At 33.6% G+C, this 72,089-nt stretch overlaps 1 protein-coding gene across 1 annotated transcript; it reads left to right on the forward strand.

Moving 5' to 3' along the window:
- The first annotated feature begins 43,290 nt into the window (after positions 1–43,290).
- LOC139862380 (probable hexosyltransferase MUCI70) lies at positions 43,291–49,460 on the forward strand. The gene is made up of 11 exons (XM_071850975.1): positions 43,291–43,439; positions 43,543–43,594; positions 43,696–44,045; positions 44,893–45,237; positions 45,320–45,530; positions 45,919–46,028; positions 46,121–46,320; positions 46,835–46,938; positions 47,195–47,382; positions 47,896–48,095; positions 48,998–49,460. Exons 3-11 carry the CDS (start codon positions 43,769–43,771, stop codon positions 49,250–49,252), a joined length of 1,890 nt encoding a protein of 629 aa, XP_071707076.1. The 5' UTR covers positions 43,291–43,439; positions 43,543–43,594; positions 43,696–43,768; the 3' UTR covers positions 49,253–49,460.
- The last annotated feature ends 22,629 nt before the right edge of the window (positions 49,461–72,089 follow it).

The raw sequence follows: 72,089 nt of genomic DNA on the forward strand, positions 1-72,089 counted from the left end.
GTATAAAAGTATTCTATAAGTTGTAGGCACCTGGTAACAAGCCTTAACGTTCATGTTTTACCCTCTGAAGTACACCAGATCAGGTGTGTTTAAAATAACCTTGAAGTACTAAAGCATCCCATAGTCAGGATGGGGTTTGTCATGCCCAATAGATCTATCTTTAGGATTCGCGCCTACCGTACATAGACAAGTAGTTTAATGTTACCAAGCTAAGGGTATATTTCTGGTTTAAACCCACGTAGAATTAGTTTTAGTACTTGTGCTTATTTCGTAAAACATTTATAAAAACAGCGCATGTATTCGCAGTCCCAAAAATATATATAAAAGGGAGCAAATGAAACTCACCATACTGTATTTTGTAGTAAAAATACATATAACGTCATTTAACAAGTGCAAGGTTGGCCTCGGATTCACGAACCTATATTAATTATATATATTTATATGTTGGTCAATATTTGTCTAACAATTTTTGGTCAAGTCATAGTGTACCACAATCCTAATGCTCGAGACTAATATGCAAAAGTCAACAAAAGTCAACTTGACCCAAAATGACTTCTAAAATTTATACGTGTTTATTATATAACTTAACTATAGTCGTTTTATATATTTAAATATATTTATTAGATTTTATAATAATAAAAGTCATTTATTAATAAAAATTTATATTAGCGTTTATATATGATAAAATATACTTTTATATATCTTAAGTAGTTAAATTTATAAAGTTCACTTAATATCGTAAAACTATAGTGGTAAGTATTATTAATGTAATTATATTACGTGTGGTGAAAAATATCTTTGTATCCCCTATTTATTTGATAAAATAATATTGATCATAATAATAATAAGTAAAAGTTGTATTATTTTGTATTAATAATTATTATTATTCTATAAAAAAATAACAATATTTATATTTACTAAAAATGGTATTATGATAAAATGATAATACTAACATAATAGTAATAATGATATTTTATAATAACAATGATATTTCTATTAAAATAATAACGACGATAGTAATAATAATCATTTTAACAATAATACTAAAATTCAGTTGACTATAACTTCTAATCCGTTCATCGAAACCATTCGATATCTAAATGAAAAGTTCTTAATTTTTCGCTAGCTTTCCAATGACATGCATATCATATACCCTATCTCAGTAGCATATGTATCTAATTCAGGATTCAACAAACCTATCTAAGGACAATATCGAATGTACAAGCATGCATAATCCTATATACTCGAGCACTAGTCAGGGATACACTATTGATATATAAAAGTTAAGTTATGAGTGCTCACGTATCAATATTGAGATTCAATATTGCAGGAAAGTACATAGACGCAACAGAGATGATAAATACTAGATTGACCTCACGAGCATACCCATGAACCATACCCATCACCTCCATAGCTATAACCCATAATTTCCTTAGCTTCGACTCATTCAAAAAACTATTTTGAAATCACTCGGACATCACTCCGTCGTAATATTTTATGTATACTAATAATATCTTGAAATAATACAGAGCAAATATATATATATATCGATTGAGAGAGTTTAGAGAAATATATTTTCAAGTTTCTATGAAATAATGAAACCTATTGAATTCTATTTATAATAGATTTTTGAATTATTAAAGTGAATTATTAAAGTATGAATTATTAAAGTAAATTATTAAAGTATGAATTATTAAAGTGAATTATTAAAGTATGAATTATTAAAGTGAATTATTAAAGTATGAATTATTAAAGTGAATTATTAAAGTATGAATTATTAAAATGAATTATTAAAGTATGAATTATTAAAGTGAATTATTAAAGTTAAAGTAAAGTAAAAGTAAAGTAAAGGTAAAGTTAAAGTACAGTAAAAGTATAAAAACTATATATGTATAATACGCGTATAAATATATATAATATTAATTTAAATCGTTGTATATATTTAATGAAATAAAATATAAATATCGTTATTTTTATTATACTGGTTAAGTAATGAGTTGTCAAAAGTGATTCTAGATATTTATAAAAGTTATATACATTTTAATAATAAAGTTCTTTTTAAACTGAAAACGTTTTTATACGTTTAAAAATAGATTAATAGAATATTATAGAAACCAATTCTCCACTAGCTTTTGTCTAACTTTCGTAAATGATACTTTTTATTTTTATTTATAAATAGCTTTACAAATTATTCCGAATATCGTTAAGAGGAATAGATTTTCTCAAATCATAGTGGACCTCTCAACAGAGACTTGTAATCATAATTCAATGTTTCTGATAATTCAATCATTTAATATATATTTTTTTTCGTCGATAATCATATTGAAACAAATACGTTCATATAAAGCATTATACGTTTAAATACTTTGTTGACATTTTCAATTTATAACATATACACATATACATACATATTCATATATGTTCATTTAATGGTTCGTGAATTATTGGAATTTAGTCGAGGTTTAAATGAATGTATAAACATAGTTTAAAATCCTTGAGATTTAACTTAACAAACATTGCTTATCGTGTCAGAATAATATAAAGATAAAGTTTAAATTTAGTCGGAAATTTCCGGGTCGTCACAGTACCTACCCGTTAAAGAAATTTCGTCCCCGAAATTTGATAGAGGTCGTTATCGTTATATTTATTATACCACTGGTTGTTTTAAGCTCTGATGGTTCGGTCGTAAGGACCATGTTGTGTGATTAGTGATGTAATAGCCGTATTTTGCTCACGTAATTGGGTAGTTGCGTATTAGCTATGTTTGCGCACTACTAAGGGTGTTAGATGGTAAGTGTTATCCGTAAGGATTCGTCTTTACTTGGTCTTCATCGTTTGGGTTGTTGACCTTAGGTCGATATTTGGTTGTTTTTAGCATTGTACTTGGAAAGGGTACTGTGACGACTCCGTCAAAACACTTAACGGCTCCGTCACTTGGTCCCACAGCTTGATCGAAACTCTATATGAATTTAATAAAACAACCTTGCATTCTTTATTTAAAAATGATTTCCTATAAAGGAAATCTACTAAAATGTATAAGTTTAGAAAAACTATACAATATTACTTTAACCAAAAGTTGACCAAAATAAAGTCAACAAACAACCACTTTTTAATGTAACAAAATAGAATGCAAGTTAATGTTTAACAAAAGCTGCCATCATAAATATGCAGACTCTCTAAGCACAGCGGAAGCAATCAATCATGAACCTGAGAATAAAACATGCGAGTAACTGTCAACAAAAATGTTGAGTGAATTATAGGTTTAATATTGCAAACAATATTTAATTTAAACAATAAAAATTTATGTTTGAAAACATAAAACTCCTTTTAAACCACCAAATTATATGCTAGAAAACATATAATAAAACATTATTCCATTTTCCGTGAGCCACCTGGTAACCACTTAACCATTTATTTACCCTTGCCAAACACAATAAATAATATACACCGAACAAGTGTATCTACAACAAAATACGAAGTACTAAACATTCCGATAACAAATTGCTAGCGCGACTAGCTCGAAATGGGGTTGTCAAACCCGATAGATCTATCCATAGGATTCGCGTTCACCAGTAGAAACCAGTGATTACAGTTACCAGACTAGGGAATATTTTTGTTCAACTCACAATGAATAATTTAAACCAACTTCCACTTGTGTCCAAAATATAAATAAATTGCATGTATTCTCATCCCAAAAGATTTAAAATAGAAAAATGGGACTATAACTCACCTTAAATAGCAACTGAAGAAATCTCACAAACAAGCGAACAGCACGTAAAGTAAAGTGATCAAGAAAGATCACAACGCCGACCTATAAATAAAGCAGGTCGAAATAAATAACTAACTTAGGCCAAGTCTTAGTATGATAGCTATTGTACATGTTGCAAGTAGGCATAGAACATTACTCAGCAAGCATCGGTTTGATTGGAACAGCATAAGGACACACACTTTCTATTTTTAGAAAGTTTCTATTTTTAGCAGGTTTCCATTTTTGGAAAGTTTTCTATTTTAGGAAAGTTTCTATTTTTGGAAAGTTTCTATTTTTGGAAAGTTTCTATTTTTGGAAAGTTTCCAAATTTAGAAAGTTCTATTTTTAGAAAGTTTTGAAGTTAGGAAAGTTTCCTTATTTAGAAAGTCAACAGAAGTCAACTGAAAGTCAAAGTCAACCGAAAGTCAACTCAAAAGTCAACCTTGGTCAAACATAGTCAACATTAATTTTAAAAGTGTAAGTTATAATAATAACATAGGTTATAATGTTATTTAAAGTCAAAAGTGTATAATACTGTCTTAACATAAGTTTAATTAAATAAAATGAATTATTAAAGTTAATATAAGTTGAAATGTTATAATTAGTATAACATAAGTATTTAATTAATTAATTAAATATCAATCATAATATAAATATTATTAATTTATAATAAATTTTAAATCATATCATAAGTATTATTAATTAATAATGAATTATTAATCATATCATAAGTTTCTAATTAAAATTATTAAATCATAAGTATTTAATAATTAAATCATAATTAAATAATAATTAAGTCTTATAATAATTAAATAATTATTTAATCTTTATTATAAGTCTTATAATAATTTCTCATAATTAAATTTAATACTTATCATAAGTATTTTCCTTTAATAAAAAAAAAAGTATTACTAATCATAAGTTTAATTAAAATGTTAATTAAATTATAATTAATAATTAAATAATATAATAAATAATTATATTAAAAGTCTTAAAATAAAATAATTACTTCTTTAACATAAGTAATTTATTTAATAATTAAATCCATAAATTTTTATCATAAGTTAAATCATTAACCATAAGTATAAATTTAAAAGTTCGCCGGGTCGTATCTTGAGCCCCGGGTGTCAGTTTCGGGCAAGCCACATATGTAACTTCACCTACTCAAACCACCCGACACATTTATGAACTCAAGAACACTCCAAGAACAGTCCCTAAGTCGTGCATATCAGCCATGACTTCAATTGGGAAAATCATTTTACTCAAAACGGTAATTCGGGCACAACGGGTGAACCGTGGCTCGGATTTAGGTGACCCGAACATGAATATTCGTCCCACCATCAGTCCTAACCAAATGAGACACCCTAAAGACACCAAGGATGGTCACAAAGTCGGACCCAACCTTGTTCATGCCAAGAACACCTTTCAATCTTTAACAAAAACCAAATTAAGCGTATCTAGGGCTCCGGGAATCGAAACGACATGAATCCGGAGTCTAAAATTAATGTCTTGATGAGAGGAACTCATTTATGTACTTTATTTTAACATTCATATCAGTTATATAGTCAGAATATACGAATCAAACTGCTGTCCAAAATTTACAAACCGAAAACATGAACAAACGAGTAATTCTACGCATTCCAACAACATTACAACAACCTATACATATCATACTAATCATATAACATATAAAATCAGTAATATAATTGAAAAATCAAATAGCTAGGGTTAGGGTTTATACCCTAATCGAGAAACAAAGTAGATGATCGCGTAGAGAACGGAGAGAGGAACACGATTATGCAAACGATTTAATGATCCAAGCTAGCTTTTTGATGAAGATGGTGGTTTATGGTGGTGATGGTGGCGGCACAAAGGAGAGGGGAGAGGAGAGGGTGAGAGCAAAAATTGGATTTTAGGTTTAGGCTTCTTAATTTGTGAAATAAAAATAAAACAAGAAAAATGGAAAAGCAAGGGAGTGCTCCCCCTCCCTAATTCAGCCGAATTCTTTAGTGGGGTGGGCCCCACTTGGTCCATCTCACTTAAATGTAATTTCCTGATGGCCCGAAAGCCCGAACAAAACCCGAAACGCGAAAACACGCTTACGCGATTAAAAATCCGGAAAGATAACAAACGCGCGACGAAAAATAAATATAAATACACCTATTAATAATATGACCTTAAAATATCATATTTAAAATATTTAGGATTTAAAAATCCAGAAAACTCGACCGTTGGTTTAAAAACCGAAAAGATTCGCCGGATAGAAATCCGCGACTCGTAGGAACGTATAATTTAAAATATGAATACAAATATTCATATAACACATAATAATTAATATATTATTACAAAAATAATAATATAGGTCATAGAAATGACGTGGCACGAATAACAATTAACGGTCGTTAAATAGTTAACGGTAAAAGATAACGGAAAAAGTAGGGTCGTTACAGTACCTTCCCGTTACGGAAATTTCGTCCCGAAATTTAAGCAGGTGCAGGGGTTTCCTCGGCATCTGGGAACAAATGCGGTTACTTCTGCTTCATCTGACCTTCACGCTCCCAAGTGAACTCGGGACCGCGTCCGGTGTTCCATCTAACTCGAACAATAGGAATTTTACTCTGCTTAAGAGTCTTTACCTCTCGGTCCATAATTTCAACAGGTTCTTCAATAAAATAAAGTTGCTTATCAACATGAAGTTCATCAAAAAGAATAGTTTCATTGGCCTCGGCCAAACACTTCTTTAAATTCGATACATGAAAAACGTCACGAATAGCACTGAGTTCTTGTGGCAATTTCAAACGATAAGCCACTGGTCCAACTCTCTCAATAATCCCAAAAGGTTCAACAAAATGAGGATTCAACTTTCCCCTTTTACCAAAACGTACCACACCCTTCCAAGGTGAAACTTTCAACATAACACGATCACCGACCTGAAATTCAATATCGTTTCTTCTTTTATTGGCATAGCTCTTTTGCCAACTTCTGGCGATTCTCAATCTTTCCTTAATCTGTGCAATCTTCTAGGTAGTCTCGTGAATGATCTCTGGTCATGTGAGTTGAGCATCCCCAACCTCATTCCAACAGACAGGAGACCTACACTTTCTACCATACAGAGCTTCAAATGGTGCGGCTTTAATACTTGCATGATAACTGCTGTTATAAGAAAACTCATCCAGCGACAAATATTTATCCCACCCATTTCCAAAATCAATAACACACGCTCTTAACATGTTTTCTATGTTTGAATGGTCCTTTCACTCTGACCATCCGTCTGTGGATGATAAGCGGTGCTCATATCCAATTTAGTTCCTAGAGCACCTTGTTAGGACTGCCTCAGTCCAACATAATCGATACGGGAACACCATGTCTCGAAATAATCTCCTTCAAATACAAACGAGTAAACTTCTTCATTGAATATGTTTCCTTAATTGGCAAGAAAAGAGTTGACTTAGCGAGTCGGTAACAATCACCCAAATGGTATCATAACCACCCACAACTCCCGGTAACTTCGTAATAAAGTCCATCTTAATACCTTCCCACTTCCACTCGGGAATTTCAGGTTGCACCAAAAGTCCAGACGGTTTCTGATGTTCAGCTTTAACCTTAGCGCAGGTCAAACACTTAGCCACATACGTAGCCACATCAGCTTTCACATTAGGCCACCAATACAGCTCCTTAAGATCATGATACATCTTTCCTGAACCAGGATGAATAGAGTACCTAGACTTATGAGTCTCATCTAAAACAAGTTTTCGTAGATCACCAAACTTCGGAACCCAAAGGCATCCCGCAAAATACCGAGTACCATCGGTTTGTACCTCTAACTGTTTACTCAAGCCTCGGACCTTCCCGTTACAAAATTTTCCTCCTTCAAGGCTTCTTATTGTGCCTCAAGGATCTGCCTAGCGAGGTTTGTTTGAATTGTCATATTCAAGGCCCTAAACCTGCGAGGTTCAGCCCTTTCTTTACGACTTAATGCATCAGCCACATCATTGGCCTTTCCCGGATGATATAAAAGTTCGCAATCATAATCATTTAACGTCTCAACCCATCTTCGTTGCCTCATATTTAACTGTTTCTGATCAAGAATATGTTGAAGACTTTTGTGATCAGTGTACAACGTACCTTTGACCCCATATAGATAATGTCTGCAAATCTTAAGCGCAAACACAATAGCTCTCAACTCTAAATCATGGGTTACGTAATTCTGATCGTGAATCTTCAACTGACGTGACGCGTACGCAATAACTTTCTTTCGTTGCATCAAAACACAACCAAAGTCTTGACACGAAGCATCACGATAGATAACAAAATCATCATTACCCTCAGGTAGTGATAATATCGGTGCAGAAGTTAACTTCTTCTTCAGAGTTTGGAAAGCAGACTCTTGTTCACTCTTCCACTCGTACTTCTTCCCCTTATGCGTTAAAGCAGTCAGAGGTTTCGCTACTCGTGAAAAGTCTTGAATGAACCTTCTATAATAGCCTGCTAATCCTAGAAACTGGCGAATCTGAGTAGGAGTTTTCGGAATTTTCCACTTTTCAATTGCCTCAATCTTGGCGGGATCAACTAGTATTACTTGTTTACTAACAATATATCCAAGGAATTGAACTTCTCTTAATCAGAAATTACACTTAGAGAACTTAGCGTACAACTCTTCTTTTCTCAATAAATCGAGCACCAACTTCAAATATTCTTCGTGTTCTTCATCACTCTTAGAATAAATAAGGATGTCGTCGATAAAAACAATAACGAATATGTCCAGATAGGGTCTGCACACACGGTTCATGAGGTCCATAAACACAGCAGGTGCATTAGTCAATCCGAACGGCATAACAAGAAATTCAAAGTGACCATAACGGGTACAGAAAGCGGTTTTCGGAATATCAGTTTCTTTAGCGCGTAATTGGTGATAACCGGAACGAAGATGAATCTTAGAATAAACGGACGAACCTTGAAGTTGATCGAACAGATCATCAATTCTCGGAAGAGGGTAACGGTTTTTAACAGTAAGCTCGTTCAATTCACGATAATCAATACACAAACGAAATGAACCATCTTTCTTCTCAACGAACAAAACGGGAGCTCCCCAAGGGGACGAACTGGGCCGGATGAAATAAAGTTGCAATAATGAAGGAAGAAATAAATATGGAGTAGTCACATCGGTGGCATAGATATTTAAGGCAATTCTCTCAAAGGAGTTAACGAGGATCATGGACTCCAAAGTAAATTTTCATTATATTTCCGAAAGGAAGACGTATGAAAGGTGTGATAATTCAACAAGAGTGAACTTCCTTGTACAATGAGCGAGGAAGTCTAGGATTAATCCATATTCTTAAATTTATGTGCGGATGAAAAGAACGCGAATCATGGGTTATAAAGAATGGCCGACTCCAGGTGAGATGAATCTCCAAAAATAATTTCGTGCACCCTAAAGTATCGAATCCTAGGATTGATGTTTACGAGGGTGTTGCGGTTGACAGCGAAAATTGAGAGTAGAAACTCCTCAAACGGTCTAGAGTAATATATATCCATGATACCCATTATAACAACAGTTGGGGTAGAAACCCACCTAGCGCCTTTTCTACAATAAGGTGACCATCGAGTGTACCCCAGAAACTTGATTTATCGGTCTGCGTTTCGGCCATGTCCAACCCTAAGAGGGAAAATTCTATGAGCGCAAAGACTTTTCAACAAATTTTATAAAACCGGCATCCAAACTGGTGTAAGAATTTCTATCAATGGACTTAATGGTAAATTTTCATCCTTAAACGGAGGATGAGAAGAAATGTGATCCAAACACTCTGTAGAGTAATGCGAAAATTCTAATATAATCAATCAAAGAAGTTTTGAAAAAGCTTTAAACGTCTAATGTAACCCCATAAATGGAACGAAGCTCTTAGTAAATTTAGAAGTATGTACAACGTGTACCATTTTACGTAAATCAATTTGAGTTAACTAGACAACTCAATAAGAGTGGTTTTAAAATAATTTTGAAGGTATAAATTAGTGTATACTAGCCAAAATATGTAAGGGTAAATTTGTCCATTTGAATTCATACGTACATATATGATTTTATAAATAGTATACATGACAAAGTATTTCATTACTTCTATTCGCCCATAAATCTCGTGAGAACCGCCCAATTACACAAATGTGTAAAATTTTTAATGAAAAGCAGGGTATCCGCATCACAGAGGTTATGAGTTGAAGTAAGATCGTTAAAGCTCGGGTGATGGACTTGAATCGTCTCGCGACATCTCTTCAATAAATGCTACGAGGTCATGAAAACCAATGAGTTAAATAATGTCTTGACTTTTATCAGAACACAAGTCCTTGGGTCAAAACTATTCACGTGCGAAGCTGTCACTAACAAGCGAGTTATAAATGATAAAACATGGGGTAGGTAGTTCGGTTAAGATGAGTCTCTCGCATATCAACAAATAAGATAATGAGTATCTTCCTTACTCATGTAATAACGTTAGAATTTCCGAATGAGTGGTGTACAAATTTTCTTTGACTCGCTTTCTATTCCTCATGTCACAATATTGGGACTTCTTTATGAATTAACGTAATATAATCACGTTGGCCTGACGCCATTATATTTCACTAAGTCATAGTTCCATTCCAATAGCACTACATAAGGTCAGGACACGTGGTCAACCTCGAATTTCAACACAATTTCCCTAAAACAATTTCTTAACAATGTGCTAAGGATAGCACAAGAGACAAAGACATCGGAAGTAATGAATAGGAGTAACGATGACATAAAAATGTCTTCGAAGTACCAAGAATCTCTAAAAGTAAGAATGACGTTTTCCGTTTCAACAACCCAAGCACATAGGCACAACGGCACAAATGCACGTAATATAACAAAAATGTTATATACCTAAACATAATAGCTGACATTGAAATGCCGAGCATTTAGAAGTCAAGAATGACATCTCGCGTAATATAACTCAAACGTTATATACATAACCATAATAGATGACATAGAAATGCCGAGAATTCTAGAACACGTAATGTAACTTAAACGTTATATCAATAAACACTAATTATGACATAGAAATGTCGAGAATTCCAGAAGTCAAGAATGACACCCCCTCGGTTTCACTAACCGAGGTGTTCCTTTAAAAGATGAACTCACATGAGTCGGAGAATACGTTTAAATCGGAATGGGAGTTCCTCCCGGATTCAGAACATAATAGAAATGTATGTATGATAACAATATACATACCAAAACGACACAAATAATCACATATAATAATATATAATAGGCCGGGCTGTAGACTAGACTCACTAATGCACCCTATTGACCCGGGTAACGACATCAATGCAGCCTAATTCCCTACAACCAGAGCTCTGATACCAACTGTGACGACTCCGTCAAAACACTTAACGGCTCCGTCACTTGGTCCCACAGCTTGATCGAAACTCTATATGAATTTAATAAAACAACCTTGCATTCTTTATTTAAAAATGATTTCCTATAAAGGAAATCTACTAAAATGTATAAGTTTAGAAAAACTATACAATATTACTTTAACCAAAAGTTGACCAAAATAAAGTCAACAAACAACCACTTTTTAATGTAACAAAATAGAATGCAAGTTAATGTTTAACAAAAGCTGCCATCATAAATATGCAGACTCTCTAAGCACAGCGGAAGCAATCAATCATGAACCTGAGAATAAAACATGCGAGTAACTGTCAACAAAAATGTTGAGTGAATTATAGGTTTAATATTGCAAACAATATTTAATTTAAACAATAAAAATTTATGTTTGAAAACATAAAACTCCTTTTAAACCACCAAATTATATGCTAGAAAACATATAATAAAACATTATTCCATTTTCCGTGAGCCACCTGGTAACCACTTAACCATTTATTTACCCTTGCCAAACACAATAAATAATATACACCGAACAAGTGTATCTACAACAAAATACGAAGTACTAAACATTCCGATAACAAATTGCTAGCGCGACTAGCTCGAAATGGGGTTGTCAAACCCGATAGATCTATCCATAGGATTCGCGTTCACCAGTAGAAACCAGTGATTACAGTTACCAGACTAGGGAATATTTTTGTTCAACTCACAATGAATAATTTAAACCAACTTCCACTTGTGTCCAAAATATAAATAAATTGCATGTATTCTCATCCCAAAAGATTTAAAATAGAAAAATGGGACTATAACTCACCTTAAATAGCAACTGAAGAAATCTCACAAACAAGCGAACAGCACGTAAAGTAAAGTGATCAAGAAAGATCACAACGCCGACCTATAAATAAAGCAGGTCGAAATAAATAACTAACTTAGGCCAAGTCTTAGTATGATAGCTATTGTACATGTTGCAAGTAGGCATAGAACATTACTCAGCAAGCATCGGTTTGATTGGAACAGCATAAGGACACACACTTTCTATTTTTAGAAAGTTTCTATTTTTAGCAGGTTTCCATTTTTGGAAAGTTTTCTATTTTAGGAAAGTTTCTATTTTTGGAAAGTTTCTATTTTTGGAAAGTTTCTATTTTTGGAAAGTTTCCAAATTTAGAAAGTTCTATTTTTAGAAAGTTTTGAAGTTAGGAAAGTTTCCTTATTTAGAAAGTCAACAGAAGTCAACTGAAAGTCAAAGTCAACCGAAAGTCAACTCAAAAGTCAACCTTGGTCAAACATAGTCAACATTAATTTTAAAAGTGTAAGTTATAATAATAACATAGGTTATAATGTTATTTAAAGTCAAAAGTGTATAATACTGTCTTAACATAAGTTTAATTAAATAAAATGAATTATTAAAGTTAATATAAGTTGAAATGTTATAATTAGTATAACATAAGTATTTAATTAATTAATTAAATATCAATCATAATATAAATATTATTAATTTATAATAAATTTTAAATCATATCATAAGTATTATTAATTAATAATGAATTATTAATCATATCATAAGTTTCTAATTAAAATTATTAAATCATAAGTATTTAATAATTAAATCATAATTAAATAATAATTAAGTCTTATAATAATTAAATAATTATTTAATCTTTATTATAAGTCTTATAATAATTTCTCATAATTAAATTTAATACTTATCATAAGTATTTTCCTTTAATAAAAAAAAAAGTATTACTAATCATAAGTTTAATTAAAATGTTAATTAAATTATAATTAATAATTAAATAATATAATAAATAATTATATTAAAAGTCTTAAAATAAAATAATTACTTCTTTAACATAAGTAATTTATTTAATAATGAAATCCATAAATTTTTATCATAAGTTAAATCATTAACCATAAGTATAAATTTAAAAGTTCGCCGGGTCGTATCTTGAGCCCCGGGTGTCAGTTTCGGGCAAGCCACATATGTAACTTCACCTACTCAAACCACCCGACACATTTATGAACTCAAGAACACTCCAATAACAGTCCCTAAGTCGTGCATATCAGCCATGACTTCAATTGGGAAAATCATTTTACTCAAAACGGTAATTCGGGCACAACGGGTGAACCGTGGCTCGGATTTAGGTGACCCGAACATGAATATTCGTCCCACCATCAGTCCTAACCAAATGAGACACCCTAAAGACACCAAGGATGGTCACAAAGTCGGACCCAACCTTGTTCATGCCAAGAACACCTTTCAATCTTTAACAAAAACCAAATTAAGCGTATCTAGGGCTCCGGGAATCGAAACGACATGAATCCGGAGTCTAAAATTAATGTCTTGATGAGAGGAACTCATTTATGTACTTTATTTTAACATTCATATCAGTTATATAGTCAGAATATACGAATCAAACTGCTGTCCAAAATTTACAAACCGAAAACATGAACAAACGAGTAATTCTACGCATTCCAACAACATTACAACAACCTATACATATCATACTAATCATATAACATATAAAATCAGTAATATAATTGAAAAATCAAATAGCTAGGGTTAGGGTTTATACCCTAATCGAGAAACAAAGTAGATGATCGCGTAGAGAACGGAGAGAGGAACACGATTATGCAAACGATTTAATGATCCAAGCTAGCTTTTTGATGAAGATGGTGGTTTATGGTGGTGATGGTGGCGGCACAAAGGAGAGGGGAGAGGAGAGGGTGAGAGCAAAAATTGGATTTTAGGTTTAGGCTTCTTAATTTGTGAAATAAAAATAAAACAAGAAAAATGGAAAAGCAAGGGAGTGCTCCCCCTCCCTAATTCAGCCGAATTCTTTAGTGGGGTGGGCCCCACTTGGTCCATCTCACTTAAATGTAATTTCCTGATGGCCCGAAAGCCCGAACGAAACCCGAAACGCGAAAACACGCTTACGCGATTAAAAATCCGGAAAGATAACAAACGCGCGACGAAAAATAAATATAAATACACCTATTAATAATATGACCTTAAAATATCATATTTAAAATATTTAGGATTTAAAAATCCAGAAAACTCGACCGTTGGTTTAAAAACCGAAAAGATTCGCCGGATAGAAATCCGCGACTCGTAGGAACGTATAATTTAAAATATGAATACAAATATTCATATAACACATAATAATTAATATATTATTACAAAAATAATAATATAGGTCATAGAAATGACGTGGCACGAATAACAATTAACGGTCGTTAAATAGTTAACGGTAAAAGATAACGGAAAAAGTAGGGTCGTTACAGGTACGCTATAGGGTTGATATCTCGGTACGAGATCGGTTGAGTTTTTCCCGATGTATGGGGGATTGAGCAGGTTTTAGTGCTCGGATTTTAGTTTCGATAAAATTGCGGGTGATGATTTTAGTTGTTAAAGGCGATTCATTGGGAAGAATTGCTTAGAAAAGTCAGATTGGGACTTATAATTGAGGACCGTTGAGTAGTTCTGGATTGGTTAAGTGGAGAAGATCACGAGGACGTGATCGAGTTTAAGTGGGGGAGAGTTGTAAGACCCAAATATTTATTGTACATAATGTATTTATGGTGTATGATGCGTGTATGAAGTGTACGTGTTGCTTGCTCGAACGTCGAAGGAAACTGGACGTTGTCTGAAGTGACAAGGTGTGTACGTATCTTTTCAACCCTAAATAAAGTTTGAGTTGATGTTTCAAAGCCTTACCATTGGAAAGAATATCTTATTACGTTTCCAACGATATTTGATTCATCGAAAACGGAGCTACGGTCAAAAAGTTATGGCCAAAACAAGTTTCTGAAATCTGACCTGCATATTGGAGCGGCGCCCCACCATTTGGCGCGGCGCGCCAAAAGCGTCTGATGCGTTTTTTTCAGCATTTTAAGTGTTTAAATGAAGAGTATTATGGTCCTTTCGTATATGGACGGTTTTAGGCCACAAAAGGCAGTTTGGGGGACTCATTCACCTCCACATATCTTTTTATTTCATTTTCTTTTCCATTTATTTCTCCATTTTCTCTCTAAACTCTAAACACACTCAAGATTCAAGTGGAGATTTGAGGTTCAAGGCTCGTGATTCGACTTTCGGTACGTGAAGGTTTCTCGTTACAAATGGTAAGTGTTAACTTCAAGATCTGTTTTTGATTGATTTCTCATATGATTTGGGGTTTAATTTGTGTTAATGATCTTGTTGGTTAGTTTAAAGAACCCCACTAGTCATGAACATGAAGGTTTAAACTAGTGATGATGAAAATGGTTGTTTTAATGAGATTAGGGTTTGATAAAGGTGATTAGTTGATTAAGGAACTTAATTAAAGGGTTTAATTCATCTAAGAGTCTTATGATTAAAGGATTGATGAAAGAACTCATGAACTTGAAAGTTTGACTAGTTTAGTTCATAAAATGGGTTTTTGAGTAAACGGCCCTATAAATTTCGTTTAATGGCTATAAGAGTTAAGATTAGCTATTTCGGGAACACGGGATGTGATTTCATAAGTTTTGGACTTTTGAGTATTGTTTTATGCATAAAATTATGTAAAACACACTTTAGGACCAAATGGGCGGGTCGTGTGTTTAAATGAGTGATCGGTTAACCAAACCATGTTTAAATGATGTTGTTGAGGCATAATCACAAGTCATTTGGGATTATGAAGGTTTTCGAGCGAAAAATGGTCATTGGTCAAAGTTGGTCAAGTAGGATGTTCTAGAAGAACATAAGTGTTGTTTGAGTCGAATAAGCATTGTGTGTAGCTTATTTGCATTTATACTTTGCGTAGGTGGTTTGCGTGAAGTCGGTGGAAGAAGTTAAGATCGCGGGATCCGTTCTTCAAGTATTCGAGGTGAGTGGAATAATTATATGCGTATGTATATAATGTATCTATTTGTTGTAGCGTGAAATGTGTAGTGTCGAGGTGCTAAGACACCATGTTTCACGTGAAGAGTGTAGCATCGAGGTGTTAAGATGCCACTCGGGTGTAGCATCGAGGTGTTAAGATGCCACCTAGGAGTGTAGTGTCGAGGTGTTAAGACACCACTCCGTAAATTAATGAGTGATGCATCGAGGTGTTAAGATGCCACTCGGGGTGATGTGCCGAGGTGTTAAGGTGCCACCCTAGGGGTTAGTGGTGCGAAGTGTTAAGTGCCCTAACAGATGTTGTGAACGCCGATGGCGTTTTCGCGAGCGCCGTTCCCTTGTACTATTGGTTAACCATGGTTATTTGTGTTGTAAGCATATTATATTATTCGAGTTATATTTATATGCGGTTGTTATGCTAGCTTGTGGTATTGGAGATTTATAGCTTGTTATTGTGACGATAAGCTAATTGTGTTTGCTAGCATGTTTGCGGTTTGTGTAAGTGTTTGCAAGTAGGTATAATTATATATCTATTCGTATAATTATTGCATTCACTAAGCTTTGCTTACCCTCTCGTTGCTTACTATTTTTATAGGTTCGGTTGTGGACAAGGGTAAGGGCATTACCTTGGACTAGAGATCCCGCTTTATTGTAGGGGACGCTTTTGGATGTGTTGACTTTTGGGAGTTTGACCGAGACGTGGGTAGTTTAATCCCAAACGCCATGCTCATAGTGTAGTTTGGTACTTAAACTTTTTAGTGGTCGAAACTCATAAATTGTATTAAACTTGTATTTTGGGTCGTGTGGGCCCCGCTTGTAAAACATCATTTTTATGTTTGAATCGTGGTAGTTTTACATATTTGAATGTGTGGTTAAAAGCGTTTCGTCTAAAAATGTCTGGAACTAGTCTATCTTTTTCGCATTCCAAACTTTTTGGGACAGACCAGTTTGGCGCGCCGCGCCATTTGATGAACGAGCAAATTTTTTTTTTGTTTTGTATTTTTACACGGGTTGTTCGTGGTTTGGTTTGGGTTGTTACAAGTGGTATCAGAGCATGGTCTAAGGGATTTAGGTGACTTCAGATAGGTGCCTAGACTTAGACTTTTGTGTGTGCTTAATTTGTTGCGGGACTTGTTGGATTACGGGTCAGAACGGGTTATAGTTAGTGCCTCGTTTGTAAGTGGACTAACGTTTATATTAGTAATGCGGATATTATTAATATATTATTGTGTTGTGATAATAATTCTCGCGTGTGATTTGTCGTGTAGAATTTGTTTGTGTTTGTTTATATCATCGAGCGGGGCGGTCGTTGTACTAACAAGTTGATACGGCGTGTATGCGTAATAAGGACTTGCAAACCTTATTACGGGTGCAAATCATGTCTAACAAGTTATGTGCGACGAGTGTTTAGCAAGATGGAACGGTGTTGTGCGTATGGTTTACACGCTCGTGATCTAATCGTTTGCATTCCTTAGAATGAAAACGGAAGATGGATGTGGAACGAGTGAGCCTATTCACGAAGGGAAGGATGAGTTAACGTTAAGGATTGAGGCCGAGTTCGAACGCTATATTTCGATTTTCGCCGACAAGGTTAAACAAGTTCTCCAAGAGTCGTTCGAGGGAATAGTGACCGAGATGGTCCGAGACCAAGTGCCTAAGGTCGTGAAGGGAGAGTTAGAAAAGAGGTTTCCTAAACCTCAAGGTGTCGGTGACAAAGGAGCAACTATGGGGATTAAATCTCATGCTCCAAAATTTGCGGAGCACTCTTTGGGTAAGAGAAAGTTGGAATCAAGAGGTGCTCCTAGTAAGAGGGCGAGAAGTACGCCCGAAGGTGTTGAAAAAGTGAAGAAGAGGATTAAAGGAGGTTATGGGCCTACGTGCTTTAGGTGTGGAGGACGAGGTCATTTGGAACGGGATTGTACGAGTGTACCTTTAAGCACAATCAAGTGCTTTATTTGCCAAAAGAAGGGACACCGTAAGTCGGAGTGCTCCGAATCGTTTGTCGATCGGGTTAGGAGGTTAGAGCGTGACTATCTGAGGGTCAGTGAAGCGCAAGGGTCCAACGATGATGTTTCAGGTATTTTCGTCTTTTGTACAAATATGCCTTATTATTGTTTATTGTGTGCCGATGGATTCATGTATGTATTAGAGACTTAAACTTTGTTTCGTGGTCTAATTAGTCTCAAGTGAGTGTATGTTTCAAAGGTACCCATAAGGGTGCGGGATTAGTGAACTCGGTGAAGATTCGGTTTGTTAGCGATTTTGATGATAGTGCACCGGGGTAGCTTTTGAGTCGTTGACTCGTGGAAATGCGCCCTGGGGATGAATGCATGGCGGTAATACGTAGTATTAGTATGGGTGGCATTCCTAATGGAAACACCCTATGATGACGTTTGTATTGATGGACAAGGGCGTAAGACTTGGTGCAACCACGCATTTCTTAGTGATGGGGTAAATGATTCTACTAGGCCATGAGAACGGACTTTGATATTAGGTTGTGAGCGCGGGTTCGCTTTTGTAGTGAAAGGGGTGAAACCCTTGAGAGCATGTGCGTATCGTTGACCGGATGCTTTCGTAGTGGTAACGGGTAGAAAGGATTTGATAGTTGGAAAAGTCTACCTTGCGGGTAGCGGTAATTTCGTTCTAAAAGGATACGTGTTATGTTGACATTGTGTCATCACTTTAGTGGCGCAATCGGGTGACGGTAGACGTTAGTATTTATTATTATCGAATTGAGCTCTCGAGAATTCAGGAAGAGGGACCGACACCAAGTATGGTCGTGTACGACGGTAAATGGCGAAATTGTTTGACTTTGTAATCTTGACGATTTGATTTAGGAACGAGGTTCTACGTTGGGAAGTTGGTAGTGTTACATCAAAGAAATTGTGTCGACTTTATTAGGATTTATATTCCTACCGAGGAATATAGTAATGGGACTTTGAGAAAGGTTACGATGCCTCATTATCGTATACCTTGGGTGGTAGTTACACGATAGCCATTTTGTGAACTACAAGGTGGTTACGTGGTGTTTATTTGGGGTTATCTCTATGTTGACCGTGGTTGACTTATGATAGGTGACGAGGGATATCCGGAAGGATTAGCTCTTCGTTAACCACTCGTGGTTGTGATTGATGGTGAGCGGTTTTTGGAAGGAACCGTTACTTGTAGGGTTATGATGCTAATTGCCCGTATAAATTGTGCACATAGCCGTTTTGTGCACATGGTTGTGAGTGATAGCCGATTTTTACTCACACGTTGGTAAATAGTGATGCGATAGCCGTGTTTCACTCACATATGGTTGGTAGTGTCGCAATAGCCGTTTTTGCACACTACGGATATATCACGATAGCCGTTTTTGTACACCATGGGTTTCGTTTGAACTAACCTTCGCGTTGTTGGACTTGAGAACCACTGGTTGTTTTAAGCTCTGATGGTTCGGTCGTAAGGACCATGTTGTGTGATTAGTGATGTAATAGCCGTATTTTGCTCACGTAATTGGGTAGTTGCGTATTAGCTATGTTTGCGCACTAATAAGGGTGTTAGATGGTAAGTGTTATCCGTAAGGATTCGTCTTTACTTGGTCTTCATCGTTTGGGTTGTTGACCTTAGGTCGATATTTGGTTGTTTTTAGCATTGTACTTGGAAAGGGTACGCTATAGGGTTGATATCTCGGTACGAGATCGGTTGAGTTTTTCCTGATGTTGGGGGATTGAGCAGGTTTTAGTGCTCGGATTTTAGTTTCGATAAAATTGCGGGTGATGATTTTAGTTGTTAAAGGCGATTCATTGGGAAGAATTGCTTAGAAAAGTCGGATTGGGACTTATAATTGAGGACCGTTGAGTAGTTCCGGATTGGTTAAGTGGAGAAGATCACGAGGACGTGATCGAGTTTAAGTGGGGGAGAGTTGTAAGACCTAAATATTTATTGTACATAATGTATTTATGGTGTATGATGTGTGTATGAAGTGTACGTGTTGCTTGCTCGAACGTCGAAGGAAACTGGACGTTGTCTGAAGTGACAAGGTGTGTACGTATCTTTTCGACCCTAAATAAAGTTTGAGTTGATGTTTCAAAGCCTTACCATTGGAAAGAATATCTTATTACGTTTCCAATGATATTTGATTCATCGAAAACGGAGCTACGGTCAAAAAGTTATGGCCAAAACAAGTTTCTGAAATCTGACCTGCATATTGGAGCGGCGCCCCACCATTTGGCGCGGCGCGCCAAAAGCGTCTAATGCGTTTTTTTCAGCATTTTAAGTGTTTAAATGAAGGGTATTATGGTCCTTTCGCATATGGACGGTTTTAGGCCACAAAAGGCAGTTTGGGGGACTCATTCACCTCCACATATCTTTTTATTTCATTTTCTTTTCCATTTATTTCTCTATTTTCTCTCTAAACTCTAAACACACTCAAGATTCAAGTGGAGATTTGAGGTTCAAGGCTCGTGATTCGACTTTCGGTGTGTGAAGGTTTCTCGTTCCTCTCGTTCTTGGCTACACGAAAGTACAAACGGTAAGTGTTAACTTCAAGATTCGTTTTTGATTGATTACTCATATGATTTGGGGTTTAATTTGTGTTAATGATCTTGTTGGTTAGTTTAAAGAACCCCACTAGTCATGAACATGAAGGTTTAAACTAGTGATGATGAAAATGGTTGTTTTAATGAGATTAGGGTTTGATAAAGGTGATTAGTTGATTAAGGAACTTAATTAAAGGGTTTAATTCATCTAAGAGTCTTATGATTAAAGGATTGATGAAAGAACTCATGAACTTGAAAGTTTGACTAGTTTAGTTCATAAAATGGATTTTTGAGTAAACGGCCCTATAAATTTCGTTTAATGGCTATAAGAGTTAAGATTAGCTATTTCGGGAACGCGGGATGTGATTTCATAAGTTTTGGACTTTTGAGTATCGTTTTATGCATAAAATGGTGTAAAACACACTTTAGGACCAAATGGGCGGGTCGTGTGTTTAAATGAGTGATCGGTTGACCAAACCATGTTTAAATGATGTTGTTGAGGCATAATCACAAGTCATTTGGGATTATGAAGGTTTTCGAGCGAAAAATGGTCATTGGTCAAAGTTGGTCAAGTAGGATGTTCTAGAAGAACATAAGTGTTGTTTGAGTCGAATAAGCATTGTGTGTAGCTTATTTGCATTTATACTTTGCGTAGGTGGTTTGCGTGAAGTCGGTGGAAGAAGTTAAGATCGCGGGATCCGTTCTTCAAGTATTCGAGGTGAGTGGAATAATTATATGCGTATGTATATAATGTATCTATTTGTTGTAGCGTGAAATGTGTAGTGTCGAGGTGCTAAGACACCATGTTTCACGTGAAGAGTGTAGCATCGAGGTGTTAAGATGCCACTCGGGTGTAGCATCGAGGTGTTAAGATGCCACCTAGGAGTGTAGTGTCGAGGTGTTAAGACACCACTCCGTAAATTAATGAGTGATGCATCGAGGTGTTAAGATGCCACTCTGGGTGATGTGCCGAGGTGTTAAAGTGCCACCCTAGGGGTTAGTGGTGCGAGGTTTTAAGTGCCCTAACGGATGTTGTGAACACCGATGGCATTTTCGCGAGCGCCGTTCCCTTGTACTATTGGTTAACCATGGTTATTTGTGTTGTAAGCATATTATATTATTCGAGTTATATTTATATGCGGTTGTTATGCTAGCTTGTGGTATTGGAGATTTATAGCTTGTTATTGTGACGATAAGCTAATTGTGTTTGCTAGCATGTTTGCGGATTATGTAAGTGTTTGCAAGTAGGTATAATTATATATCTATTCGTATAATTATTGCATTCACTAAGCTTTGCTTACCCTCTCGTTGCTTACTATTTTTATAGGTTCGGTTGTGGACAAGGGTAAGGGCATTACCTTGGACTAGAGATCCCGCTTTATTGTAGGGGACGCTTTTGGATGTGTTGACTTTTGGGAGTTTGACCGAGACGTGGGTAGTTTAATCCCAAACGCCATGCTCATAGTGTAGTTTGGTACTTAAACTTTTTGGTGGTCGAAACTCATAAATTGTATTAAACTTGTATTTTGGGTCGTGTGGGCCCCGCTTGTAAAACATCATTTTTATGTTTGAATCGTTGTAGTTTTACATATTTGAATGTGTGGTTAAAAGCGTTTCGTCTAAAAATGTCGGGAACTAGTCGATCTTTTTCGCATTCCAAACTTTTTGGGACAGACCAGTTTGGCGCGCCGCGCCGTTTGATGAACGAGCAAAATTTTTTTTTGTTTTGTATTTTTACACGGGTTGTTCGTGGTTTGGTTTGGGTTGTTACAATATTTTTTTTTCGTCGATAATCATATTGAAACAAATACGTTCATATAAAGCATTATACGTTTAAATACTTTGTTGACATTTTCAATTTATAACATATACACATATACATACATATTCATATATGTTCATTTAATGGTTCGTGAATTATTGGAATTTAGTCAAGGTTTAAATGAATGTATAAACATAGTTTAAAATCCTTGAGATTTAACTTAACAAACATTGCTTATCGTGTCAGAATAATATAAAGATAAAGTTTAAATTTAGTCGGAAATTTCCGGGTCGTCACAAAAAGGGAATAATTATAGGTTATTTTTGTTCGAATTTCAAAATGTAGAATACATTTTTGTTCGAATATCAGCATTTTTGTTCGACTACCCGTGTGTTCTACATTTTTTTGTTCGACTATCAAAAATGTAGAACACAAAATTGTTCGCCCACCTTTTTTTTGTTCGAATATCACTTTTTTGTTTGCCCTTGTCCCATTTTTTGCTCGAATTGCTCATTTTTGTTCGTCCGTGTCTCATTTTTGCTCGAATTTTCCTTTTTTTGCTCGAATTTCCCTTTTTTGTTTGAATTTCAGTGTATTTTTGAGTTCTCAGGGTTCTCACACAAGAAAAGTTCTTATTTGATCTCTCTAATATATATATATATATATATATATATATATATATATATATATATATATATATATATATATATATATATATATATATATATATATATATATATATATATATATATTAAAATCCTACAATGATGATGTCATTATTAGGCTAATTTTTTTGTGAAGAAAAAATCAAAAAAAAAGAAAAAAATCTAAGCATGATGGATGATGTCATTAATCTAAATAATTTTGAATTAAAATTAAATCTTATTAATTAATTTTTATTATTAAATCTTATTAATAATTATTTTAAATATTAAAATTAAATTATTTTAAATTATTTTAATTAATTATTTTAAATTGAGTACGAGAAAGTATAAAAGCTAGACAGAAAGAAACCAATTATAAATTTATATTTTAATTACACTTTTAAAAAAGAAATCTTATGATTGGATGTGGATTATTTAATATGCATTTTAGGTGTTTGATGAAATGTTCAGCTGACGAGTTTCTTAGTCGGACTATGTGGTTCCACGGATCATTAAACTAAATAACTTTAGCATTTACGTTCACTTAATACGTAAAACATATCATTAAACTGTTTCGTTTAAACAAAGACGTGGTTCCATGGGTCATTTCACTAGTGTGTGTGTGTGTGTGTATATATATATATATATATATATATATATATATATATATATATATATATGTGTGTGTGTGTGTGTGTGTGTGTGTGTGTGTGTGTTTTTGTTGTTATTAGACTTTCTAGCTCCATTGACATGATAAATTTTATTATTCTGCTGCTTGTTGTCTTTCATTTTGATATTTTTTTTATTTATTTCATAACTTTTAATTATTATAATAAAATATAATATAATAAAATATAATATAATATACAATATAATTACTTATCGATCTTTCATTGCCGAATTCACAAAAGTAATAATATAAAAACGGAGAAGAACAAATTTTTTCATAGTATATGTTAAAAGACACAAATTTATATGTTGGAAAATGAATATTTTCTACCTCCGTTAATTCATACTCCTCCCGTCCTAAAAAAAAGTTACAAGTTTTACTCCGTGTTACTTAAACATTGAAATATGATTATTCATCCTGCAAATTTACCTAACAATCCTCCTAATAGCTTAAGATTAAGATTCAGACATGTGTCACTAACTAATTCTCTCATAACCTTGATTCTTAATCATTCCATGCGGCGATATATAATTGGATAATAAGATTGTTAAGATGAATTCGTGATTAATTTTGTGTTCAATGGGTGAGTTGCACATTTTTTTTTTCTTTCAAAAAAAGATGAATTGGTAAGTTAAAAAATCACTACTCTTAACATTTTTATTGAATTTGAAATATGGTTAATAAATGTTAGTTTTAGTCGTATTTACAAGGAAGGTTAACAAAATTTATTTAAGAAAATTAGAAGTAATAAATAGTTTGAATGAGAAATTTTAATGAAATTTATTATATTTATATTTATATTTGAGGACAGTTATTTTTGAACATAGATAAATAACGAGGTCCGGATCGGCCCGCGCATTGCGGCGGGGTCTTTCGAGTTGCGTATTCGTAGTTAACGTAGCGTTATATATTAACAGAAGAAAAAAACGGACTGCTTGTTAAGTCCCGTTTTAGATGTCACCGTGTTAGTATTTTTTAGAAGGTGTCCGTTTCGAACGCAGCTAGTTACGTTTTGTTCGTAAAATTATTTCGAGTTGACCGGTGGTATCAAAAAAATTTAACGCGGGGCGTGCGAGAAGATACGGACCGTTAAAAATATGTGTGGAGTTTATATAAGATTTTTAATAAAATAATAATGTTACAATCTGTACTTTAACGACCCGTCAAAGTACACTTGACGACCATCGTTATCTTGGTCCCACAGCTTGATCATAACTCTATATGAATTTGATAAATAACCTTGCATTCTTTATTTAAAAATGATTTCCTATAAAGGAAACCTACCAAAATATGTAAGTTTAGAAAAACCACACATAAATTCTTAACCAAAAGTTGACCAAAACAAAGTCAACAAACACCCATAATTTAATGTATCAAAATAGAATACAAGTTAATGTTAACAAAAGCTGCCATCATAAATATGCAGACTCTCTAAGCACAGCGGAAGCAATCAATCATGAACCTGAGAATAAAACATGCGAGTAACTGTCAACAAAAATATTGAGTGAATTATAAGTTTAATATTGCAAACAATATTTAATTTAAACCGTAAAAATTTATGTTTGAAAACATAAAGCCTTATTTTGGACCACAAAAATTATATGCTCGAAAACATATAAAACATTATTCCATTAACCCGTGAGCCACCTGGTAACCACTTAACCAATTCCACCCTTACCAAACACAATATACACTGAACATGTGTATCTTCAAATAAATACGAAGTACTAATACATTCTGTCTTCAAAAATTGCTAGCGCGACTAGCACAAAATGGGGTTGTCAAACCCGATAGATCTATCCATAGGATTCGCGTTCACCAGTAGAAATCAGTGATTACAGTTACCATACTAGGGAATAATTTCGTTCAACTCACAATGAATAACTTAAACCAACTTTCACTTGTGTCCAATACAAAAAAAAAAAAAAAAAAAAAAAAATGCATGTATTCTCATCCCAAAAGAAATAAAATAGAAAAATGGGACTATAACTCACCTTAACGAAAATGAAGTAATATCACAGAAAACGTGAATTGCACGAAGTAAAGTGATCAAGAATGATCACAACGCCGACCTATAAATAAAGCAGGTCGATATAAATAACTAACTTATGTCAAGTCTTAGTATGATAGCTATAGTACTTGTTGCAAGTAATCATAGAACAACACTCAGTATGCTTCGGTTTGATCAGAACAGCGTAAGGACACGTACTTTCTATTTTTAGAAAGTTTCTATTTTAGCAGGTTTCCATTTTTGGAAAGTTTCTATTTTAGGAAAATTTCTATTTTAGAAAAATTTCTATTTTTAGTAAGTTTCTATTTTAGGAAAATTTTCATATTTAGAAAGTTACTATTTTTGGAAAGTTTATAAGTTAGGAAAGTTTCCTTAATTAGAAAGTCAACAAAAGTTAACTGAAAGTCAAAGTCAACCGAAAGTCTACTCAAAAGTCAACCTTGGTCAAACATAGTCAACATTGAATTTTAAAGTATAAATTATATTAATAATATAAGTTATAATGTTATTTAAAGTCATATATGTATAATCATGTCATCATAACATAAGTTTAATTAAATTAAAATGATTTATTAAAGTTAACATAAGTTTAAATGATATAATTAATATAACATAAGTATATAATTAAATAATTAAATATTAATCATAATATAAGTATTATTAATGAATAATAAATTTTAATCATATCATAAGTTCTATTAATTAATAATGAATTATTAATCATATCGTAAGTTTTAATTATAATTATTAAATCATAAGTATTTAATAATTAATTTATAATTAAATAATAACTAAGCCTTATAATAATTAAATAATTAATTAATCCTTATTATAAGTCTTATTATAATAATCTCATAACTAAGTATTTTTCATTAATAATAACAGTATTATTAATCATAAGTTTAATTAAAGTTTCATTAATCAAAATGTAATTAATAATGATATAATAAATATGTATATCATAAGTCTTAAATTTAATTAATCACTTTTATATCATAAGTAATATAATATAATGATAATGATAATCATTATTTATGTCATAAGTCAAGTTTTATAACCATAAGTTTTAATTAAAAGTTCATCGGGTCATAACTTAAGCCCCGGGTATCGGTTTTCGGCGAGTCTTATATATATCTCTGCCTAACCAAACCACCCGACACATTAGTGCACTCAAGAACACCCCAAGAACAGCCACCAAGTCATGACCATCAGCCATATATCAACTTGGAGCTTCAATCCGTTCAAAATCATGTTTTAGTCATAACGGGTGATCCGTGGCTCGGATTTCGATGACCCGAACATGAATGTTCATCTAATCATCAATCCTAACACACTAGTACACCCTTTAGGACTCCAAAAATGGTCACAAAGTCGGACCAAACCTAAACACATTCATTTTTATAATTTGATTTCATGAAAACATCATTTTAATCATAACTTAAGTTCCGGGAATCGAAATAACATGAATCCGGAGTCTAAAATCAATGTATTGATGAGAGGAACACATCTAGACACTTTACAAATACATCAGTTAAGTTTACAGAAATGATCATTTAGTTTGCTGTCTACAATCAATCAAACCGAAAACATGTGATAACAAGTAATTCTATGCATACAATCATTAATCCAACAATACACAAGTACTATACTATCAAAATAATCATCAAAAATAGAAAAATTAATTAAAAATCAAAAATCTAGGGTTAGGGTTTATACCCTAATCAAGAATCAAGAGATATGAACGCGTAGAGAACGATGCGGTGAATCCGGAAATGATAAAAGCCCTAAATTCCAAGCTTGATTTTGATTGAAGATGATGATGATGGTGAAGTGATAGGTGACGGCCAAAAGAAAAAATAAGAAGAAGAGGGAGAGAAAATAAGACTTGCTAGGTTTAGTATTAGGAATTTGAAAAATGTTAAAATGAAGTATAAAAGGCAAAATGAAAAATGAAGGGGGGTTTGGCCTATGGTCGGCCAAATTTTAGCATGGAGGTGGGGCCCATTGGCCCACTTTTATCATATAGATAATTACTTATGGCCTGAATACCAGAACGAAGCCCAAAACGCGAAAACACCGTTACGCGATTAAATCTTCGAAGAGATAACATATACGCGACGAATAAAATATATAAACACTATATATAATCATATGACATCAAAATATCATATTTAAATAATTTGGATTTATAAATCCCAGAAGTTTGGCCGTTGGTTTGTAAACCGAAAAGATTCGCCGGATAGAAATCCACGATACGTAGAAACGTACAAATTAAAATATGAATACAAATATTCATTTAACACATAACATTTAATATATTATTACTAAAATAATAATATAGATCATAGAAATGACGTGGCACGAATAATAATTAACGGACGTTAAATAATAAACGGTAAAAGATAACGGAAAAAGTAGGGTCGCGACATGTACCCCTGTAAAAATTGCAGATCATGATACAGTAGTTGAGGGGCTGTTTTTGTATGTGTGTGCTTTGTTGTCGTTTGGGAAACTAAAGGAGGCCCAAACGACATTGTTTGGCGCCTCCTTTAGTATATATGTGTGGAGTTTATATAAGATTTTTAATAAAATAATAATGTTACAAGCTGTACCCCTGTAAAAATTGCAGATCATACAGTAGTTGAGGGGCTGTTTTTGTATGTGTGTGCTTTGTTGTCGTTTGGGAAACTAAAGGAGGCCCAAACGACATTGTTTGGCACCTCCTTTAGTATATAAAAAGTAAATAGATGTACATTTTTACCATATTTGCTAGTTATTGTGACACTGGGCAAGATCATATCTAAATTAACTTAATTATTCATCTTCTCTTATGCTAGGTGTTTAATAAATAAAATTATAAATGTTTAATTCATTTATTATTATTATTATTATTATTATTATTATTATTATTATTATTATTATTATTATTATTATTATTATTATTATACATATACTAATTGAACACCAACTTTTGGTCGTTTCTTCATTATAAAAACGACATCCAAAACATAATTTACATATCCGACCCTCAACTATCATCTAAACTGCAATTTTCTCAGGGATAAAAATCGTCAAATCATTATTCTATTAACAAAAAACTTAACCAAACTTCACCGCAATTTTTACCAGGCTATATCTTCCTGCTCGCCAAATGTTAAATTTTTCCCGCACCACCGTTCTCAGAATAATTTTATGAACACAACGCAACTAATTATACGCGAAACAGACACCTTTTAAAAAAACGCTAAACGCACCGACATCTAAAACAGGGTTTAACACATGGGCCGTTTTTGCTTTTATATATACATAACGCTACGCTAACTATGAATATGCAACCCGGAAGGTCCCGCCGCAATGCACGGGCCGATCCGGATCTCGTTGATAAATATTAGATATGTACAGATATTACTACTTTAACGTACGCTATATGATGCACATTAGATAAAACAAAACACTTTGAAGTTTGAACCAACTTCAAATATGTGAAATTTCTCAATTTAATAAAAGAGAGTGATAAATTCATTTAAATCCTTAATTTTGCATGAGATCTGTATAATCACATGTAATTGGATATTACCCATCTTCTATTAGGGGAAGTAATTCTCGCAACCTGATTGGTCCACGTGGCCTCCCCTCACATGAATTTACTGTTCACACTATTTTTTTTCACGTTTTTTATTTAAATTACTTTTATTGGGCTTCAAATATTACTGAGAGGGAAGCGTGCACCATTGAATAGCAGACCATTACCATCGTTTGACTCAAAGGTAGCGTGAAAAAAGGGATTGACACCATACTCTCTTCCACTTTCTTCACCTTACTTCTTTAATCATACCATTTCTTTAATTTCATTCAATTCCTAACTCCACAAATCCAAAGCGTGATTGATGTTTTAAAATCGAGTGAATATTGAGGTAAAAATTAGGGTTTCTCAAATTTACCTCAAACTCGTGATGCGACTGTAATGACTGCCATGGTCCGACGTCACTGTTATAGCCAATATCCTAGCCATAGCAGCTATCTCTGATGTCAGAATCGTTGAATGGTATTTTTTCTGTAACATCTTTTGTCGATTAAATATTTAATTGTTTGAATTTTTTTTGGCTATTTATACAAAAATTTGTTTTATTGGGTTTTTGATAGGGTTTGCCAAAGATCTAAATCTCACGGTATGATTATCCTTTCGTTTTAGGGTTTATGATTCTTTGTTTCCATTTGTTGTTCGTCTAATCCTCTGATGGTTCTACCGGGAGTACTGGTTCGGGGTGTCAATCGTCGGATACTTCTTTTAGGCAACTTGCTACAACTTGCTACCAGATGTTACTCGCAGCGTCACAATAATGTTTCATTTTTAGGCATTGATGGTAATCCTTTTGTGGTGCTTTATGATTTATGAGAAAAGTTTGTTGTTTTGTAACAATGAACGTTTTCTATTTTTTAAGATTTTCTTTCCTGCTGGCTTTATTTGCAGATGTTGTTTCTATGTCTGTTGCTACTGTATTTACTCAACCGCGTGCTTGAATACTTGGAACATCATATATGCTTTCTGCAACCTTTGATTCTTCAGGTTGCTTGTTTGCTATTATATTATTAGCTATTAAATACAACAAATTATGTAAATTGTTATTGGTATAATGTACATTGTTAGATGGCGTTTATATTTCCTTTTACCGCCATATTGTTTTGAGAAGCTTCTTAGTAACCAGTTTGCTATCCAGGTACTGAACTTGATTTCTTATTATTCATAATAGATGTGGTAAAATGAGCAGGTCAGATGAGTTAGATGATATGACATAACAGGTTTAGGTAAAAATAAACCCTTAGAATGTGTCATATAAGATTAAAATTAACCATGGTATATAAGACTAAACCCCTAGATGGGATCCTCTATTTTTATTGTTGTTGTTGTATGTAGCATCACAAATGCTCATTATTTGTTTGCTTCATCAGTTATTGTGTGTGTGTTTTTTTATATATATTTCCGTTTTTATGTAGAGAGTACACTGAAATGCAGGAACTTGAGGGTAGGAAACTTAGGGTTAATTCAGGACCAGCTCCAAGCAAAGGAGAGTCTTCATTCAGAGGGTAAAGAGAAGGTAGTAGAGGCAGCTTTGGCGGTGATGGAAGTCGTGGTGGCGGGTACGGTGGTGGGTCAAAGAGTTTTGGTTTAGTTACATACGTTTCAGCTGATGATGTTAATTAAAAAAGCTATCGAGTCGTTAGATGGTTTTGTAAGTATTTGCATTATATTTATCTAAAAAATTATTTTAAAGTTTTGTTCTCGGATTTCGTTAGTATTTGTTGTGCAAAACGTTGATGGTAGAAATATTCGAGTCAAAAGAAAGAAACTTTCATTCGGAGATGAAAATAAGAAACAAAACATGAGACAGGTGGAAAATCACAGCGGTATCGTTGTTGGAATCAAATGCAGAGACGGCATTGTTATCGTATGTATTATGTTTATTTAGCTTAAAATCTTTGAAATCATATAATTACGTTTTATAGTTTAGTGATTTGTGAATAAATTTGTTGGTTATAAGGAGTGAAGAAGCTGATTGCATCAAAAATGATGTTACTTGCATCTAATTGTAGAATTCATTCTGTACATCATCATTCTGGAAGGGTAAATAGAAGTTTATGATATTTGTAGTTTTGTAGTAGAAATTTGCTATTTGCTCAAGGTGTTTTAATTGATATTATACGATACAGGGCGTAGCTGGGTTAGCTGCTAATGGCAGACAGATTGTTGCAAGAGCTAAATCTGAAGCAAACAACTATGAAAGGTTTTTTTTTTTTTTTTTGCAATTTGAATGATTGTATGAGTGTGGTTAAGGGTTATCGCTGATAAAGTCCTTACTTGGTTTTGAACAATGTCTTAACTTGTGCTGGGTTGCCATTTCATTACCTATATTATGTCTGGGATGTATTAAATACACATATTTAGGTTTCATTAATGTTTCAGGGTTTGCATACCGATCAAAGCCTGTCGAAAATCGACGAAGAACAACTGTCCCGTGTTTTGATTTTCGTTTAGTTGATCTTTCTCCTGTTCTTCCTCACGATCATATCAGTGGTAAAATTTGTCTCCTCCTTCGATGTTGTTACTTCCAATTAGATATTAAATGGTTATTTTCCCCTTCCCTTAGATTCTTTAAAATTTGGAAGTTATAGATTATGCAAGTGTGATGATTATATATTTTGTGCTATTTAATATGTTTACTAGCGGTGGCAGACGACGGTTATCTACGGTGTTGTTTTAACCCATTTGCTTTTTGAGAGAGATTCATCTGTGACGGTATGTATATGTTTTTGTTGTAGGGTTTATATTTAATTGTTCTATTATATGTCGTCATCTTTAGTTTAAGCCTTTCATTTGTGACGCTCCTATGTGTCAATCAACGGGTGTTTATTCAAGGCAGGTTGCTACCAGATCTCTGTTATGCAGTCGTAATGAAGCTGATCTACGTCTGTGATGGATAATCTTTCGAGGTTTCCTTCTGTTGGTATCCCTGGTTTTGTATGTTATCAAAGTGGTAGTATGCTATTTCCTGTCAATTTTTTCCTTTTTGTATCTGTTTGGTCTCTTTTTGTGTCCTTATAGTTACTTCATTTGAAGGTGTTGGTGGGTCTATGTCTGCTGTTGGACTTCCTATTCAACCATCAAGTTTAGTAATTGCTACTGATTACAGTTGTTTTTAATTATGTGTTATGTGTTGAATTCCAGTTGTGTTATTCTTTTGGTTATAAGTTTTTATAATTGTTGGATAATGTGTGTTTATTTATATAAGTATGTTGAGTTGTAGCCTTTATTATGTATTACATGAACGCTAGCGACGTTTATTTTTTCGTGACCATACCAAGGGGAAATGTATGGGTAAGTTGTTTATTTTCATGCTAAAGTCTGTTACATATAAATTATAGATTCCTGTAACAACCCAAACCAAACCACGAACCAACCCGCTTAAAATGTCACAAAAAAAAAAATTATTTTTGCTGTTCAGCTAATGGCGCGGCGCGCCAGGAATTCGCACGGCGCGCAGAATGGCCTGGGCAGCCCGCTGTATCCGAAAGTCAAAATCACGAAAATGTTTGACCTTTTCCCGGCATAATTAGACAAAACGCTTTCAACCACAAATTCATATATGTAAAACTAACACATTCCATTAATAAAATTAGTTTTACGAAGCGGGGCCCACACGACCCAAATTACAAGTTTAATACATAATCATGAGTTTCGACCACCAAAAAGTTTAAATGCCAAACGACTCAACGAGCATGGTGTTTGGTGTTAAACTACCCAAGTCTCGGTCAAACTCCAAAAAGCCAACACTTCCAAAAAGGCATCCCCTATCAACAAAGCGGGAACTCTACTCCAAAATAATGCCCTTACCCTTGTCCACAACCGAACCTATAAAAAGGTAAACAACGAGAGGGTAAGCAAAGCTTAGTGAATGCAATAATTATACATATACATATATATAATATATCTACTTGCAAACACTTACACAATACCGTACACAAGCTAGCAATTCGACAACCATGCAAAACATTATGCATATACCAATAACCGCAATTCACATTTGAGCTAGCAATAACAAAAGCATATAGTTCATAATTAAATATGCTAATACACAATTCATACAACCATGGATAACCAATCGTAAAAGGAATGGTACTCAAATTTCCCATTGGTGTTCATAACAACTGTTAGTGCACAACACATATATCACTAACCCTTGGACAACACATATCCGTTTATAAAATCGTTAGTGTACAACACATATAACACTAAATCGGACAACACATATCCATTCATAAATCATTAGTGTACAACACATATAACACTAAATTGGACAACATATATCCGTTCTTAAAACCGTTAGCGTACAACGCATATATCACTAACTTGGACAACACATATCCATTTCTACAAGTAAACACATCATATACATACATGTATACTTATTCCACTCACCTTACGCCTTCGGTGAATCAATAAACCAAGCTTGAATCTTCAAGGTAACGCACCTATTATAATGTACATATAATCAATCAACCATTCAAATTGGTCAAACTCACAACACTCACCATTACTAAGTCATTTTGACCCATTTGGGCACTTACCCTAAAATCGGGTCAACTCACACCAAAACCCTAATATTAGCCAAGATATGTTTAAAACACACTTCAACACAAGGTTTATGCATTAATCACAAACATTAACTAACTTAGATCCATTTTGACCCATTTGACCAATTTAAGGTCAACACACCCATTTCGGGTCATCCACTAACCCACACATCACCCATTTACACATACATAGGTGTGCTAGCAATTTACTAACTAATTTGAGTTCATAACATCAATTTAACACTTTGAAACCCCTAGTTAGTCATCCTTGAGTCTACATAACCCTAGTTAGTCATCTTTGAGTCTACATAACCCAAATTCACCCAAAACACCCAATTCACCAACAAATGGGTTTTAAGTTCATCACTTACCCCAAACCCTAACCCTTAATCAAATTAAAATCAAGAAATCAAGATTAGAGCATACCACTACCACCAAGACGTAGCTAGAGGAAAGATGAACAACTTTAATGCTTGCACTTAGACCCGATTCAACCTTCTTCTTCTTTGTTTTGAGCTCTCTCCCAGACCAGAATCTGTCTCCTTTTTAAGATATGTACAACAAAACCCCACTTCAAGCATCTTAATTACACTTATGTACACAACAAGTAAACGGGTCATACAACTCTCCCCCAAGCCGCATGACAAGAGGGAAGATAAACCAACACGAACTCTTCGGGCTCCCAAGTAAACTCGGAACCTTTACTACGACGCCATTGGACTTTAAAAGTCCTTACCTCTTTATGTCTCAACCTTTTGACCTTCTCATCGAGTATAGCAATCGGCTCCTCAATATAATCTAACTTATTGTTTAGCTCGATCTCGTTTAATGGCACCCAAGATGAATCATCCGCAAGACACTTACGGAGATGGGAAACATGAAATGTATTATGGATCCCCGCAAGCTCTTCGGGTAATTCCAAACGATACGCGACTTCACCAACACGAGCTAAAACCTTAAATGGCCCAATAAACCGAGGAGCTAACTTTCCCCGTTTTCGAAATCGAATAATACCTTTCCATGTCGAAACCTTAAGCATCACCATGTCACCTTCTTGAAATTCGGTCGTTCGTCTACGTTTGTCGGCATACGACTTTTGCCTATCTTGAGCCTTTTTCAAATGCTCTCCAATCATATCAATCTTGCTATTCGTCTCCAAAACCAAATCGGTACTTCCGATTTCCTTTTGACCCACTTCACCCCAACAAATTGGAGTTCGACACCTTCGCCCATAAAGCATCTCATAAGGTGGCATCCCGATACTAGTATGATAACTATTATTGTACGAGAATTCCACCAAAGGTAAGTGCTCATCCCAACTACCACCGAAATCAATAATACACGCCCGTAACATATCCTCTAGAGTTTGATTCGTACGTTCAGTTTGAGCGTCCTTTTGATGATGGTACGCTGTGCTCAATTTCAATTGTGTACCCATATCTTCATGAAACTTTTCCCAAAACCGAGATGTAAAACGAGTATCTTGATCCGAAATAATAGATATAGGAACTCCGTGTCAAGAGATGACTTCCTTGATAAACAACTTAGCCAAGGTCTCCGACGATATCGCTTCCCGAATGGGAAGAAACAAAGAACTTTTTGTCAATCGATCAACTATCACCCAAATCGAATCAAATTGGGTTCCCGCCGTTTTAGGTAACTTTGTGATGAAATCCATGGTAATGTGCTCCCATTTCCACTTCGGGATTTCTAACGGTTGTAACTTACCATACGGCTTTTGGTGCTCGGCCTTAACTTGCAAACACGTGAAGCATTGCTCAACATACTTTACAACATCTCGTTTCATGCCCGGCCACCAATAATCTTTCCTTAAATCAAGATACATTTTCGTTGCGCCCGGATGAATGGAATACTTTGACTTATGTGCTTCATCAAGTAGCACTTGTCGATAATCACCCATCTTAGGCACCCACACTCTTCCTTGAAAAGACAACAAACCACGCGAACCCATAGTAATGAATTCCGATTGCCCCACAATTCGTTCCGCATGCTTGTTGTGAACGTAAGCCTCTATTTGAATCCCACCAAGTTTTTCAAGAAAATCGTTAGTAATAATCATGTGTAACAACCCCAATCGTAACGCCGGGTGATGACTCTTTCGACTTAACGCATCCGCGACCACATTCGCCTTGCCCGGATGATAAAGTATTTCACAATCATAATCTTTCACCACGTCCATCCACCTACGTTGACGATAATTCAAATCTCGTTGATTAAAGAGATGTTTCAAACTCTTATGATCCGAATATATCGTACTCTTGACACCATACAAGTAGTGGCGCCAAATTTTCAATGCATGTACCACCGCCAACTCAAGATCATGAGTCGGATATCTCGTTTCGTGTTCCTTTAATTGTCGAGAGGCATAAGCGATGACTTTACCTCTTTGCATTAGAACCAAGGTTGGAGAATTCGGATCTTGGGGAGATCTCGTTTGGACTTTTTAGGGAGATCTCGGCATCTCGGAATAATCTCGGAGAGATCTCGGACGTTGGCTTACGTTGACTTTATAGTTTTTTTAATAAATATATACATAAAAACATAAATATATGTATATTTATATACGTTTTTACGAGATTTTACAAAAATATTCGAGAAATGAGCGAGAAAATCTTAGAAATTACGAATTTTACAAGAAAATCTTACAAATTAGCAAGAAAATCCGAGAAATCGTGGCTTTGACTAAGTTTGACCCCGAACATCTCGTCTCGGTTGCCTTCTAAAAACGAGATCTCGGGGGAGATCTCGGGGAGATCTCAGGAGATTTACAACACTGATTAGAACACACCCGAGCCCATTTAACGAAGCATCACAATAAACCATCATGTCTTCCACTCCTTCCGGCAACACTAACACCGGAGCTTGACACAACTTCTCTTTTAACAATTGAAAAGCAATTTCTTGCTCGTTCTCCCAATTAAACCTCGTGTTCTTCCTCGTCAATTTCGTCAACGAAGAAGCGATCTTAGAAAAGTCTTAGATAAACCGACGATAATAACCGGCCAATCCGAGAAAACTTCGGACCTCCGTAGGCGTAGTCGGTTGTCTCCAACTCTTCACCGTCTCAATCTTCCCCAGATCTACTTGAATACCGTCTTTGTTCACAATGTGGCCAAGGAATTGAACCTCCCTTAGCCAAAATTCACATTTGGAGAACTTAGCATACAACTTCTCCTTTCGTAATGTCTTCAATACCTCACGCAAATAACGTTCATGTTCGTTCATACTTTTCGAGTAGACTAGTATGTCTTCAATGAACACAATCAAAGACTTGTCCAACATAGGTTGGCACACTCGGTTCATAAGGTCCATGAATGCCGCCGGTGCATTCGTAACACCGAAAGGCATAACTACAAACTCAAAATGCCCATAACGCATTCGAAAAGCCGTCTTCTCAATATCTTCCTCACGGACCCGCATTTGATGATAGCCGGACCGCAGGTCAATCTTTGAGAAATACGTCGCACCTTGGAGTTGGTCAAACAAATCGTCAATCCGAGGCAATGGATAACGATTCTTGATCATCACTTTATTCAACTCCCGGTAATCGATGCACATCCGCATACTACCATCCTTCTTCTTCACAAATAAAACCGGAGCGCCCCATGGCGAAGCACTCGGTCGGATAAAACCCTTTTCAAGTAACTCTTGGGTTTGATTTAACAATTCTTGCATTTCTGTCGGCGCTAAACGATAAGGAGTTTTAGCAATGGGAGTAGCTCCCGGAACCAACTCAATGTGAAATTCAACTTGTCTTTCCGCCGGAACACCCGGTAACTCATCCGGAAAAACGTCTTCAAATTCACTTACCACTGGAATTTCACGAATAGGTGGTGGTTCATCACGAGTATCAACAACATGGGCAAGAAAAGCCATGCCACCACAAACAAGAAAACGACGTGCTCGTGCAAAAGAACATATCGGCACAAGTCTTCTTCGTTTATCGCCATGAATAATTAACTCTCCCCCACTTGGGGTCTTTACCCAAATAAACTTATCATGGCATGCGATATCGGCTCTATAACGATCGAGCCAATCCATACCAACGACGATATCAAAATCACCCAAAGTCATCGGAATGAGATCGATTTTAAAACTTTCGGCACCAAACACAACGTTACAATTTTTACACACATCAACCACTAGCGCCGTCTTGCAATCCGCTATTTCAACTTCTACCGGATGACTTAACTTAACTAGCGGTTTATTTAACTTAGGCACGAATCTTGGAGAAACAAACGATAAATTGGCACCACTATCAAATAGGATTCGTGCCGGATTAGAGTTAACCATGAAAGTACCTGAGATAACTTCGTTCAATTGTTTAGCTTCATCATTGGTCATCAAATAATTTCGACCCCTAGCCGTACCCGCCGCCTTTTCTAACCGCTTAACATTATCATTACGCAACTCGGGACACTCGGGCCTTTTGTGCCCTTCTTTACCATAATTGAAACAAATAAATTTGGGTGTGGAAGGTGAGTTGGGGCAATCACGAGAGATGTGACCTTTTTGCCCACAAGTATAGCAAGTGGGTACATGACCACCGGAGCCACCTTTCTTCACACTATTAACACTTTCGGAGCCCTTCTTGTTCTTTTTGTTGGAAAAGCTCGATTGACTCGAATTCTCGAACTTCCTCTTACCAAAAGTAAAACTACTCTTTCTCAACACAAGCGCTTCAAAACCCTTCGCCATATTGAACAATTCATCAAAGCTCTTCACCACGTTCACACTAATTTTCTCTTGATAGTTATCATTCAAGATTCGATAGAAATCTTCTTTCAACATTTTATCATTCCCGACATACTCCGGGCAAAATTGGGTCTTGGACAAAAACACGGATTTGAGAGTGTTTAAATCCATAGACCCTTGCCTCAAGGAACGTAGCTCGTCCTTAAGCCTAGTAAGATCAGCCGAAGTTCGGTATTCATCGAAAAACTCCACCTTGAATTCATCCCATGTGAACTCCATGCATTGTTATTCGCCATAAAGTCGGATCGTCTCGTCCCACCACAATTTAGCATCACCTCTTAACATGCTACAACCATATCTCGTCTTTTTATCAAGAGGGCATTCAAACGTACGAAAAGCCCCTCCATATCGGAGATCCAACGGGCACTCTTAAGTGGGTCCCGTTCACCATCGAAGGTAGGAGGTTGAGAGTCCTTGAAATTCTTATAGAAGAAGTCCCGTCTCCCCACATTATCCTCTTGAAGAACGGCCTTAACTTGCTCCTTTACCACATTGACTAGTTGCTCGTCAATCGTGTCTAGGAACATCTTTTTAACATCTTCGAGAAACTCTGCTTTTTGACGTTTAAAGATGGCCTCAACTTTGGCCGTGAACTCAACGTCCTCACTCGTACTTCCATCATTGGTGTCGTGTCCATTTCTCATCTTCATTCTATAAAACGGAAAAGATTTAAACAACGAAACGAAAGGACTTAACACATATGTATATACATATACACCACACTACCCCATCTTGCTCAACAATCGTCGTACATCGCTTGTTTGATACGATTTGAACCCTTAACAATGGTAGCTAATCATTGTTACGCGAGCACGTCGCATTAACTTGCTAGTACAACGTCTATCTCGCTTGATGATTGCTAACACAACACAAAACAATTAGCGCAAGGTTAGTTCACATAAACCTAAGCACTAATCAACTCCCGGTCCGACCCGTCTCCTAAAAGTCCCACATAAAGCGCATACACAATTAAGTCTAAGTCTAGGCACCTATCTCAAGTCGCCTAAATCCCTTAAACCATGCTCTGATACCACTTGTAACAACCCAAACCAAATCACGAACCAACCCGCTTAAAATGTCACAAAAAAAAAATTTATTTTTGCTGTTCAGCTAATGGCGCAGCGCGCCAGGCATTCGCGCGGCGCGCAGAATGGCCTGGGCAGCCCGCTGTCTCCGAAAGTCAAAATCACGAAAATGTTTGACCTTTTCCCGGCATAATTAGACAAAACGCTTTCAACCACAAATTCATATATGTAAAACTAACACATTCCATTAATAAAATTAGTTTTACAAAGCGGGGCCCACACGACCCAAATTACAAGTTTAATACATAATCATGAGTTTCGACCACCAAAAAGTTTAAATGCCAAACGACTCAACGAGCATGGTGTTTGGTGTTAAACTACCCAAGTCTCGGTCAAACTCCAAAAAGCCAACACTTCCAAAAAGGCATCACCTATCAACAAAGCGGGAACTCTACTCCAAAATAATGCCCTTACCCTTGTCCACAACCGAACCTATAAAAAGGTAAACAACGAGAGGGTAAGCAAAGCTTAGTGAATGCAATAATTATACATATACATATATAATATATCTACTTGCAAACACTTACACAATACCGTATACAAGCTAGCAATTCGACAACCATGCAAAACATTATGCATATACCAATAACCGCAATTCACATTTGAGCTAGCAATAACAAAAGCATATAGTTCATAATTAAATATGCTAATACACAATTCATACAACCATGGTTAACCAATCGTAAAAGGAATGGTACTCAAATTTCCCATTGGTGTTCATAACAACCGTTAGTGCACAACACATATATCACTAACCCTTGGACAACATATATCCGTTTATAAAATCGTTAGTGTACAATACATATAACACTAAATCGGACAACACATATCCATTCATAAATCATTAGTGTACAACACATATAACAGTAAATTGGACAACATATATCCGTTCTTAAAACCGTTAGCGTACAACGCATATATCACTAACTTGGACAACACATATCCATTTCTACAAGTAAACACATCATATACGTACATGTATACTTATTTCACTCACCTTACGCCTTCGGTGAATCAATAAACCAAGCTTGAATCTTCAAGGTAACACGCCTATTATAATGTACATATAATCAATCAACCATTCAAATTGGTCAAACTCACAACACTCACCATTACTAAGTCATTTTGACCCATTTGGGCACTTACACTAAAATCGGGTCAACTCACACCAAAACCCTAATATTAGCCAAGATAGGTTTAAAACACACTTCAACACAAGGTTTATGCATTAATCACAAACATTAACTAACTTAGATCCATTTTGACCCATTTGACCAATTTAAGGTCAACACACCCATTTCGGGTCATCTACTAACCCACACATCACCCATTTACACATACATAGGTGTGCTAGCAATTTACTAACTAATTTGAGTTCATAATATCAATTTAACACTTTTAAAACCCTAGTTAGTCATCTTTGAGTCTACATAACCCAAATTCACCCAAAACACCCAATTCACCAACAAATGGGTTTTAAGTTCATCACTTACCCCAAACCCTAACCCTTAATCAAATTAAAATCAAGAAATCAAGATTAGAGCATACCACTACCACCAAAACGTAGCTAGAGGAAAGATGAACAACTTTAATGCTTGCACTTAGACCCGATTCAACCTTCTTCTTCTTTGTTTTGAGCTCCCTCACTCTAGAAAAACCTTCTCTCTCTAAAATTGAATGGATGAGGTTGAAGTAGATGGAAATGGAGTTAATGAGGCTCCACCAACTGGTCTAAAGCCTTAAAGTCGAATTCCTTGTGATTTTACCAATTTGCCCTCAAAATATCTAATTTAAAAAAAAGAATCTGTCACAGTGCATCGGCGCGGCGCACCATATGGCCGCGCGTCGCGCAAAACTCCCAGACCAGAATCTGTCTCCTTTTTAAGATATGTACAACAAAACCCCACTTCAAGCATCTTAATTACACTTATGTACACAACAAATAAACGGGTCTTACAATTCCTGAATGGCATTCATAAGAGGACTAAAGAATGTTTTTTCCTATACAGCGCCTACCAGAAGAAGCACTTGAGATACCAGAGTTAGTTGGCGGGTTCACTTATGAATGCGTTGATACTTTCGACAGAACCTACACCTGGAAGCTATTGGAAACCAGAAACACATCGAAACGAAAGTTGTATGTCTCTACTGGCTGGAGGAGATTCCTCAATTTAAATGACTATGAAAAAGGCGACGAAGTGTGGATTGTATTTGAGCGTACTGAAACCAGGTTCTGCGTTGCATGGGATGACGTTCACGATTTTGATGAGCTTATGTGATTGATCTGTTTAGCAATGCAAGCCTTAAGATTCTGCACATTTTCAGCACCATATGCAGAATTATTAGAAGTTTTTTATATATCTATTGACCTAGTGTGTTTGTCTTTTGATGGTTAGACATTAAACTTGTAGTACTTATGTTATTAATGATGTAAATTGTGGTAAACGATTTCCGATGGGTATGCCACTTCTAATGAATGACTATAACCTCTGAAGGTTAATTTTGAACTGTTTAATTTTTTTCAAACCCTTATCTTTATCTAAATTTTATCAATAATATTTAGCCGCGTAGCGCGTACCTTCAATCTTGTTACAATCATATGTGACTATCTTGCGTTTTTAATCATAGCCATTGATTATATTGATCTAAGAGTTGATATTTATCCTCTGATTTTCAAACAAAATTAAAGATACAAATGAATATTTGCCCTTTACTTCAATCATATCAGTTTATAAATTTATGACTATAGCATGCTATTTTTCAAAATTAGTCCTTAATAAATTCTAATAAAAAATTTGTATAAAATATCATATATATGAAAGTATTTTAGAAAATTTGAGTGCATCTGTAACAATAAATAAGTGTCGAGAAATGTCACCACAATTGAGGAACTTTAGACATTATTATGATAACTTGAATCAAAGATACGACTAACTTCAAATAATGCTAAACCCAACTTTAAGTACCCTTAGAATCTCTTTAACTTAAACATACTAAAAGACATTTTTAAGTTAACTTCAAATAATGCGCTTCTGATCTTAAAGTAATGTGTGTCAAAATCATGTTAAGTGTGTATGTTTCCCTTTAACTAAATAAATAAATAAATACTTCCTTCTCCATAATTTAGATTTATTGTCCAGTATAATTTTTAGAATGTCTCAAATTAATTGGTTACTCCTATAAATAAATAAAAATAATAAAGTAGAATTGCATTATACTCTTAATTCTTAATGTATATACATAGGACAAAATGATACTAATCAATAAATAAGAGATAAAATTAAAAATGTAACAAAAAATATATAGTTATTTTTATCTTAAATATGTGTTTTTTTTGTCTAGTGACAATTGAATTGAGACGAAAAAATTATTAAATATTAAATATAATTATAAAAAGTAGTTATGCTTTCATTTTAGGGTAAAGTCTAAAAAAGCCAAAAGTGAAAGACAAATATTGAAATTAACCAAAACTAGGATTAATCTTGGCAAAGAAATGATGTGATCAAAAGTTATGTGGATTCATTACCTAAAGATATATAGTACAACCAATCGTAATCTTAATACGGAGTATGCACATTTTTAAAAGGTTCATTCACAACTGAAAATAACAGAGCAGCTGAAAATAACAGAGCACAAGCGCACATCATCTTCATTCTTTTTCTTCTTCTACATTTCCTTTAAACCAGAACCTAAATCATAAATTACAATAAAAACCCAATTCTGTTTTCAATAAACATAACGCATTATGAAGATCTTGTAAGATTGTTTCATTATCAATCAATAACGCGTGAAAAAGATCTAGATCTACAAAAAGAACAAGTCTTTGGGCTGCTAATGAGGTAAAGTTTCTTGCTTTATAATGTTGCATGGTTTGGGGTGATAAGTTTTTGATAAAGTTTGTATCTTTCATCCAAATTGTTACTTAAAATTTGTGCTTTACAGATATAATCCATTTTGGCAATTGATTGAATCAAGAATTGGGGCTGCTAATGAGGTAAAGTTTCTTGCTTTTTTGTACTTTTATTAAATTACAATAAAATCTTGATAAAGTTTGAATTTTTCTTCCAAGTTATGACCCAGTAGTTGTAATTACAGATTAAATCAGTTGTGGGCATTGTTGTGTGAATGAAATGAAAGAGGAAATTGAGGTTCTGAAGGGAAGACAACAATGACAAGTGGGTCATTGGGTCAAAGATCTTCAAGCTATGGTTCTTTATTACAAAATCAACAACAGTTACAAAATGGAGGTGTATTCTTACAACAAAAAGTCAATCAGTCAACCCCACCTATTGCTTCAAGAAAAGCTTCAAAGATGTTTGTTAATAAAGATAAGGAGAATTTGTTCATGTGGATGTTTAAATTTGTTCACAGAAAAAAAGTTGGAATGTTATTATTATGTCTTGTTTCAGTTGCAGCTTTGTTATGGGTACTTTATGTTGGCAAAGGTTTGATTTTTTTCCTATTTAAATCACTTTGAATTTGCTTGATTAGCTTAATTTGATTCTTCAGAACCAACCAATTTTTCTCAAATCAAAATTATAATTTATAATTTATTCTCATTTATTCATGGTTGTATAATTGTTGTACCTTCCTAGCCATAATTTGTTTTTTAAAATGTAGTAATAATTCATTTTTGTTCTTCATAAACGTCCTTTTAGCTTCATTGCATTTTGTACATTTCATAGTAATAATTCAAAGTACTTTCTAGGTTTGCAGAAGCAATTCAGGGGATGTTTACTTTTTTTTTTTTAAGTCCTGTTTCCATTGCGTCTTAATGGGAAAGGGGTGTCTGATTTTATGTCTCCTAGAAAGACCAATTTTTCAGATTAAGTGACGTGTTAAGTGACAAAGAAACGACACTTTTACTTACTCAATTAAGAGCTGTACACAAACAGATCATTAAGTGAAAAGTAAATACACCCGGTTTTATAACTCTGATAATTACTTCATTTGAATTTAATTGATTCTGAGTCAAACTTAGTTCCGGGTCCTTGTTAGTTGTGGTGCAATTTGTACAGTTTTAGCTCAATTTCATTTCTTGGTCTGCACACAAATTTAATTTTCATAACTTGCATCTTGATTGATTTTGTCTTCATCTTCAAAATTTTATACAATCTACTTTCCTATTAATGTTTTCAGCTCAATATCCTTTTGAACCAATACTTGCTGCATTTTGGTTAAACTTGTGCTTAATATAGTTTTGGGTTATAATTCTTCTAATGATGTTTCACTTAATTTTGTCTTACTTTAGATGATGACTTTGAGCAATTAAGAGTTCATGTTTGGTTGCAGGTGATGTTACACAAGTTCAAAATAACCAAAGTATAGAAAATAAGAACAATTCCATCCCTAGAATTTTACCTATGAGCGGTGATGATGAAACGGTTCAAGCTATTAATTCTTCGTTATTAAATCAAGAAATGAAGGTTACTTTAAATCATGAAAAAACAATTATAATCACCATGTCACCACCTCCGCCGCCACCACCACCACCACCACCGCCACCACCACCGCCACCACCGCCGCCTCCACCACCACCTGTTTATTTCACTGGATACACCCTTCCTCATGGCCATCCTTGTGAAACATTTACAATGCCGCCTCCACCGGCAGACAAGAAAAGAACGGGTCCACGTCGTAAGTATTTTAAAATCTCATTCAATTTTCGTGAATTAGTTTATCTTTTTTTAAAAAGTTTTTAACTTTTACTGCTTGTCAGCATGTCCGGTTTGTTACCTTCCTGTTGAAGAAGCTATTGCTTTGATGCCAAAAGCCCCGTCATTTTCCCCGGTCCTTCAAAATCTGACTTACATTCATGAAGAAAATCTAACCAAAAGTGAATTTGGAGGTTCAGAATTTGGTGGATACCCTTCTTTGAAGCAAAGATTTGAATCTTATGACATTAAGGAGTCAATGGCCGTCCATTGCGGGTATGTTTACCCCCAAAAATTATTGACACACTTTTTATCTACAGGTTGCAAAATGGGTGGGTCGGATTTGGTAACTGGTCGAAATGGGTAGTATTTTGGTAGGGGATCATTAATACCCAATTTAAGATCCTTCTATATTACTCTATGCACTAAAAGGACACAATGGGCAACTTTTGACCCATTCACTAATAGAAACCTTTCCATGCTAGTTGTATTGTTTCTTTTTTTTAATTTACTGGTTTGACCCATTAGAGTTGCAACACAACCTGGATCCTCCAATTCATGAGTAGATGGGTCATGGGTCGATATATCACCTCTGGTTTTCATACATCAGATCTTGTTAGTTCCCGTTAACTTTTGCGTGGCTAATTTGTAACAATGCAAACAGATTTGTAAAAGGAGACAAACCAGGACGCGGAACAGGATTCGATATCGATGATTCAGATCTTTATGAGATGGATCAGTGTAACGGAGTGGTGGTTGCTTCGGCCATATTTGGTATCATCTTATACCTTCTTTTCAAACTTAACAGTTTTTAAGTTTTTCAATTTTTTTTTTTTTTTTTTTTTTTCTAATGATCAACCTTACAGGCGCTTATGATTTGATTCAACAACCCAAGAACATTAGTGAAGCTGCAAAGAAAAATGTTTGCTTTTTCATGTTTGTTGATGAAGAAACGGCTAACTTCTTAAGAAATTCAAGTGATCTTGATGGTAGCAACAGAATTGGATTATGGAAAATCGTTGTTGTCCACAACTTACCATATACTGATCCAAGACGAAATGGAAAGGTATTCTTTATACATGTATACTCTTTTTCAACGTACTTTTTTTAGTTTTTTTAGTAATAAATATAAATACAAACACCATATGCAAGTATATATATTAATTCATAAACAGAAAAGATCAGACAAGTTTCGTCGTGTTGTCCTAATTAGGTTGTTGCATGTTGGAGCAATGGCATACTATAGTTTTTTTCCACTATGTATACATCATTCTACAACGCTGGCTCCAAGGTTGAGAAATGTTTAATGTAATATTAATACTATGATCAATTGGGTGTTAATCCGAGGTTGATTAGTTTAACATAAAGGTGGCAGTTTTGACCCGTTTAGCCGATTTGGGTTGTATTATATCTCAAACGGGTCAAAATCGAAGTGTATTTCTAATGCATACAACCTCCTAAGCTATTGTATTTGGAGATTTCAATTACTATCGTTTCTGTAATAAATAAAAAAAAAAAAAAAAAAAGTAGACGTCTAGTTTTATTCACAAAAATAGTGCTAATGAGATTGCATTTGGCAGATTCCGAAACTTCTACTACATAGGCTTTTCCCAAATGTTCGTTATTCCCTATGGGTCGATGGGAAACTCGAGCTCGTTGTTGATCCTTATCAAATTCTAGAAAGGTATTATCTTTATAAATAATCTTCTAACTTATTCTATGTTCGAAAACATAGAACCCCCTAGATCACTTTGAATGTACAATTAGTTCTAGTATTTATAATTCGCAGATTCGTTATTTAAAATTAAAAAAAAAAAAAAATTAGATTAAAAAGATCGTTTTGGGGTCATTTCTACCCAATTTGGCCATTTATGATCTATTACCCTACTTGCTCGCCCTATCCGTTTTGCCATCTCTAATCTAATCTGCATAATCTATAGGTTCTTATGGAGGAAGAATGCTAGTTTTGCAATATCTAGGCATTACAAGCGGTTTGACGTGTTTGCAGAAGCCGAAGCTAATAAAGCAGCTTCAAAGTACAACAATGCATCAATCGACTTCCAAATCAACTTCTATAAGAATGAAGGACTAACTCCATATTCGGAGGCCAAACTTCCTATCAGAAGCGGTACAATATTCAACTCTTTTTATTTTATTTCTTTTAAAAAATCACTTACCTTTAATTGTATGGTATTTGTGGTTTCTACTCTCAACCCAGCCTTAATGCTTAGATAGACATATTTGTTTCTGATCATTTTTCATTCTGATGGCTACAAAACGGATTGTGTTAAATAAATTTGCATATTGCTAGACTTTTGTTCTCATTTTATAAAAAAAAAATTGAGACATATTTCTGGATTTCAGTAAGATGATCTGTACACCACCAAAATCATCCGTACACCACTGAACATGCATTATAATGTTGTACTGTACAACCCTCTAAAGCAGTTTTGTTGGTGTATGGATATATATTTTAGTGGTGCAAGGATCACTGGCTTACTACCCTTTCAGTAAGGTTCCTTATATACTATTTTTCACAACCTATATTATTTCAAGTTCAACTGATTATTTGGTTCTTATTATTCTATGTCATATCATATAATCATATAATAATTCTAAAAGTGCAGTTTTAATAATGCAGATGTTCCTGAGGGATGCGTGGTAATACGAGAGCATATTCCTATATCGAACCTTTTTACGTGTCTTTGGTTCAATGAAGTTGACCGGTTTACATCAAGAGATCAGATTAGTTTCTCGACGGTTAGGGACAAGATCATGTCTAAGACGAATTGGACGGTTCATATGTTTTGGGATTGTCAAAGGCGAAACTTTGTCGTTCAGGTAATAAAACATCTTTTTTGATCCTGATACACCTTGACTTTAAAAGTCAAAGCAATCTGTTACTAATGAAATCTTGACATAAATTTTATACTAAAATGTGAAGATGATGACAGAATTTTGATATAATCTTGGAACAAAAATTAATTTTTGACCACAAAAGTCAATGCTTTGCTAGCTGTATGAATGCACGATCTTCTCCAATTCAGACAACTTTATTCTGGATTATGCTGTCACTTATACATTATGCATGCTGACTTTCAAACTCATTTTTTAATGCAATCTTGAAAAAGATTTGATTTAATAAAAAACATAAATTGTTATATTATTTTAAACTCTTGCAATAATTTCAATATAGTCACAGTATCTTTTTTATTTAAGATTCAAAGAATTTCGATATATTGAAAAGCCCGCCGAAATGGTTAGGGAAATGGCTTGTACAACTTAGTAGGTATGTTTGGCAAAACTAGCTGTTAGTTGAAAATTTTTAAAATGTATTTAGGTTGTTAGAACTGTTGAAATAAAGAGTTAGCTTTTTCATTCCGTCTAAAAGCTTTAAGCTCTTTTAATCAAACGAAGGTTTTTTTTTTTTTTTAATAAGAGTTTTTTCATAAAAGTTGGAAAAATAAAGAGTAAGATGACAAAAAGCTGGGAGCTTTTTCTCAAGCGCTAGTTCTAGTAGCTTTTAGTTTTTCTCACTCTCCAAAAGCTTTAAGCTCCTTTAAACAAGCGGAGTTTTTTTACGATATAGGAGTTTTTTCATGACAGCTAGAAGCTTCAAAAAGGTCTAAAAACTCCGTGCCAAACATAGCCAATATAGTTTTGTTATTTTTTTTCCATGATTTTAAGCATCTCAATATTGATTCATTCTAATCTTGCCTACAACTCATACAACTTTCTTTCAGGGATACCATCGAGATATTCTCGAGCATTGGCCACCACCACCACCGCTACTGTTACCTCCTCACGAAGCGCTTGCCGTTCTCATGCCGCCACCCTCCACCCCAACAGTCGAAACACCAATAGTTACAGCTTTGGAAACATCCACGGAACATGTTGTAACTAGCCCCACGAAAATACCTTCTACAAAACGTCGAAAAGACAGAAGAAGTGGTTCAAGACGCCATCGAAAAGTTGCTGTTGGGATTAGCCAAAATTAAAAATATATTTATATCGAAAAGAAGTCATTAGTTTTTTCCTTCCCTGGTAAAAAAAAAAAAAAAAAAAAAAAAAAAAAAACCATTTTTCTGGTTAGGAAAGTATGTGCAAAATCATTATTGTTCACACAAAGGTCTTGATCTTCTTTGTTATATACCTATTATTATAGTTTTATTGATTTATCATTTTTTATTTATGTTGTATATATATACTACAAGAAATATATAATTATAATGAATTAATCTCACAATTTTCACGCTATCTTCTCATTTCCTGCAATGTGATTGTCACATATCAATGTGTATAACGTGCGTTATTGTATAACATTATTTCGGTTGATCTTTCTGATCATATGCGTATTAGCGTATATATAATATATCCACACATACTTGCTCATCAAAGGTCCGCATAGCATATTCTGCGCAATCACATGAAGGTAAGGCGCACCATGTCAGTATGGGCACGAAGTATATATCTCATTTTGGGAGTTAGATTCTGTTACGAAATAATATTTTACATACAAAAGGTATAAAACTAGTTGTGCTTTTCGAGCATTGATTAAGTGATCACATGAATCGTTACAAACGGGACATGGTGATATGACATTCCAAGATAATGATCTTTGGAATGAATTTCATAATAAAGTCTTTAAAACGTAACAATAATTCCAACATCATTTCACTCAAACGTATTTTTTTATCTGTACCACTGAAATAGGTTTGATCACTTAAAATAATTTTTCATCTCAAATCTTTGTTTTTCTTGATGTAACGAACCACGGTAATGTTTTATATAATTTACGTGACCGTGCGAACTAACAGTTCATGAGTTTCTTGGTTTACCTATCCATGTTAACGGTAACCCGATATGTGAACTGTTGGCTGGTAGCCAGTTACAATGGAGTTTGATTATGAGATTGTTTATGAGGGCAGTACGTGTTGTAACATACCATGTCTATGTATGTCTCAAAAATGAATTGATTGAAAAGGAAATGAATGTCACCTATTTCTAGAATTTGTCACATGGAGCCATAATGTTTCATGGTCCCAAATCCATCATCATAAATCTAACTTTGGTTGTACCACGTTGGTCACACACCCTCACGCTTCATGTTTGGATACAAATGAATCGTCAAAAAATATTCTTGGATCTGCCATTGTCACTTAGTGAAGAAGATAGTTCAATGGAGAATTTGATTATAATCGTATTAGGAAATTATTGTGTGTTATCTATTGAATTAGGGTTTTCTTAGTAAGGATGTTTAAAGAAAGTTTATTTCGTCTTCAACTATTCCGTCTGGTGTTGTTGGTGATTTTATGTTGCTAGGAGCGAATTATTGCAATTCGCCGTTAAGAGACGTGTGTATGTACCAACGAACGTTTTCTTGATGGTATCATGCCTCAGTGTGGAAGGGCCTGCGATTAGTTGTCAAGCAACCTGGGTTCAATTTCTGGGGGCAGAAGGTTTTTTCTCCAATTTCCCGCGATTAGTTCCAAAGCAACCCAGGACCCGCGATTAGTTGCCAAGTAACCCGGGTAGGAGTTTCCTTCTAGCGTATGTGGGTGCAAATGATGAGGGTCGTTAAAATAAATGATGCGCTGATGCAAATTCGCCGTTAAAATTAAAATAAGATGTGTGTATGTATTGGGAGATAAATGATAATGTTCAAAAAAAGTTGAAATAAAGTAATGAACGTTTATTCTTGTAATATTATTTGTATAATATATATATATATATATATATATATATATATATATATATATATATATATATATATATATATATATGTGTGTGTGTGTGTGTGTGTGTGTGTGTGTGTGTGTGTGTGGGGGGGGTAGGATCAATGGGGAAGTAACCAATCGGGGGGAAGCAAAATTTTTTTTCGTTTTTTTTTTGAATTTTTTTTTTCCGGCATCAAGATCACACGAAAATATGAACATTTAGAAGAGACACTTCGTGATGAATGTTATTATTTAGGCGGGAAAACGATCGACAAAAATAACATTCAAGATAATATTGTTCGTGAAGAATATGAACGTTTTTTTTCTTCATGTTTTGTGAAGTAAAATTTAGCCCGATTTAGAGTTTAGGGTTTAGGGTTTGGTGTTTTGGGTTTATTCCATAAACCCAAAACACCAAACCCTAAACCCTAAACCCTAAACTCTAAACCGTTCGTGTTAAAAACTCAATCTAAATCCTAAATCTAAACCATAAAGCCTAAATTTCTAAACCCTAATATCTGAACCCTATAAACCCTAATATCTAAACCCTAATATCTAAATCCCAATAGCTAAAACCTCAAAATACGCTCGAAAAACACGATAATTGTTATATATTACTTCTTCGAGCGTTTTCCCGCCAAAATAAAAACATTTATCACAAAGTGTCTCTACTAAATGTTCATATTTTCATCTCATCTATAATGTTCATGAACAAAGTTTTTTCAAAAAACAAAAAAAAAAAAAAGTTTTTGCTTCCCCCGATTGGTTACTTCCCTCTTGATCCTACCACTATACCACTATATATATATATATATATATATATATATATATATATATATATATATATATATATATATATATATATGATGGATCAAATGAGAACTTTTTTGTGTGAGAACTCTAAAATACTCGAAAATACACTGAAATTCAAGGAAAAAGGGACACGGACGAGCAAAAAAGGGAATAGTCGAGCAAAAAACAGGAAATTCGAACAAAAAATAGGCGGGCGAACAATTTGTGTTCTACATTTTGGATAGTCGAACAAAAAAATGTAGAACACGTTGATATTCGAACAAAAAATGCGATATTCGAACAATTTGTGTTCTACATTTTGGTATCAGAACAAAAAAAAAAAAAAAAAACAAAACAAAACTTCTTAAGGAGAGTAAAATCATGGAATCATGAGTCCATTAACTATTATATATATATATATATATATATATATATATATATATATATATATATATATATATATATATATATATATATATATATATATATATATATATATATAATAGTTAATATATATAGTTAATCAAGGGGGAAGTAACCAATCGGGGGAAGCGGGGGAAGCAATTTTTATTTTTTTTGGAATTTTTTTTTCGACATCAAGATCACACAAAAATATGAACATTTAGAAGAGACACTTCGTGATGAATGTTATTATTTAGGCGGGAAAACGATCGACAAAAATAACATTCAAAATAATATTGTTCGTGAAGAACATGAACGTATTTTTTCATGTTTTGTGAAGTAAAATTTAGCCTTATATATATATATATATATATATATATATATATATATATATATATATATATATATATATATATATATATATATATATATATATATATATATATATATATATATATAATAAACCCAAAACACCAAACCCTAAACCCTAAACCCTAAATCCTAAACTTTAAACCGTTCGTGTTAAAAACTCAATATAAATCCTAAATCTAAACCCTAAACCCTAATATCTAAACCCTATAAACCCTAATATCTAAACCCTAATATCTAAACCCCAATAGCTAAAACCTCAACATACGCTCGAAAAACACGATAATTGTTATATATTACTTCTTCGAGCGTTTTCCCGTCAAAATAAAAACATTTATCACAAAGTGTCTCTACTAAATGTTCATATTTTCATCCCATCTATACTGTTCGTGAACAAAGTTTTTTCAAAAACGAAAAAAAAAAAAAGTTTTTGCTTCCCCCAGCTTCCCCCCGATTGGTTACTTCCATTTTGATCCTACCACTATATATATATATATATATATATATATATATATATATATATATATATATATATATATATATAAATAGTTACGTAGTAATATATATAGTTAACTAGTTTTGGAGGTCCGTGCTTCGTTACGGAGATCAAATCCACATACACATATAATTTCAATACTTTTCTTAATCAATAATAAATAAACGGGTTATAAAATAAGGTAAATTATAAGTCGACTTCCAAAAATAGATAAAAATAATAATTACCTTTTGTATATAAGATACAAATATAGGTAAAAGTAAGTGGTTAAATGGTAAAGTAAATAAAAAGTATAATATGATGAATGTAATATTTTAAACTGTGTATTTTTACCTAAAGACTATTAATATTGGACCGATGAGTAACATATAACAATATTTTATAATACTTAAAAAAGTAAACAAATTTTCTATTTTGTGTGTAATATTTGTATATGTTCGGTTTCATATTGGTCGGATGTCTCTTTGGAAGCAATCTCTCTAACCGTCAAAGAGAGAGATGACTTTCTTTGCTTTTGTGAGTGTTTCACTTGGGGTGGAGAAACGACTTTTCTTCATTCAAGGATAGATGAAGGATTATCTACGTCTCACCTCTCCTATAACCCATACATGTGGGATTAAGTTTTGTTGTTGTATTGTTGTGCACACCAAATTATATATTTTAAAGAAAAATCAAAGAAATCATTTGTTCAATTACTCGACCAACGTTTTAACCTCCAAAACCCACCAATGGGCCTCTGAGCTGGCCCGTCTACTAAAAACCCTAATCAGACTATATATTATATAAACAAAATCACTTTTCCATTTATTAACTCATTTCTCCAGTGTTCTTTCTCCATTCTCTCATCCCATATTCCCCATTCTCCTTCTCATTCTTTTCTTGTTATTCTTGTACTTATCATCTACTAAATTTCTAATATCTAATTAGGTAATTAAAATTAGTTCGTTATGAATACTTGGAATATTGAAGGTTTCTAGATCTGTTGTATAATCCTTTTAGCCACACGACTTCATTTTAGTTAATCTAGTTTGTTTAAAATTATGCTATGATGTATGTATGTATGTATGTATGTATGTATGTATGTATGTATATATATATATATATATATATATATATATATATATATATATATATATATAGGGGCAGGATCAATGGAGAAGTAACCAATTGGGGGGAAGCAAATTTTTTTTTCCAGCATCAAGATCAGACGAAAATATGAACTTTAGAAGAGACACTTCATGATGAATGTTATTATTTAGGCGGGAAAACGATTGACAAAAATAACATTCAAGATAATATTGTTCGTGAAGAATATGAACGTTTTTTTTTTCTTGTTTAATAAACCCAAAACACCAAACCCTAAACCCTAAATCCTAAAAAACTCAATCTAAATCCTAAATCTAAACCCTAAATCTAAACCCTAAACTCTAAATTTCTAAACCCTAATATCTAAACCCTATAAACCCTAATATCTAAACCCCAATAGCTAAAACCTCAAAATACGCTCGAAAAACACGATAAGTGTTATATATTACTTCTCCGAGCTTTTTCCCGCCAAAATAAAAACATTTATCACAAAGTGTCTCTACTAAATGTTCATATTTTCATCTCATCTATAATGTTCGTGAACAAAATTTTTTCAAAAAATGAAGAAAAAAAAAGTGTTTGCTTCCCTCCGCTTCCCCCCGATTGGTTACTTCCCTCTTGATCCTACCCCTATATATATATATATATATATATATATATATATATATATATATATATATATATATATATATATATATATATATATATATATAGTTTTTCGACTCAAATTTTTGTTTGTATATCGATATACATATAATATGTATATTTATAGTTGCAAAATATAGAGCAACTTTATTTATCTATGGATTTATATTTATACTCCATTGCGGTAAGGGAAAACTCAAAAGATTTATATTTTATATTCCATTATGGTAAGGGAAAGGAAAAAAAAAATTTATACTCCGTTGTGGTAAGGGAAAACCCAAAAAATAAAAAAAAATTGTTACAGTAGCTACAGTGATTACTACAGTAGCTACAGTGTTTTCGGGCGAGGTGGCGAGATATGATTGACGGGCGTTGTCCATATTTAGTATATAGTATAATATAATGGACTCATGATTCCATGATTTTACTCTCCTTAAGAAGTTTTTCGAAACAAAATATCGTTCAAGAAGGAAAAAAAATGTCTTTGTAATCCTTTATCCATCAAATCAAATGCAAATGTTTAGGCTCGACATACTAAACAAATGGTTTTAGGTAGGCCTACGATACATCTACTCATAAATTTACAATTTTGTGTATTTAATAATATAAGTTCTTAAGATGAATGGAAGGGGAGTGAATTTATCATTGACCAATTAGGTTAGGGATGGTGCCCGGGGGTAACGGGCACGGATTCTATATACTCGCGACCCGCCCGTCGGGTTTCATTTTTGCACGTTGAGACCCGTTACTCGCTCACGGGTAAAAAATTTTCGCCCATGCTCATAACCCGCGTATATCCATGACCCGCGAGTAATTCGCGGGTAATAATAATATACAACTTTTTATAATAATTTTATTAATTATAAAATCATATGTACAAGCTATATGTATAATGACGTAAAATTAAGTTTTTTACTTGTATATAATATTATATTTATAATCATTATTCAAATACTAGTAAAATAGCTTTTAAATTTAATAATTGTAAGTATTAATTCTTAGGTAAATTAAGAAAAGTCTCATGTATTCACGGGTCGGGTTTTACCGCGGGTACTATATACCCGCGACCCGCTCGCGACCTGTCGGCGGCTATAAATTTTTACCCGTACCCGCGGGTAAGATTTAATGATTTTACCCGCCTATCGTGGATCGAGTACCCGCGGGTCACGGGTTTTTTCTCGCTCATTGCCGTCCCTAAGTTTAGGTAGGTATAATATATTGTTAATATCATGTTCAAATATCTAATTGGATATTGGTGTGATTTCAAATGAATTATTTGGTGGTTTTGTAAGGTTTTGTAACTTTTAAACTCTCTTTCAAAGGAATAAACGGTAAGTGAAAAAAAAATGAAGAAAAACGTGTTTCTCAATTTTGACTGGAATAAATGAAAAGGAAAGGAATGATCGAGTGTAACTTTCTTTTCACTTTTTCCTTCTAAATTGGAAAACTGTTATAAAAGTTAAATTGGATGTTAATTTTATTATTATTATAGATATTGTATAGTAGATTTTTTGAGTATAAATATGTGTGTTATGAGTTTATAAAAGACACACTAAAATATATATTCTCTCATATTCTCTCTATATACTTATTAGTCTACAGTAAAGAACTAGGCCACTAAAGGTAGTTATAAGCCTACTGAATTATAACACGTTATTAGCACGAAGTGCTCCGTATAATCAAGGTTTATCTAAGCAAGCACACGTCACTAATCAAGGTAAGAAATTATCTAACTTTTATTAACTTCACTAACATTTATATTTATGTTATTTAAGTTATATATGGTCGGTTATACCGCCTGAATTATATTTCTGTAATCTAACTTTCATTAACTTCACTAACATTTATATTTATGTTATTTAAGTTATATATGGTCGGTTATACCGCCTGAATTATATTTTCTGTAATCTAACTCTTATTAACTTCACTAACATTTATATTTATGTTAATAAGACCTCATGATTGTACGCAACACGTCATTTGACAACACGGTACTTTATGTACGCAACACGTCATTTGACAACATGGTACCATGGGTCGAGATTAATTCCGATCAATACGAATACGATGGGGTCTTTATATGTTATCTAACATTTATGATTACTTATGCAATTAATCATTATTTATTTCATGCATACTAATGTTTATTCTTAAATTTATAATCTTAAAAGTTAAAATAAGAAAAGTAGTTTGTATTTTTATTAAAAGTAAATCTTAAAAGTTAAAATAAGAAAAAGTAGTTTGTATTTTTATTAAAAGTAAATCTTAAAAGCTAAAATAAGAAAAAGTAGTTTGTATTTTTATTAAAAGTAAATCTTAAAAGTTAAAATAAGAAAAAGTAGTTTGTATTTTTATTAAAAGTAAAATTTAAAAGCTAAAATAAGAAAAAGTAGTTTGTATTTTTATTAAAAGTAAATCTTAAAAGTTAAAATAAGAAAAAGTAGTTTGTATTTTTATTAAAAGTAAATCTTAAAAGTTAAAATAAGAAAAAGTAGTTTGTATTTTTATTAAAAGTAAATCTTAAAAGTTAAAATAAGAAGAAAAAAAAATCTTGTCCTTTATATTACTCATACGCGTTTTGATATAGTGACTTTATTCGTTAACGTCAACTAACGACGTTACAACGGTCATATATACATAACGGTTGTTAACGTCAACTGACGACGTTACAACAACTATATTTTTCAAATATAAAATAAACATCTCCGTTTTCACATTTTCATAAATCAATCTTCATTTTTCAGATTACTACTCTCAAAAAATTATTGTAAAAATGATTCACACAAGGATGATTTTTCCTATTGTATTGGTCGTATTAACTATCATCATTGTTGCTAATATACCACCGGGTGAACATATATTCTATCATGCCCTTGTGGTTTTATTATTTGAAATCATACCATTATTCTGTTGTTTGCTACTTATGAATTTAAAATGATTCTAATTTCATTTTATTATTTGTCTATGAATAGAAGTTGATTATGATTATGATTTATGTTATTCAGCTTTTTGATAATAGAAAATGTCGAATTTGAAAAGGCTTAAATTTGCTCATTTAGAACAAGTGGGAACAACTACTTAACATGGGTTATGAATGTAGAAAAACATCTCGAATCAAACGGTATTTTAGAAACCCTGAATGAAAATAACAATTATTCTGAACAAGAGAAAGCAATAGTAAGTATTTTTCTTAGCAAACATATTGACGAGTCCTTAGAATCTACATATTATATGATCGAAAATCCAAGTGTATTATGAAAAATACTCAAAGATAGATACGATATTAATTATCAAAAAAAAAAAATGACGGTGATCCATGAAAGAATAAAATTAAAGATATTAGTAGACGCTCTTATAAGAATTCCGGAGATTCTTATTAATGATCTGGTAACGTGGATCATCAGTCTAGTATTTCTTGAATACATGAACATCTTGTTTAGCTCTACAAATTAGTCACAAAAGAAAAGAAAACGAGAGTGAATCTGTTGACAAATCTTGATTAAATTAACCCTGAGCTACCTTGAGACTTGAATGGTTTGAATTTTCTAAGATGCCTAGTTTTTTTATGTATCACTCATAAATAAATGGTTTTAGACCATAACGCATATGTTTTATTAAGTGTTATCTTTTATGTACTTCAGATTATAACTTGTTTGCAGGTAATATAATTTGATTATCTTGCTGAAATATAACTCATTATTTGCTTATCTTATTTGAAGTTTTAGTATGAATCCTGCTGAAATACAACATCAATTAAATGGTAAAGACCTGTGTTTTGCAGATAGTAGTAACATACACACTATGATCAAATCTAAGAAATATTTCATTGATTTAAATCAAATGAAGGAATTATAAATACTATATCAGCTCTTGCAAACTTGATATAAGGAACGAAAAAGGAAAAATTTCATATTACCAAATGGTACGAATTTTTTGGTAAACAATGTCTTGTTTTCTCCCAAATCAAAGAGAAATTTGTTAAGTTTCTCTGATATATATCATAATGGATATGATTATCAGTCAATGATAATCGAAAATGAGAAATATCTATGTAGTACCGAAAAGCGCATATGATAAAAAGCGCATATGATGAAAAGCGCATCGCATATAATTAAAAGCGCATATAATGAAAAGTGCATATGACGAAAAGCGCAGCACATATGATTAAAAACGCATATGGTGAAAATGATATATGATGAAAAGCACATATAGTGATTAATGAAAATCACATATGGTGATTAATGAAAAACACATATAGTGATTAATGAAAAGCACATATAGTGATTAACGAAAAACACATATGGTGATTAATGAAAATCACATATGGCGATTAATGAAAAGCACATTGAGAAATAATCACCAATGTTTCTTGAAAGAATTCAAGAGTATATATATGGACCAATTCATCCATCATGTGGACCATTTTTCTAATAGACGCATCTAACGCATGGTCTCATGTTTGTGTGTTATCAAGTCATAATATGGCATTTGCAAAGTTTCTTGCACAAATTATTAAATTAAGAACACATTATTCTGATTACACCATTAAAAGGATGAGACTTGATAATGCTGGTGAGTTAACATCTCAAGCTTTTAATGATTATTATATGTCTACAAGGATTGTTGTTGAACATCCAGTTGCTCATGTGCATACACAAAATTGGTTTAGCTGAATCAATAGATAAACGCTTACAGCTAATAACTAGACAATTAGAAATGAGTACAAAACTCTCAATATTTATATGGGGACATGTAAATTTACATGATGTGACATTAATTCGCATTAAATCAAGTGCAAGTTATAAATATTCTCCATTACCAACTTAATTTTGGTGAAGACCAAATATTTTCCATCTTAGAACATTTGGTTGTGCAGTGTATTTTTAATTGAACAACCACAACAAATGGTTCCTCAAAGAAGGATTGAAATATATGTTAGATATGAAACATCTTCAATCATAAGATATATTGAACCCATGACGGGTGATGTTTTTACAGCACGTTTTGCTGATTGTCACTTTAATGAAACATTATTCCCTAGATTAGGGGGAGAAATAAAAAATAAAGAAAATGATGTTTCATGGTGTGAACCTCAATTAATGTATCTTGATCCTCGCACAAAAGAATGCGAGACCGAAGTTCAAAAAATAATGCATATGCAAGAACTTGCGAATAAATTTCCTGATGCATTTACAGATACAAAAAGAGTGACTAAATCATATATACCAGCAGCAAATGCTCCAGCTCGAATTGAAATTCCAAAAACTGGCAATAATGTCATTCTTGAGTCTTTGCCACGCCAGAAACGTGGGAGACCAATTGGTTCCAAAGATAAAAATCCTCGAAAAAGAAAATCAGCTGATAATGAGGTAAAAGAAAGTGTTCAAGAAGAACTACAAATCAATACTCCTTCTGCAGAGGAGATTGATGATGTCAATACGGAATTTTCAACCAATTATGCACATTCAAAAATATTATGGAACCGAAATAAAATGAAAAATCTTGATGAGATATTTTCATATAATGTTGCATATGACATCATGAATGATGATGATGATCTAGAACCAAAATCTATCATAGAATGTCAAAATAGACATGATTGGGATCATTGGAAAGGAGCAATACGAGCTGAATTTGAATCGCTCAATAAAAGAAAAGTTTTCGGATCTATCATTCTCACACCTAAAGATGTGAAACCTGTGGGATATAGATGGGTTTTTGTGCGAAAAAGAAATGAGAAAAATGAAGTTACAAGGTATAAAGCTAGACTTGTAGCTCAAGGTTTTTCTCAAAGACCAGGAATTGATTATGAGGAAACTTATTCTCCTGTTATGGATGCAATTACTTTTAGATACTTAATCAGCCTGGCAGTTTCTAAAAATTTAGAAATGCATCTCATGAATGTTGTGACTGCTTATCTTTATGGATCACTTGATAGTGATATATATATATATGAAGATACCTGAAGGATTTAAGGTATCAGAAGCAACCAATGCAAAACCCAAAGAAATGTACTCAATCAAGTTACAAAGGTCTTTATATGGGTTGAAACAATCGGGTCGCATGTGGTATAAACGATTAAGTGATTACTTGATAAGCAAAGGGTATACCAATAATCTTATTTGCCCATGTGTTTTCATTAAGAAAACAACATCCGGATATGTGATCATAGCTGTTTATGTTGATGATCTTAATATCATAGGTACAAATAAAGAGATCCATGAAGCCATTCAACTTCTAAAGAAAGAATTTGAAATGAAAGATCTCGGAAAAACCAAGTATTGCCTTGGTTTACAAATTGAACATATGCCTAATGGTTTACTTGTACAGCAAACAACATATACTGAAAAGATTTTAAAACGTTTTAATATGGACAATGCAAAACCATTGAGTACTCCTATGGTTATTAGATCACTTAATGTTGACACTGATCCATTTCGTCCCTGTGAAGATCATGAAGATATCCTAGGACCAGAAGTACCATATCTTAATGCAATTGGAGCTCTTATGTATCTTACAAATTGTATAAGACCTGACATTTCTTTTGCAGTTAATTTGTTGGCAAGGTTCAGCTCAGCTCCTACCAAAACACACTGGAATGGGATCAAACACATATTTCGATACCTTCGAGGAACTACTGATTTAGGATTATTTTATTCTAACGAATCGAAACAAGATTTGGTTGGTTATGCAGATGCAAGTTATTTATCTGATCCACATAAAGCTAAATCTCAAAATGGATATGTATTCCTAATGGAGGTACCGCAATATCATCGCGTTCTCAAAAACAAACACTTGTTGCAACATCATCAAATCATGCCGAAGTGATTGCATTACATGAAGCTACTCGGGAATGTTTTTGGTTGAGATCAATGACACAACTCATTACTGATTCTTGTGGACTATAACGCGATAAAAGTCCAACAACTATCTATCAAGATAATGTAGCTTGCATAACACAGATGAAAGAAGGGTATATCAAAAGTGACCGAACAAAACACATACCTCCTAGATTCATCTCATACACTCAAAATCTCATTAAGGACAACCAGATTGAAATGAGATATATTCAGTCCAGCAAAAACTCTGCTGACCTTTTTCACCAAAGCACTTCCAACTGCTATTTTCAGAACACACATTCATAATATTGGCATGAGGCATGTTCAGAAGATGTAACAAATCAGGCGTTTCCTACTTGAGGGGGAGTCAACTCTATGCTGCACTCTTTTTCCCTTAGCTAAAGTTTTATCCAAATGGGTTTTCTTTAGCAAGGTTTTTAACGAGGCAGTACTAGTTATTCTCTAATAAAATTGTCATCCAAGGGGGAGTGTTATAAAAGTTAAATTGGATGTTAATTTTATTATTATTATAGATATTGTATAGTAGATTTTTTGAGTATAAATATGTGTGTTATGAGTTTATAAAAGACACACTAAAATATATATTCTCTCATATTCTCTCTATATACTTATTAGTCTACAGTAAAGAACTAGGCCACTAAAGGTAGTTATAAGCCTACTGAATTATAACAAAAACCTCATTATCTACTCTCTCTTTTTTTTTCATTTCATTATGTTTCTTTGATGAAAAAGCTCATAATCACAATCTTATTTTGTTAATGACTACATGGCTAAAAATAGACCAAATTAAATGATTTTGGATTAAAAAATAAAACACCTAATGTGTTAATTATTCTTTTTAGAGGGTTTTTTTTAAATCATTTTCTACAAATTGACAACACTTTTCAAAGCCCCAGGCATGCTCAAAGCAATTTTATTTTATTTTACGACAAGACAACCTAGGTTTATCTCTCCAACTAATCAAATTGACGGTCTTTCGTAAAAATAGGAAGAAAAATGTTGACTTGGTTGATTTTGTCAGAAAAGAAAGTCCCATTCATGTGTGAGCTAAATGGGATTATTGGTTAGGTTTTGTAAAATTAAGTTTGGTGTCAAAATCTTGCAAATTTGATGTTTTTTTGTGTAAATAAGAGGGTTTGAGTCCCTAAATATTTTGTATACAAGTTATGTTCGGTTTTGAGGTCAAAAATTGGTCCTAGAACTAGATTTGATGATTTTGGCTCGAAACCTGTCAAGAAACTACTCATGCTTCAGATGAACAACATTCGTACGGATGCAGATTGGATCCGTACGGATGAGCCTGCAACCGTACGGATAGGGTCGTAAGCGTACGGATGCAGATCTGTTGGACCTGTATGGATGAGTTATGTGACCATACGGATGGGTATGAATATGTACGGATGGGGTCGTATCCGTACGAATGTGCATCAACAGTGTGTACTTCAGCTTTTTGATGTTTAAGTGTCGGTTCTTAGCCGTTATATTGCACGTGTGTCTAATTTTGATTTAATCACTATACTGACTTTGTTTATGTTGTTCTCAGGTGATAAGAACAAAGAAACCGTTGCTGGTAATCGGTGACTGTGTCTATCTCGGGATGGAGTTTAAGTAGCGAGCCATGCTATTGTCGTTTACTCTGATTATCATGCTTGTTATTAACGGCATGCATTGTTAGATGATTTCCACGCAATGTTAGATGATTTCCATGCATTGTTAGATGATTTCCATGCTTAGTAGTTGATGTTTCTTGTTATATGTTGTATATGCGCACTATGTATGACATCAGTCGGGCATGAGGAGGTTGGGATTCTAAATCAAGCCTGAGGAGGTTGAAGTCTGTATAAGGTCAACTGGGCCTGAGGAGGTTGGTGTAGTGACCGGAACTTTTCCATGATTATATATTAATTGAAAACTATATTTGCATGATTAAATGTTTCCAACATGTTAAGCAATCAAACTTGTTAAGACTTGATTAATTGAAATAGGTTTCATATAGACAATTGACCACCCAAGTTGACCGGTGATTCAAGAACGTTAAAATTTGTAAAAACTATATGATGATATATATATGATTATATATGTAGTTAACATGATATTATGATATGTAAGTATCTCATTAGGTATTTTAACAATGAGTTATATACATAAAATTGAGTTTATTGAATTAAGAAACTCGAAACGATATATATAACGATTATCGTTATAACAACGTCTTACTAAATACATATGAATCATATTAAGATATTGATACACTATGTTTAACATGATAAAATGATAATTAAGTATATCATTAAGTGTGTTAACAATGAACTACATATGTAAAACAAGACTACTAACTTAAGAATTTCGAAACGAGACATATATGTAACGTTTATCGTTGTAACAACATTTAACTGTATATATATCATGCTAAGATATATTAATATATCATAATATCATGATAATGTAATAATTTAACATCTATTTAGATATAATAAACAATGGGTTAACAACATTTAACAAGATCTTTAACCTAAAGGTTTCAAAACAACATTTACATGTAACGACTAACGATGACTTAACGACTCAGTTAAAATGTATATACATGTAGTGTTTTAATATGTATTCATACACTTTTGAAAGACTTCAAGACACTTATCAAAATACTTCTACTTGACAAAAATGCTTACAATTACATCCTCGTTCAGTTTCATCAACAATTCTACTTGTATGCACCCGTATTTGTACTCGTACAATACACAGCTTCTAAATGTATGTACTATTGGTATATACACTTCAATGATCAGCTCTTAGCAGCCTATGTGAGTCACCTAACACATGTGAGAACCATCATTTGGCAACTAGCATGAAATATCTCATAAAATTACAAAAATATTAGTAATCATTCATGACTTATTTACATGAAAACAAAATTACATATCCTTTATATCTAATCCATATACCAACGACCAAAAACAACTAAAAACACTTTCATTCTTCAATTTTCTTCATCTAATTGATCTCTCTCAAGTTCCATCTTCAAGTTCTAAGTGTTCTTCATAAATTCTACAAGTTCTAGTTTCATAAAATCAAGAATACTTCCAAGTTTACTAGCTCACTTCCAATCTTGTAAAGTGATCATCCAACCTCAAGAAATCCTTGTTGTTTATAGTAAGATATCATTTTAAATCAAGGTAATACTCATATACAAACTTTGATTCAATTCCTATAACTATAACTATCTTAATTCGAGTGATAATCTTACTTGAACTTGTTTTCGTGTCATGATTCTACTTCAAGAACTTTCAAGCCATCCAAGATCCTTTGAAGCTAGATCATTTCTTGTCACTTCCAATAGGTTTACATACTAAACTTTAGTTAGTAATGATGTTCATAACATCATTCGATTCATACATATAAAACTATCTTATTCGAAGATTTGAACATGTAATCACTAGAACATAGTTTAGTTAATTCTAAACTTGTTCACAAACAAAAGTTAATCCTTCTAACTTGAATTTTAAAATCAACTAAACACATGTTCTATATCTATATCATATGCTAACTTAATTATTTAAAATCGAAAAACACGAAAAACACCGTAAAACCGGATATACGCCGTCGTAGTAACACCGCGGGCTGTTTTGGGTTAGTTAATTAAAAACTATGATAAACTTTGATTTAAAAGTTGTTCTTCTGGGAAAATAATTTTTCTTATGAACATGAAACTATATCCAAAAATCATGGTTAAACTCAAAGTGGAAGTATGTTTTCCAAAGTGGAAGTTGTTCTTCCGCTGTTGCATACTAAAATAAGGACAAGATTTAGAGTCCATGCTTGTATGATATTATGTAAAAACTGCATTCAAGAAACTTATTTTTGATGTAATATATTCTTATTGTAAACCATTATGTAATGGTCGTGTGTAAACGGTATATTTTAGATTATCATTATTTGATAATCTACGTAATGCTTTTTAAACCTCTATCGATAAAATAAAGGTTATGGTTGTTTTAAAAATGAATGCAGTCTTTGAAAAACGTCTCATATAGAGGTCAAAACCTCGCGACGAAATCAATTAATATGGAACGTTTATAATCAATATGAACGGGACATTTCATTTGGTATCCGAGCGTTGGTCTTAGAGAACCAGAAAATTTGCATTAGTGTGTCTTATCGAGTTTATTAGGATGCATTAGTGAGTCTGGACTTCGTCCGTGTTTTCTTTAAAAATGATTGCTTAACATTTTTGTTGGAAACTATATATTATTAACATGTAAATTGTAGTGACCCAAACTTTTCCATGTTTATATATATTAATTGAGATTGATATTTACATGATTAAATATTTCCAACATGTTAAGCAATCAAACTTGTTAAGACTTGATTAATTGAAATATGTTTCATATAGACAATTGACCACCCAAGTTGACCAGCGATTCACGAACGTTAAAACTTGTAAAAATGACATGACGATATATATATGGATATACATATGGTTAATATGAGATTATGATAAGTAAGTATCTTCATAAGTATATTAACAATGAGTTATATACATATAAACAAGACTACTAACTTAAGGATTTCGAAACGAGACATATATGTAACGATTATCGTTGTAACGACATTTAAATGTATATATATCATATTAAGATATATTAATATATCATAATATCATGATAATATAATAATTTAACATCTCATTATATATAATAAACAATGGGTTAACAACATTAATTGAGATCGTTAACTTAAAGGTTTCAAAACAACACTTACATGTAACGACTAACGATGACTTAACGACTCAGTTAAAATGTATATACATGTAGTGTATTTAGATGTATTAAAATACTTTTGGAAGATTTCAAGACATATATCAAAACACTCATACTTAACGAAAATGGTTACAGTTACTTTCCCATTCTTTTCTTTCATCAAGAATTCTAGTCGTATTCTTACCCGTATTATACACAGCTTCAAAACGTACTTACTATGGGTATATACCAATAGGAACTAGCATGGGATTCCACTCTTGATTATGTCATGTATGACTAATCAATTTTAACTTCTACCATGAGCTAGTCAACTAACTAGAACTCCTTTTAACCCCACTCACCACTCACCAATTACCACTCATCATTCACTCCATTTCACTTCCAATTCTCTTTCTAATTCTCTCTCAACACACACACACTATTATGAACGTATTTTTCCAGTAGTTAATCATCATCTTCATCAAAAATCACTTCAAGAATCAAGCTATAATCATCATAGGAAGAACACTTCAAGAACACTTCAAAAATCCCTTCAAGTTTACTAATTTACTTCCAAGCTTTCTAATCCATTCCAAGTAATCATCTAAGATCAAGAAACCTTTGTTATATACAGTAGGTTATCTTTCTTATTCAAGGTAATATTAATATTCAAACTTTGATTCAATTTCTATAACTATAAACTATCTTAATTCGAGTAAAAATCTTACTTGAACTTGTTTTTGTGTCATGATCCTACTTCAAGAACTTTCAAGCCATCCAAGATCCTTTGAAGCTAGATCATTTCTTGTCACTTCCAGTAGGTTTACCTACTAAACTTGAGGTAGTAATGATGTTCATAACATCATTCGATTCATATATATAAAACTATCTTATTCGAAGGTTTAAACTCGTAATCACTAGAACATAGTTTAGTTAATTCTAAACTTGTTCGCAAACAAAAGTTAATCCTTCTAACTTGACTTTTAAAATCAACTAAATACATGTTCTATATCTATATGATATGCTAACTTAATGATTTAAAACCTGGAAACACAAAAAACACCGTAAAACCGGATTTACGCCGTCGTAGTAACACCGCGGGCTGTTTTGGGTTAGTTAATTAAAAACTATGATAAACTTTGATTTAAAAGTTGTTATTCTGAGAAAATGATTTTTATTATGAACATTAAACTATATCCAAAAATTATGGTTAAACTCAAAGTGGAAGTATGTTTTCTAAAATGGTCATCTAGACGCCGTTCTTTCGACTGAAATGACTACCTTTACAAAAACGACTTGTAACTTATTTTTCCGACTATAAACCTATACTTTTTCTATTTAGATTCATAAAATAGAGTTCAATATGAAACCATAGCAATTTGATTCACTCAAAACGGATTTAAAATGAAGAAGTTATGGGTAAAACAAGATTGGATAATTTTTCTCATTTTAGCTACGTGAAAATTGGTAACAAATCTATTCCAACCATAACTTAATCAACTTGTATTGTATATTATGTAATCTTGAGATACCATAGACACGTATACAATGTTTCGACCTATCATGTCGACACATCTATATATATTTCGGAACAACCATAGACACTCTATATGTGAATGTTGGAGTTAGCTATACAGGGTTGAGGTTGATTCCAAAATATATATAGTTTGAGTTGTGATCAATACTGAGATACGTATACACTGGGTCGTGGATTGATTAAAGATAATATTTATCGATTTATTTCTGTACATCTAACTGTGGACAACTAGTTGTAGGTTACTAACGAGGACAGCTGACTTAATAAACTTAAAACATCAAAATATATTAAAAGTGTTGTAAATATATTTTGAACATACTTTGATATATATGTATATATTGTTATAGGTTCGTGAATCAACCAGTGGCCAAGTCTTACTTCCCGACGAAGTAAAAATCTGTGAAAGTGAGTTATAGTCCCACTTTTAAAATCTAATATTTTTGGGATGAGAATACATGCAGGTTTTATAAATGATTTACAAAATAGACACACGTATGTGAAACTACATTCTATGGTTGAATTATCGAAATCGAATATGCCCCTTTTTATTAAGTTTGGTAATCTAAGAATTAGGGAACAGACACCCTAATTGACGCGAATCCTAAAGATAGATCTATTGGGCCTAACAAGCCCCATCCAAAGTACCGGATGCTTTAGTACTTCGAAATTTATATCATATCCGAAGGGTGTCCCGGAATGATGGGTATATTCTTATATATGCATCTTGTTAATGTCGGTTACCAGGTGTTCACCATATGAATGATTTTTATCTCTATGTATGGGATGTGTATTGAAATATGAAATCTTGTGGTCTATTGTTACGATTTGATATATATAGGTTAAACCTATAACTCACCAACATTTTTGTTGACGTTTAAAGCATGTTTATTCTCAGGTGAATATTAAGAGCTTCCGCTGTTGCATACTAAAATAAGGACAAGATTTGGAGTCCATGTTTGTATGATATTGTGTAAAAACTGCATTCAAGAAACTGATTTCGATGTAACATATTTGTATTGTAAACCATTATGTAATGGTCGTGTGTAAACAGGATATTTTAGATTATCATTATTTGATAATCTACGTAAAGCTTTTTAAACCTTTATTTATGAAATAAAGGTTATGGTTTGTTTTAAAAATGAATGCAGTCTTTGAAAAACATCTCATATAGAGGTCAAAACCTCGCAACGAAATCAATTAATATGGAACGTTTTTAATCAATAAGAACGGGACATTTCAGTTGGTATCCGAGCGTTGGTCTTAGAGAACCAGAATTTTGCATTAGTGTGTCTTATCGAGTTTGTTAGGATGCATTAGTGAGTCTGGACTTCGACCGTGTTTACTTGAAAAATGATTGCTTAACAAATTTTGTTGGAAACTATATATTTTTAACATGTGAATATTATGTGATATATTAATCTCTTAACGCGTTTGATATTATGTGATAGATGTCTACCTCTAGAACAAGTCCCATTGACTCACCTAATAATAATGAAGAGTCAAATGTAAATTGGAATGATTCGTGGACTGATTCACAAGTTCCCGAAGAGGAACCGGAAGAAGAGTCGGAACCGGAAGAAGAATCGAAACCGGAAGAAGAATCGGAACCGGATGAAGAAATAGAACCGGTGGGGAAAATAATAAAACGGTTAAGTAAAAGAAAATCCTCAACCAACCGACCAAGGTTAATTATGGTCAATGGTGTTTCCACTAAGGAAGCAAAATATTGGGAGGATTACCAATTCTCCGATGAATCGGATTCTGACGAGAATTCCGATGATGTTATAGAAATTACCCCAACTGAATTTAAAAAGGCAAAAGAAAATAATAAGGGAAAGGGCATAAAAATAGAGAAATCTAATTCCAACCCCGATGAACTTTATATGTATCGTCAACCCCCGAAGTCCCTAAGTTGTAACAATGACCCGGGAACCTCTAAACCACCAGGTTTTTCTAAACCAATGTGGAAAATGACGGCTCGTATTAGGGGAACATCATATATCCCTAGAAACTTGGCAAAACGAACCAAAACCGAAGAAGAAGAAACAAGCGAGTCGGAATAAGATAGTTGTATTCGTGTGGTGTAATATATGTAATATATTGTGCTTATGCTTTATGATATATGTAAAAATTGCTTGTATTAATAAGTATTTTTTTATGAATCTAACTCTTGTCTATTTTACAGTATAAAAACATAAAATGGATAGACAACCCAATATTTTAAGAGACCTACCCGGAGACATGATTGATGAAATCTTGTCTAGAGTCGGTCAGAATTCTTCGGCACAACTATTTAAGGCGAGATCAGTTTGTAAGACATTCGAAGAACGTTCCATGAATGCCTTGGTTTATAAAAGGCTTTCGTTCGAAAGATGGGGGATATCACATTGGGAAATCCATAAGTTACGATGTGTTTACTTTGACGCATATATTACGGGGAACCCAAATGCTATTTTACGCAATGGGTTAAGAAATTATTTTGACTCAATATATCCGAATATTGGACTTCGTGATTTAGAAAAAGCGGCTAACATGCAACATAAAGAAGCATGTTATGCTTACGGATTAGTAATGTTCGCTTCTCACCAAAGTGAGAACAAGAACATCGGCCTACAACTATTAAACAAAACGTTCCCACAAGTGACGGAGTCGGTAATTGGGGTAAGAAATGAGGTTTTTAGATTGTTACGGGACTGTTGGACATTACGTAACCCTCGTCCCTTTGACGACGTTACAGCACGCTATCTTATCAACGGCCATAACGGTTATGTTCCACAAGACCAAGGATGGGAAGTAGTCCTAGTAAAACCAGAATGCATGACTTGTTTCTGGACGTATGAATTACGTGTCTTTATTGCCTTTGCTGAACGACTTGTGTACTAGCTAGAATTATCTTCACAACTATCTTGTATCAAAGTTATTGTGTGCTATATTTCATGCTTTATGTAAAATAAGTGGTATTGTAAGTTTGTAAAATATTGTATAAAAGTTTGAACGCGAAATATTATTATAATCAGTTTTTCATATAGAATTGTAGTAGTTGAATTGTATATTAGCTACTAAGTATGAACTTAACGGGTAGGTACTACCCGAATTTAAACTTATAAAACGCTAATATGAAGAAAAAGCTTTTATAAATGAGTTCATATTATGCTACGAAATACAATTAACTACTCTTAATATTCTGTATGATTAACTTGTTCCATTTGACTATTTTGAAGGAAATGGCACCGACTACTCGACACACCGTGAATATGAATGAAGAGGAATTCCGTACTTTTCTAGCTTCAAACATAGCCGCAGTACAGGCTGTGCTACATACCAATAATAACCTTGGATCTAGCAGTACAGGAAATCGTGTAGGATGCACCTACAAAGAATTCACTGCCTGCAAACCTTTGGAATTTGATGGAACCGAAGGACCGATCGGATTGAAACGGTGGACCGAGAAGGTCGAATCGGTGTTTTCCATAAGTAAGTGTACTGAAGAGGACAAAGTGAAGTACGCTACGCATACCTTCACAGGTTCTGCGTTAACATGGTGGAATACCTATCTAGAGCAAGTGGGACAAGACGATGCGTACGCACTACCGTGGTCAGCATTCAAGCACTTGATGAACGAGAAGTACCGTCCCATAACCGAGGTCAATAAGCTCAAGACAGAACTTAGAGGGTTACGAACCCAAGGATTTGATATTACCACGTACGAAAGACGATTCACAGAATTGTGCCTATTGTGTCCGGGAGCATTCGAAGATGAGGAAGAGAAGATCGACGCGTTTGTGAAAGGTTTACCGGAAAGAATCCAAGAAGATATAAGTTCACACGAGCCCGCCTCCATACAACAGGCATGTAGATTGGCTCACAAACTAGTGAACCAGATTGAAGAAAGAATTAAAGAACAGACTGCTGAAGAGGCCAATGTGAAGCAAGTCAAAATAAAGTGGGAGGAAAACGGTGATAAGAATCACCAATACAACAACAACAGCAATTACAACAATAATCGCAACAATTATCCCAACAATCGCAACATCAATCGCAACTACAACAAACGGCCCAACAACAACAACAACAACAACAACAACAACAGCAACTACAACAATCATCCCAACAACAATAATAACCGCAACAACAACAACAATCAGAAGCAGCTATGCCAAAGGTGTGAAAAGTATCACTCGGGGTTCTGCACCAA

The sequence above is a fragment of the Rutidosis leptorrhynchoides genome, chromosome 8 (assembly GCF_046630445.1).
Source record: "Rutidosis leptorrhynchoides isolate AG116_Rl617_1_P2 chromosome 8, CSIRO_AGI_Rlap_v1, whole genome shotgun sequence".
Lineage (NCBI taxonomy): Eukaryota > Viridiplantae > Streptophyta > Magnoliopsida > Asterales > Asteraceae > Rutidosis > Rutidosis leptorrhynchoides.

Excerpts from the sequence above, each read along its gene's own strand:
- LOC139862380 (XM_071850975.1), top strand. The coding sequence starts at position 43,769 with ATGACAAGTGGGTCATTGGGTCAAAGATCTTCAAGCTATGGTTCTTTA. Across the intron at positions 44,046-44,892 it reads GGTACTTTATGTTGGCAAAG|GTGATGTTACACAAGTTCAA; the intron begins GTTTGATTTTTT and ends GTTTGGTTGCAG. Across the intron at positions 46,029-46,120 it reads GGTTGCTTCGGCCATATTTG|GCGCTTATGATTTGATTCAA; the intron begins GTATCATCTTAT and ends TCAACCTTACAG.